Genomic DNA, 72,089 nt, shown 5'->3' with positions numbered 1-72,089 from the left:
TTACAACCTTGCCGAAAACTCCACACCAAACAAACATAAGACCTTTTCAAATAGAAGTTGTTATTTAAAAAAGTTATAACACAGAATGACATCTTTAACCTATAGAAACATTTGTACAAAGTTTTAGTCAATTGAAGAGAATGCATTTCAACATGAACAATTTTAAAATTTAAATTGTTCTATGTGTCTTAAAATTTTTCAGGTAGCGATATGGCAGTTTTTGGAATTGATGCCCCTGATGCTAACGACGAGGTAACGCGATATCAGTTAGGCCGTTACGTGAGTTGCAATGAGGCTATTTGGAGAATTTTTTCATTCCCGATTCACGAACGTCACCCGACAGTCGTCAATTTAGCAGTCCATCTAGAAAACGGACAACGTGTCTATTTTACGGAAGCAAATGCAGCCCAAAGAGCGGAACGAGCCCCTAACACGACACTGACAAGTTTTTTCAACATCTGCCAGAGTGATCAGTTTGCCAGAACTCTCCTATACTCTGAAGTTCCACAGTATTACACATGGAATATTGCGTCGAAAATGTTTCAGCGTAGGAAGCAAGGGCAAGCAGTTCCCGCATTTGTCAATGTTTTTTCCACCGACGCACTTGGACGAATCTATACTGTGCATCCGCTGGCAGAGCTGAATGCCACCACGGGTCGGTAATTGGCGATTACCGAAGGCCACGGAAGTGCTCACTGCTAGCAAGCAGTCCCGGACCATCAGCGGGAGCTAGCCTAGGTCGTGGCGAGATTCAGGCACTGGGCCGCTGAATTCTCGCAAAAGCCACACTGGCCGGAAGCAGCTCCGACGGAGCGAGTAGTGCCGCTCCCACCACCCAAATGCACTATACCGCCCATTGGGACTGATGCCAGTAATGTTCCCAATTACGGCAACTGGTCGCATCACTATAGGATAAGAGTCGGATCTCGTTTTCGTACCATGATTTTGGGCTGGCACCTGCGCCGAGCTCCCTTAGTAATGTCGTTTGATAACGGCTTGAAACGGCGAGATTACAACCGGTGCAGGGGTCTCCGTCCCGTAAAACCTGGCAGGCCTTCCAGTACGTTCCGAGTCCATTGCCGGGTGGGAACCCGGCAGGAGTAGGATCAGATGTCTTTTCCTGACTTGCGCCGGTCGGGGGTGTCATAGTTGCCCATAAGGCGCTATGGCAGCCGCCCCTAGCCATGGCCTCACTGCTCCGGCATAGACTACCTTGGGACCATTTAGGCGACTACTCCATTATGGATAAGGATAGCGGCTGGTAGGGGGACCCAATAAATAAAAATGTTGAACTCAAAAACAAAAGAGACGGGTGCGGAGGGGTTACCAAATCCCTTCGCACGAGGTGGCATCCAGCGGTCTCCGCAGAAGAAGGCGGAGACGGATGCGGCGAAGTCTGGAGGTGGAAAAACGGCGAATCCGTCGGTGTCCACACCAGACATCTCGGTAGACGGTCCCTTGCTAGTCAAGGCCGTCGAAAGGTGTATGGACACGCGGCCAAGAGTGGCGACGCTGTCTGAACAACTCGATGCCATAATCGAGTTCTTGGCGAACAGGCGAAACATCGCTGGCGACCTGAAGCAGAGCCTCCTCCTGCTTCGGAGCACCATTGATGAAGCCAGAAAGGAGCACGAAGAACTCGTAGCTCGGGTGAAGGCGGCCGAGAAAGCGGCCAGGACCGGGAGGGCGACTGCATCTAAAGAGGTGCAGACAGACGCCCCCTCGTTCACGTCGGTCTGCTCCACGGGGCAGGTCGCTAAGCGAACGAGGCAGTCCCCGGGGGAAACGGCCCCCGGGAACCAAGAAACGATTGGTCGTGCTACTCCCACGGGAACACACGAAAACCGGTTCAAGGTCCACCGCGGAAAAGGCACAGGTGGAGGCTACGGGCAACCCTTGGACTACCGTAGAGGGTAGGAAGCGTCGGGAAGGTGCGACGCGACATGATGGCGGAGCGGCCAGAGGACCAAAAAAGGTCAAAAAGGCGCGGAGTAGGGGTGATGCCCTCATGCTCAAGACGGATGGGTCGAAGTACTCAGAAGTCTTGAAGAAGATGAGGGGGGAAACCCAGCTCAAGGATCTGGGGGCGGATGTGCGGAGTATCCGCCGATCTCGCACTGGCGAGATGATACTTGAGCTCCGGAAGGACGCCAAGAACAAGGGGGCTACCTACAAAACGGTAGCTGAAAAGGTCCTAGGGAAGGAGGTGCAAGTACGGGCACTCACCTCAGAAGTGACTCTCCAGCTTAAAAACCTGGACGAAATCACTGAGGAGTGCGACATTGCACAAGCCTTAAAAGCGAAGTGCGGGGTGGAGGTGGCTAAGGAGTCAATCCGCCTCCGCAAAGGTCCGGCGGGGACCCAGATAGCTACCTTCCGACTACCGTCGGCGGACGCTAACCTGGCCCTGAAAGAGGGTAAGTTGAAGGTCGGCTGGTCTGTATGTCCTCTGGGCATACTACAGCAACCAGACATTTGCTTCCGGTGCTTTGAGGGCGGACATAAGTCCTGGACCTGCAAGGGGCCTGATAGGAGCCAGCTGTGCAGGCGATGTGGAGGTGCAGGCCATAAAGCAAAGGACTGTGTGGAGTCTCCCAAGTGCATGGTATGTTCCGGGAAACGGGACGCCAAACACTTTATGGGAGGCCCCAGGTGCCCAGCCGGTAAGCCGGCTGCGAAACCACGGGCGTAAGGGTGACGCAACTGAACCTGAACCATTGCTTCGCGGCTCAGCAGCTGCTACACCAAGCAGCCACTGAGTCGTTGTCGGACATCGCCGTCATATCGGATCCCTACCGCATCCCTCCCGGAAACGGTAACTGGGTTGCGGATAAGTCCAGTTTGGCGGCCATATGTACGACGAGCAAGTTCCCGGTTCAGGAGGTTGTCTCAACCTCAGAAGAAGGGTACGTAGTTGCTAAGGTAAACGGAGTGTTCTACTGCAGTTGCTATGCTCCGCCACGTTGGTCTACCGAAAGGTTCACCCAGATGGTCGACCTCCTATCCATGGAGCTAACGGGCCTAACGCCGTTGGTGGTGGCGGGCGACTTCAACGCTTGGGCTGTTGAGTGGGGAAGTCGCTTCACGAACCAGAGGGGCCAGATCCTGTTGGGGGCTTTTGCAAAGCTCAACCTAGATCTGGCCAACGTTGGGAACAAAAGTACATTTAGCAGAAATGGTGCGGAGTCGATCATCGACGTGACGTTCTCCAGCCCAGGACTGATCAAGAACTGGAGGGTAGACGATGCCTACACTAATAGCGACCACCAGGCGGTCTGTTATAGTGTAGACAACAACGAGAGGCGGCAAGCGACGGGTAGAGCCAACACTCCGACCGTTCGCGGGTGGAAGACATCGCACTTTGATGCCGAGGTATTCGAAGAGGCAATGAGAAGGGAGCGCGAGGGGGGCAGTTGGCTCCGCCCGACTGCTGACCAACTAGTTGCTATGCTATCGCGGGCGTGCGACGCCACCATGCCTAGGACTCGCCAACCTAGGAATGGAAAGCCACCGGTTTACTGGTGGACGGACGCGATAGCCGACCTTCGCAGTGCGTGCCTCCGTGCAAGACGGAGGATGCAGCGTGCGCGAAACGAAGAAGAGAGGACAGAGTGCCGCGCAGCATTCAGTTCGACAAGATCGATGCTAAAGAGTGCGATAAAGGCCAGCAAGAGGGCCTGCTTCGATAGGCTATGTGCGAGTGCCAATACAAATCCGTGGGGTGACGCCTACAGGATCGTAATGGCTAAGACTAAAGGCGCGCTGGCGCCTGCAGAGCGATCACCAGCGATGCTGGAGCGTATCATCGAGGGACTCTTTCAACGCCACGAGCCAAGTCCTTGGCCTCCGGCAGTCGAGTCTCACGTCCGACGTTCCAGTATCTCAGACATAGACCAGAGATGGTCGGCCAACCTGCCGAGCATCCAATCCGTGAGCGACGACAGCCGTGTCGAGGCAGGGGAGGAGGCAAGGGTTACGAATGAGGAACTCATCGTGATCGCCAAATCCCTAAAGGTGAGCAAGGCACCGGGACCGGATGGTATCCCTAACCTGGCGATCAGGCTAGCGATAAAAACGGCCCCCGGGCTGTTCAGGGCAGTCATGCAGAGGTGCCTGGATGACTGTCTCTTTCCGGACAGGTGGAAGCGGCAGAGACTGGTCTTATTGCCGAAGGCTGGGAAACCGCCAGAGGACCCTTCGGCATATAGGCCTATCTGCCTGCTGGACACCGCGGGCAAGGTGCTTGAGAGGATCATCCTCAACAGACTGGTGAGGTACACGGAGGGTGTACACGGTCTGGCAAGTAACCAGTTCGGCTTTCGGAAGGGCAAGTCCACGCTGGACGCAATCTCTTACGTCATCAAGACGGCGGAGGTAGCAATCCAGCGCAAGAGAAGGGGAATACGCTACTGCGCAATCGTCACGCTCGACGTGAAGAATGCGTTCAATAGTGCCAGTTGAGACTCCATAGCGCTCGCGCTCAGGAGCATCCATGTACCGGTGTCGCTGTACAAGATTCTGGAAAATTATTTCCAGAATCGAGTACTTGTTTACGACACGGAGGAGGGTCAGAAGTGCGTCCCAATTACCGCAGGAGTTCCGCAAGGTTCTATCCTGGGCCCGGTGTTGTGGAATGTCATGTATGACGGAGTGTTGAAACTCAAGTTCCCTGTAGGGGTTGTGATCGTCGGCTTTGCAGACGACATAACGCTGGAGGTTTACGGCGAGTCTATCGAGGAGGTCGAGTTGACGGCCGCGCACTGTATACACAAGGTCGAGGACTGGATGCGCTCCAGGAAACTGGAGCTCGCGCATCATAAGACGGAAGTCACGGTTGTGAACAACCGTAAATCGGAGCAACAGGCGGTGGTCAGAGTCGGAGACTGCACCATCACCTCGAAGCGATCCCTGAAGCTCTTGGGGGTTATGGTGGACGACAAGCTCACGTTCGGGAGTCACGTCGACTATGCCTGTAAGAGGGCCTCATCGGCTATTGCAGCACTATCTCGTATGATGTCCAATAGCTCAGCGGTTTATGGCAGCAAGCGAAGACTTCTTGCCAGCGTGGTTTCGTCCATACTTAGGTATGGTGGGCCAGTGTGGTCCAGAGCGCTAGGTACTAACAGTTACCGTGGTAAACTGGAAAGTACCTACAGGCTCATGTGCCTGAGAGTTGCGAGTGCGTATCGTACGGTGTCATACGATGCAATCTGTGTCTTGTCCGGCATGATGCCTATCAGCATCGCCATCAAGGAGGACAGAGAGTGTTTCGACCAACGTGACACAAGGGGCATACGAGGTACCAGAAGGTCATTCTCGATGCTCCGCTGGCAGCGGGAATGGTCCAACTCCACAAAGGGCAGATGGACGCACCGACTCATACCGGAGATATCCGGCTGGGTCGGGAGACGACATGGTGAAGTGAACTTCCACCTGACACAAATCCTGTCAGGCCATGGTTGTTTCAGGCAATATCTGCACAGGTTCGGACACGCGGTGTCCCCCATGTGTCCCGAGTGCGTGGAGGAGGAGGAGACTGCTGAGCATGTCTTCTTTGTATGCCCCCAGTTTCGCAAGAGCGAGGAGCAACATGATGGCTGTGAGCGGGCCTGGCACTACTCCGGACAATCTAGTCCGGAGGATGTGCGACGACCCGGACATCTGGAACGCGGTCTGTGCGGCCGCCTCTCAGATTGTTCTGGAGCTTCAACGTGTGTGGCGGGTCAACCACCAACACGCCAGTGGTAGCTAATTACCAGTCTCCAGGTAGTTAGCTAGGAGGTTATAAGAGTAAAGAGGGTGCATCACGCACAAAAGCCACTCCCCGACGTAATACTTAACCGTCGTTCCGGGAAGACCAGGGCTGGAGACTGGAGGGGTTTTAGTGGGTCGGGACAGGGATCAGTAGGTGTCTGGGCGAGTGTAACTACCCCAGCATCTCTCCCCTAGTCTCATCCCCACACCCTGAGTTCTCTTCTCAGGTGTCTGTTTGCAGATTTCCCCGCCACCTTAAAAAAAAAAAATACTGTGCATCTGAAAAATGATGAGTGCTTTTATCTTCGTCTGCTTTTGGTGAATGTTCGTGGACCAACTTCATTTGAATCACTTTGGACTGTAGATGGTGACTTATGTGTGACATACCGAGAAGCCTGTAGTCGCTTGAAATTAGTTGAAAACGACAGTCATTGGGATTCAACACTTGCTGATGCCATTGTTACAGCACCTGCGAATCAAATTCGCACACTATTCGCTATAATAATTTCGACACGTTTTTCTTCAAATCCAGTTGAATTGTGGAACAAGTACAAGGACTATATGGCTGACGACATATTGCATCGAGTTCGTACAACCACTTTAAATTACCAACTTGAAATGGACGATGGGATACACAACGAGGCGTTGCTTTTGATTGAAGACCTGTGTTTGCTCATGAGCGGCAGTTCGTTGGACAAACTAGGCATGGCAGCACCGAATCGTGCAATGCACGATGCATTGAACCGAGAGTTAGAACGTGAACGAGAATACGATATAGACGCATTGAACCAGGAAGTTAGAACTAAAATTCCGTTATTGACTAACCAGCAAAAGGACGTATACGACACATTGCTGAAAGCGGTTGACGAGGGAAACGAAGGCATTTACTTCATCGATGCGCCTGGCGGAACTGGCAAGACGTTCCTGATTTCATTGTTGTTGGATTCAGTAAGATCGAGATCGGAAGTTGCAGTGGCTGTTGCATCCTCAGGGATTGCAGCAACATTGTTAGGAGGTGGTCGTACAGCTCATTCCGCGTTTAAGCTGCCATTGAATCTCCAACTGACTGACGAACCGACATGCAATATTTCGAAAAATTCAGTCATGGCAAAAGTGTTGCAGAATTTTAAAATTATCATCTGGGACGAATGCACAATGGCAAACAAACGAGCATTGGAGGCACTCGATAGAACAATGAGAGATCTACGAAGTAACGCAAGACACTTTGGAGGGGCACTTATTGTGTTGGCAGGTGATTTTTCTTTTATTTCATCAATCAAGTAGGTATAGAACTAATATTCAGGAACATAACTTCTAGGCGATTTTCGACAAACGCTACCCGTTATTCCGCGATCAACGGCAGCAGATGCAATCAACGCTTGCCTTAAGCTTGCTCATTTGTGGCGTTTTGTGAAGAAGCTGAAATTGACAACCAACATGCGAGTACTGATGCAAAATGATTCGTCCGCAGATGTGTTCTCAAATCAATTGTTTTGCCATTGATAATGGGGAAATACCAATCGATGTTTGCAACGGATTGATTACACTGCCGCCGAATTTCTGCCATTACACAACGACGAAAGAGGAACTGATTACTAATGTATTCCCAAATATCGTACACAATTATACAAATTACGATTGGTTGAGTGCACGTGTTATTATGGCAGCAAAAAATAAAGATGTTGATGAGTTGAACTTCGCAATTTAAAATGCAATTTCTGGAGAATTGTGTTAATTTAAGTCAGTAGATTGTGTGACTAATCCTGAAGAAGTGACCAATTATCCAACGGAGTTCCTAAATTCATTGGATTTGCCAGGATTTCCACCGCACAATTTGCAACTAAAGATTGGATCAGTCATCATCATGCTCAGGAACCTCAACCAACCTAAGTTATGCAATGGGACAAGATTAGTAGTCAAGCAACTCAAAAACAATATAATTCAAGGAACAATACTCAAAGGGAAATTCCAGGGCGAAGAAGTGCTCATACCCAGAATTCCTTTAATTACTACCGATTTACCATTTGAGTTCAAACGCATTCAATTTCCCGTACGCCTTGCATTCACTATGACTATAAACAAATCTCAAGGTCAATCTTTGGAGGTAGCAATGGGCGATATTGTATCGGAATCGGAAATATCGATACTTTCGAGACGATATTTCGATTTCTTGGATCGATACACAGGCGTCCGATACTCAACCGTATCGATACTGAAAACCGCGATATTTGTATCGATATTGTTTTATGCCTACGGACCATACGAGCTGGAACCACTGAAAAGCTGCCACTGTCAGTATAAATATCGCACAAGTCTATTTGCACTAGCAAAACTTAGATGGAGAAATAGATAGAGAGAATGTTGTGAGCCAAACGAACTGTCAAAATCTAAGCCAAACGGAGCATAGGGCCAAATTCGAAATTTGTTTTACTTAAGCCACACATTTAAAGCCAAAAAGGAGTGCTCAATAATAACGTGTTCACAAATACTTTCAAAAATAGGCATAGCTCTACGTTGCCGTATTAAGCCACAAAACTTATATTGTTTCTCTGACAATTGATTAAAATATTGTTTGTTTACATTTATACTCAGCTTCATTTGTTTTTATTTGAATTAATTCTACTTTCTGCGTTAAAATGCATCCACAAACCCCTCAAACGAAATTCAACGTTATCAGAAATGATGTTTGGCTTCGATTTAGTTGGGCTAGCGGAAGGCCAACTAAACATAGCCCAACGAGCGAAATTTGACTGTATTTTAAAAACAAATATAAGTTTTCTGGTTACACTGTTCAGATCGAATATTGGCAAGCGGAAACTAACTCATGCTTTCCGTCGACACAAGTTAGAGTACAAGTGAAAAATAAAATTGCAATATTTATTAGTTAGAAAAATTCAGCGGTAGACTTCACTATCTTATTTTCGCTGACATATCTAACTTTTTTATGTCATCAACTTCCTTATCAATTAATATGGAAGTGTGTCAATAATTTATACAAATAAGACGGGTGCTTCACAGCCCATTGGGCCAGTGAATACGAATCTTGAAGATATAAGTTGTTTAATTCATTTGTTTGCCAAAGCTCAGAATTTCTGCATTACCTGTATGTATTTGTGAAGTCATTTGATTCATGCTGCTCTAGAGAATGCGGATAGATACCAGAAAAACAACAAAAAGTCGGCACATCAAATTTCCATTGCTGGAAACCACCAAAATTTTGCTGATTTTTGGTGTGCTGTGCTTCCAGCAATCTGTTCAGCAAAATGAAATTTGCTAATTATTCAGTAATGCTCAATTGCATAAAAGTGACAGGTCGTCTGCTGCATGTTCAGTAAAACGAAATACAACTTGCTGGTTGTCAGCTATGACAGTTTGCTGTTCATTCAACAAAGCATAAATCAATTTGCTGGTTAACCAGTTAGTTCAAGGGAACCATGTTTCCGTCAGGCACCAGATTCCATCCGCCCATCGGATCATAGGCAAATTACTGTTGAACTAGAGATGTATGATTATCATTTCAACTTTTAAGTTCATCTAGCCCAACAAGGACTTAGCTATGATCCCATATTCGCTACCAGGAGCTTAGCGATGATCCCGTACCAGCTGCACAGCGATTTGGCGCGTTTTACTAATGACAGCTTGACGTAAATTTTTTGACATATCAATTCTTTTGCTGGATTCCAGCAAACATTCATTTACTGTTTTCTGTTCAGCGAACAGTTTTGCTGTATTTTCGCGAATCACTGAATCGATTACTGGTTTTCAGTAAATGTATTATTGTTTCAGTTGAAAACCGAAATAATGACTCGCGTCTTTCGATTTTTTAACCTTATACACAATTGCGCATTGTGTATGTCGCATCTAGTGCGCTGTATAGCGCATCTGACGCGCAATACAGCGCACTAGATGCGACACTATGCGCATTGTGCATAAGGTAAAAAAATCGAAAGTCGCGAGTCGGTATTTCGATTTTCAACTGGAACAACAATATCAAAAATTCAAAAAATGATCTCAGCTATTGTATCGAAACTTCTGGTATCGATACTTTTTGACCGATATTTCGAGTATCTCGATACTTGTGGTTCTTCGGGTATCGATTCTGAAGTATCGATACCCTCCGTCGTATCGCCCAATGCTATTTGGAGGTATGCTGAGCGAATCTTGAGTTTCCATGCTTTTCACATGGTCAATTGTATGTGGCATGCTCGCGTGTTGGTAAGCCATCGTCTTTGTTTATTTATGTTTATTTTAAAATAGACGGAATAACTCATTTGAATGAGAACCATGTCCAAATTAGCGGTGTTTGAGTAGTTATAAATATTAACGATATGTTGAGGAAGGGGTATTTTTATTTTTGCTGTCCTGATTTTTGGTGTTTTAGAAATTAATAGTTTTCATGTAGATTAGATGTAAATAAGTTATTCAATAAGTCATTCAACATTCAGCAATTTGGCATGAAATCGCCACAAAATGTGAATCTATCTAATAAAGTATTCTGTCGTATGGAAGTGATAACACCGTTGATGAAATGTCCTTCAGCGAACCGATTTTTTACGAATGTTCAAATATAGGGGAATGGATTTCAACAATCGCGGAAACTGTGTCTGTAGTTGTGTTGGAAAATTGCGAATAAATTAACAATGCAACAGTAGAAACACAAACTGTGACTATTGGATTGCTTACCTATATTTAAAACTAAAACCACTTTTTGGCGAAATGGAATTTGCCGGGTCAGCAAGTAAATAATAGATTTGCTGTAGTAGGCCATTCGAAATAACAGACAGTAAATTAGCTTTTTGAAATCACAGAAAAAATTTGTTTCCCCTGAACTTTGAATTCACTGTTTTATAGTTAAGCTCATTAACGTAGATTCCGTTTAAAAACTTTTGTCAACATTGTTGCATTTTACCGAAAATAAAAAAAATCATGGCAGAATCACCAGACAACGATTGAATTATACATTATCCACATTTGCGGTCCAACCGATGTACGGAAACCGCAGCCTGACTATGCTCCAATCGGTGTGCGGAAACCGCAGTCTGGGTATGGTTTCAGTTCAAGCGTGAAACAAATCAGGTATTTCAACGGAGAAACATAGTTGTACTGTACACAGGGGCTTTAGATCAGTATTAGTGGACTTTGGCTCTTAATTCTGGATATTTTCTGCCATTTATTGCAAGAAGCATTACTCATAGCATAAAAACGCAAAGATGTTTAGAAAAAGAGTAAACGAAAATTTAAACAAGAGCCAGATTTATTATCTAAAATCTGACTGCAATATCTCATTTCTGCTGAGCTTACTCAAGTAAAACTTACCAGTAAACGTGGAACGCAGATTAACTCTGTTTAAAGTTTAAGCCAGTTAGTGCCATGTCAAGTTTTCCGTTGACTTAAAATGCATCACAGTTTCACAGTTTACACAGTTGTGATAGCATTGCTAATGGTCACCTTAGTCCACCAGTGGTGGACATTGCCGCATTTTAGCTACGGGCAGAGTTTCGGTGACGTGTGTCCTTGCTGTGCTCACTCAAAATAAAGGGCTGCAGGCTATGAAAACGGTGATAAGCCTCCCGTGTTGGGTGTTGTTATCTCATGGGTCAGATTGTCACCCATCATTTAACTGTCACAGCTTTAACAGGTGAGTCTGTTTGAATTTTTTGATTTATAAACAAATTGAAATACGGTTATATGATCTTCAAATAGTGTATTAATTTTAACGCAAAAGCGACGGCAAAATAATAATATCAGTTTTGTTCCCAATTTTTAGCTGAATTGAGCAATCAATCAACGCGATTGATTGCAATTATGCAATTAACTATTTACATCAAGCTCCACATGTGCAACCTCTTCTGTTTACCAAAGTTGAAAATCAACATCTTGTATGCAAAAATTGACATAATTTCACGGTAATTGCATGCGCTGCGGTTCCCTGATAAATTGGTGCAATACAGCTATTTATAAGTACGTGCCGCCAAAGAGAGCGGTTCAATGGCGCAGCCGAAACAATAATTTAGTATCGTTTTACCCTCGCAGTCAAAAGATAAAGAAACTGTGTCCAGTTTGAACAGCAACTCACCGGCTAGTTATCTACGATAAGTTTTTTTTTCAACCAAAAACGTTTACATGCTTCAACGATCGTGCGGTTCAGCGTTGCCTTTTGATCGAATGCAACATATTGACCCCTAGTGCCCAGTACTAGGGTTTGCCAATTTGACGTCACGCAACTGCCCAATATGTGTTATAGTTGCACAATTTGCGGACGACCTTGTATCGCCTTATTTTCGGTAGCAAAAAAAAAGCATTTGCTAAAAAACATGTTTTCTAGGTCTGGTGGCTAACCTTAAGAATAGTCTTTAGATATCGAACGATCGATTTCTGGTATCCAGCAACTTGTGTAGTGAGCTATCATACATATGCTGATCAGGAGTTTAATTATTATTGTTACGATTATTCGAAACTGGAGTTTCATTCATGCCGTAGTGTGTCACAGTATTGTACATATGGTGCAAGAAGCAACATGGTAAACGTACAGTAGGTATATGTTTTACAATCTACCGTGGTGAAAACATGAATATAATGAGTACAGTAATCTATGATAGTTACAATGCGCCAATTTGATTGCCGCTGATCGTGATTTCATTCAAAACGCGGTTCAATTCTTTCTGATGCATTCTCCCGAAGGTGATGACCTTGCTAGTGAGTGCCAATATTGGGCACGGTAGAAGAATTGTAAAGCGCTTTTAAAATCGCACGGTTGACGGTTCACTACGCGCCGAGGAGACACACCTTGTCCCTGAAGTAGATTGCTTTCCGTTCGATGGTTTGCGCAATCTGTTTGCAGTAATGACCCCCTCCCAGTTCAGGTGCCAGGGTGGAGGTGAAATTGGCCAGTTTCCTTATGCGAATGTGGTTCCAGTGTATGGAATTTCGTGCGGCCAGATTAAAGCCCCGACGCAATCTAAATGAATCGTGGAGGCGGTCAAGGTTATGTCCCCTGTAGTTGGTTATACTAAATGAAAATAAAAGGAACAATACCGTTGAAGGTTGAGGGGTAAAGCACTGTGGAACTGTTCGATATGTGGTTATTAATGAGATTTATTTTTCCACGGGCAGTTCTTTTAAATTGGACCTCTGCGTGACATGCGTGCTGTAATTAAATGATCATTTTATTTTCTGAATTAAACTGCATTATTATTGTTTGTAATTCTTCTTGTTTTCGTTTTGCTGCTCGTTGGGTGGAACCAAGTAAGTACTAACCAGCAGAACTTGAATCACGCCATCGGAAATTATGAGAGCTGCCGGATGCTGCTGAGCCTGTTGAGAAGTGTAACTCGGCGTATCTTTTTGTCATCCTTCGAGTGTCTCAGAGTAACTTCTTCAGAATGCTGGAATTAAAGTAAAATTCTCTATAAAACTTAGTGCCATGCTTCGGAACTAAACTCATTTTCTTTGTGAATTTAGTAGATATTTTGAAATATAATTTATAAATCTCTAACAAATAGTGCACATATCTGGGCCTGCTCCAATTGTGTAATTATGATACACAAACATTCAAGTAACGAGATTGAAAGTAACATGGTCATTCATTATTATCTATCTCAGAAATAAGTAAAAAAATTAATGAAATATGTCAAAGAGCATATCTTCCTCAAATAGTATTGCGGTTTTCCGTGACTATTTGCATTTCGAATGAAATTATGCTGACGGCGGTGCAGTTTTGAGGAAATCTATGCCAAATGATCTGAACAAACGCAAAAATTTATGATGACGAATCGTTCTAACTCAAAAGACAAATTGTTTAAAATGATTGATTTTTGGTTACATTGGTTTGACAGATGCTCTACGTCAAATTTTGTCTCATTAATAATTTTGGTTGATGCAGGTTTCGAAGTATGATCCTTTGGATAGTTAGTTACTTCCTCGTGATTATTATTCACTGCACAATTTGTTGATTTCAACGAATTACGTTCTGAGAGATAAAATTCATATTGTTGACATCGTCGTTCTTCGCCACCAGGATTGCTGGTGCACTCAATCAGGGTTCACATGATTATGAAAGATATTCGGAACACATTTGTAATAAATTTCTCTTTAGTCAATATTATGCGGCAGAAATTTTGAGGAAACGAAATCAATCAAACGAAAAGCTCAACTGGTACCTCTCCATTGCCAATCGCTAACAATTGTTTCAAGAAAATTTCTGTAGTCGGGTGCTGAAACAGCGGAATCAAATAGCTCAAATAATCACATATCCTTGACGATTAGTTTTCGATTCAAAGGGGAAATGCCACCGTCAAAGACTAAAGTTTAACGTTGAATTACATAAGGCTGTATGATACGTTTAACGCTTTGTTGCATTCGAGAGTGATCTCAAATCAATAGTTCGAAACTAGAGACAGTGGTAATTCGCGGCAAAAAAATTAAAAATTCGCGGGAGGCAAAATAGAAAATATTTAAAATTCGCGGTTATCTCGCGGCAACCTTCTTCTCAGGAAAACCCAGATTAAAGTAATTTTTCGGTAGAAACGAGGAACAACTGTTTTATTTAATTTAATATACGGTAATTTAACCGAACGATTCATGATTTCTTTGCATTACTAGCAAAAAGTACGAAGTGTGTCAAATTACGTTTAGTCATATTTTAGTGTCGGCAGGTCCGTAATAATTAAGTTTTACTGGCTTACGCTGCGTTCCGTACATACCGAGTTTCAGGGAATCGCTAAATATTTTTCTGCAAGCTGTTAAAGTACAACAATATGTCAGCGATTTGAATACCTACCAAATCATAATACCAATCTCACTGTCGAGTATTTAAAAAAAATGCTCGCTGGTTCAGCTGCACACTTTGAAATTGTATAATGCGGTGACCTGCAATCGCCAAAATTATTGCTCGAAGTGGATTTAGTAACTGTACCGTCCGAAGACAATTCAACCCAGGCTGACAAAAAGACAACGCGTTGCCATCGAGGTGCCCATTAATCTTTAGCTTTATCCGTGTTGCTGGTTTTCATGAATCTCGCTGGTTTCAAATCGAAATACGTCGTGATTGACATAGCATGCTGCTATTTTTCATAACTTTCGCGGCATTTCGCGGGTTTTTGTAAATTTCGCGGCCAATGCTGAATTTCGCGGGATTCGCGGCTTCGGCGAAATCGCGATTTACCACTGTCCCTAGTTCGAAACTAACATTTCGTTTTCAATATTTTTTTAAATTTTAGATCTTATGATAAAGATAGACTATTTTTCATTAATATGTTTATGTCAATAACTTTCAGCTGACACTAATAAAATAATTCTCTAAAAATAATATTTGGTTTCTATGCATCGTCCTAATTATGGAAATATCTATATTGAGTGTTATTCGGTCATTTTAGGCTGTTTTCCAGAAACTGGAAGTCGCCATCTTAGAATTTAAATTAGTGTCCGGAGTCTATTTTAGGCTTCTGTGCATCTGTGATTACGGAAATAGCCGTATTTGGTGTTATTCGGGCACTTTCCCTCGTCCAGACAGGACACGAACCCACAATCTCCGATGTCTCCGGCATGGTGTTTTGACCATTTAAACTACTGGGAGACGTAGTTTCCCCCGAGACTAATATCGATCACCCTTCACTATTGCGCCATATACACGCCTCGGTCAACCACACACACTGCCTTGTGGAAGTTATTTTTGTAACTTAGCGATTGCCGCTATCACACTTGTATAGCGACTTACTATATCTGATGGAGAAAGAAGACTAGGTGATTCAGTTGATTGAGGATTCTCCCGTCTGGACGAGAGAAATTTTTTTTATCTAAGTCACTAGACCTGTGCGCCGACCATACCATCGGCGGCGGTGGCGTAGCAAACTTTTTACCTCGGCGGCGATCAGCGCACCGGCGTGACGCCGTTGGTATTTATCGGCGGCGGCGGTATGTACCGGCCCGACACTGATTACCACTTCCAAAATAATGCGTGTAATGTGAACACTCTCATGTTCGATTTTTCAATTCGACATAAATAAATAAAGATATGTTCACCCGGGTTGACGGGATGTCAAAAAAAGAAATGAGAATGGTTAGGAATCAAGTAAATAAACAATTTAACAATCAGCAAAGAAATGACTATCGGCGCGATAAAAATTTCTTCGGCGGCGCGCCGACTCAAAATCATCGGCGGCGGCGGCGTGCGTAAAAGTGTCGGCGGCGGCGCGGCTTGGCGGCGCACAGGACTATAAATCACGCCCTCAGCCCGTGTTTATTTTTCGCATCCTCGAAAAAACCATATACATCACCTACTCTACAACTTTAATCCTTCCAATATGGGTATTAGTGATACCCAGACGCCAGAAAACGCCATTTTAATTCCCAAGATGGCGACTTTTGGTTCCCAAGAAACAGACAGAAATTGCCAAAAACCACCTAATATTAGTATTCCCGACACCAGAGGTAGGAAATCTTCTGATGTTGTTTCGAACTGCCAGGTAGCAAGCAACTTTCTAAAATGCATAGGATAATCGCTAAAAATTTCAACCACTTGATAAAATCGAAAAGCAAATAGATTTACTTTCAAAACTTATAGAAATTTGACGGTAAATTGAACAAATGAGAGAAATAAGATGAATATAGGTGCGCCCAGCTGTTGAGATGAATAATGGAGCGATTACCCTACTAGAATAAAAATTTACTTTGCGTTCAACAAATATGTCCACCCTTGGAAAACGCGCAGTTTACTACGTTACGTACGTGTGCAATGTATCACTCTAAACTGACATCGTTTATTGAAGGTACGATTTTCTTTATTTCTTTTCTATCAAAGAGGCATAGTTGTAAATAAAATTTCAACATTTTGTATTTGTATTTAAATGGAGGATTTTTCTTTTCAAAAACTATGAACTTATTATTTTCTAAATCCTATCAAATCGATGTCAAATAAGTCTCGTTCTGCCAAATTAGAATGATTTTTTAAAAACCCAGGAAAACTCTATGATCTTTGAAAGAATATGAAATTTTTTTGAATAATGAGGCATCGAAAAGGACGTTATCTGAGTACAATTATCTACTGAATTTGATCATAATACAGGTATTCCTTGTTATAACGTAACCTGCTTTACAACGTAACCTCTTTATAACGTAAATCGATATAACATAACTTTTTCCTCTATATAACGTGGTTTTTTATACTTTAAACTTGAATAAACATCCTGTGTTCTAAAAAGCATCTAGAAATGCTTTGATGACCAGAAAAACTGGTCAACCTTAATTTGCCGTATTATTTTTTTGTACCAAAAAAAAAAAAAACCCTGAACACACCTCATTTTGAAGATGTGTGTGTATAGTATCATGTCTTATGTCTGATGTTTACATTTTCTATTTAGTAGTGAAAATAGCGTCGAAGCAAGAAAAGCTACGCATCAAAATTTTGCTCACGAATCACGAAAATTCTAATTACGCGTACACCAAGTTGGCAAAATTGTTGAATGTGGTCAAATCAACCGTCACAAACGTAATAAAAGTGTTTGGAGAACGTTTGTCGATTGCCAGAAAGACAAGATCGAGGGGAAATCCAAATCACATTACAGCACAGCACGGCACAGCACATCACATCACATCACATCACATCACATCACATCACATCACATCACATCACATCACATCACATCACATCACATCACATCACATTACATTACATCACATCACATCACATCATATCGCATCACATCACATCACATCACATCACATCACATCACATCAAATCACATCACATCACATCACATCACATCATATCACATCAAATCACATTATATCACATCACATTATATCACATCAAATCACATCACATCACATCTCATCATATCGCATCACATCACATCACTCCACATCACATCACACCACATCACATCACACCACATCACATCACACCACATCACATCACACCACATCACATTACATCTCATCACATCACATCACATCACATTACATCACATCACATAACATCACATCACATAACATCACATCACATCACATCACATCACATCACATCACATCACATCACGTCACTTCACATCGTGTCATATCACATTAAATCACATCACATCACGTCACATCACATCATGTCATATCATGTCATATCATGTCATATCATATCATATCGTATTATATCATATCGTAACATATCATATCGTATCATACCATATCATATATAACTTCGTTATAGGATTCTGGTCTGAATGGTCAGCCTCTTTTCAAAATTCGTTTATATACGGTTATATTCGGTAATCAGTAAGAAATTTTGATAGGAGTTATGATATTTTAAATATTAACGAGACCAAGTTCAGAATACAAGTTGATACAAAAGTTCGTAACAAAATATCAGAATTAGTTATAATCCTGATATTTTTTATTGATCGGGTAAACCGATTTTCACAAAATTTATATTGTATGGAAGGTCTAATTGCGCCATAAGACCTTATGGATTTTTTTGTAATCGGACTGTAAATATGTCCGTTATGTATGAAAATGTGAAATCATGTTTTGAAAAGAATCCTATTCCAAAGACTGCTTGAATTCGCTCTTTTTTCTTAGAGATGGTTGGATCGATTTTCTCAAAATTAGTGTCAAATAAAAGTTCTTGCTACCCATAATACACATTTTAATTACACTGCAATCAGACTGTAACTTTGTCCGTTATGTATCAAAATGTGAAAATCATAAAACTTCATTACCACAAAACCTACACAACCGATCTGAACAAAGTTGGAATCAAATAATTGGACATATGGTTCAAAAGTTATGAAAAGTATTGTATTTCGAAGACTTTTTAAGCTCACTCATTTTCCACGTAGATCGATTTTGGCGTTCTTAAAGTCCTAAATTCTTCTACTTGAAATACAACATCGCTATTCTTGGAACGCAAAGAGTGGAAATACCTATACTGGTTCGTTTTTGGCAATGTATTTGATGTATTCCAAATGACGGAAACCGCAATTATGGATTTCAAATTGAAATCTGAAGTTGATTCCCAGTCCTACCCACCCACAATTTTGTAAATATAAAAAAATTTCGCCTAACCTGATCAAACGATTATAACAAACGGGTAGGACTAACGCCAGAATGACAAGATGTACAGAATTATAACAAATTCTGTTATCATACACTTGAATGTTCAAAAGTGTGGTTTTTTAAAGCATATTTATAACAGAATTTGTAATTCAATTGACAATATGTTGTACATTATAACTAATTATGATCTTTTTCTGACAAAAACCTTCCAAAACTTGCTATAATTTGTAATAATCAGAAAGTAATTTTGATAAGAATTTTGATATTTTAACTATTAATGAGACTAAGTTTAGAACATATGTTGATACAAAAAGTTCGTAACAAATATATAATATAATATATATTCGAAACATATTTCTTCAAATGTAATTTGTATGCGTGTGTATATCTGTACATGTTTGTATGTGTGGATGTATGTTCGTATGCGTGTAAGGAGTGCTAGCCGACCGACATCGCTAACTACAGAGCCACGGGGACAAATCCTCAACCTTATTTGCAAAATTGTATATTCTGCATACCTGTATAAAATGTGCACTATTAACCCTCTAGTGCCCAGTGCCGCCTTTAGACGGTCTTCAGTTGAACCTCTAAAAAGCTTCAATAAGAACTAAAAACATGTTTATAAAGTTTAATAGTAATTTTTTCGAAGTCCATTTAAAAACTAATTTGGGCACTAGAGGGTTAAACTTACTAAACTTGGTATATCAATTTCAAAGCAAGGTCATGGAATCGTTGATATCGACGTCTGCGTATATTTTCAATATCAATTGAAGATTTTTGTCAATTATCGAAGAAATGAATTTAACTTGAGCCTTTGGAACAGAATATTTTTAATTTTTAATGGCAGCACACTTCGTAGCTTCTTAAGCGTTGTGAATATTCGTCTTGTTTGGTAATTTCAACTCAACATTGATTTTTTTTCTCATTTTGAGTTCCATATCTTTACTGATCAGTCTCATAATAATCAAACGCATGGCTAATCAGGTTCGTTACTGCTTCATAAGATACTGAAATCAACGTAAATAAAACAGTGACCAGATTTAAAATCTGGTTAAGTGATAATTTGCTGCAACAACGACTATGATCCACTAAATTGAGTGTAGATTGATTTTTGGAAGGTAACTTGAAAAATTGAGTTTTACCCTGATAAACAATCGCTCAAAAGACCTAATTGGATTATACTGTTTATATCAGTGTTCAGCATTAAACTATTGATAGATGAATGAATTTATAAATTGTCTTCTAGAGAAAATCTGTTTGTTTTTTACGAAATGAATAAATTTGTAGCAAAAGTGAATAGACTACTCAATTTCGATAAACCCACATTTCACCAACTGTCAATCACTTCGGTACCAATCATATTTTACTATGTACTCTGGAAGCACACAATAATAACAATGGTTACACTGTATGGTTTCAAATCTTTCGAACAAACGTGTTTCGCCGATTGGATCAGATTACGTGGATGGATTTACCCTGACTCTTAAAGCCAATGTCAATGACAGGACGGCACAAAAGACACATCAGCGGCAACCCGTTCGCGGTCACTGATAGCCTGGGGGCGAAATAAAGATGCATCGAAGATAAACGGGCGGACCTGAAGATAGACTAACCGAATGTTTGAAACTTACGAAGCTTACAGATCGGATTCAATCTATTTGTGTAATTAAATTAATTCATCCCTAGGATCAAGTTATCTTTATAGTTTGAATTCAATGAAGATGGTTTATTTGAAAAAATAAAAAAATAGGCGGGAATAGTTTAGTTGAATATCAATCGTCAAATCTTCCATTTATAATGACAACTTTAGTATTTTACCTCTTGGTTGTCCCTAGCCGGTTCCATTCCATGTCTCATTATTATTATTATTTTCACATACATAGAATGGCCCACAAATGTGTTACTATTTTTTAATTTAAAATCGCCTTGCAGCCAAAATTAAGCTATTAAATGCGCTTGATAAAGTGCGGTGAAAACGACGACTGGAAACCAATCGCTAGCCGTTTCCACTATGAGACAGACAGACAAATTGTGTCAAAAGGCGAACCATTTCGATTGCTGCTTTTTACTGGAGTGGTGCGACCCTGACGGTGGGAAAAATTGCGACCGGGCGCATTTTTTATTTGGAATGAGCAATAAACTCAAGGAATAAAAACTGCCGCCGACATGCACGACAGTGTCCCCGAGGGCATTTCTGTTCAATTGATTTTGTCTGATTGGACTGCTGATGCTGGTGGCTTTCGGAACGTTTTAGATTCGGTTACTGGATCCTACTTAAGGCGGTAGTGAACAATTTTCTCAATGTCAACTCAAAACTGCGTTTCGATGTGTATGAGTGTTAAAAATGCATAAATATTATTCCTTATAGATAAATTGTATAGTTGTGACAATATTTTTACAAATTATTGCTTGAATTGAAGCAATAGAATTTAATTTACAAACATTTTTTACTAGCAAATAGGTGGGTACCGTAAACTGGGGTGACTTTGATCACCGGGGTGACTTTGATCACCGGGGTGACTTTGATCACTGTACCTCTTTTTTGAAAATGTGGTAAAAAAGCGCTCGTAGTGCTTGGGACTTGTCGTAATCTTCACTGAATGCATGGATATATGTTCGCATTGCTACTACTCATGCATTTCCTGCTATTTCAAGAGTGTTTTTCTTGCTAAAATATTAATTGAAAATAAAGTGTATTTTTGGCGATTTTTGTTGCATACAAACAATCGGTTCAAGCAGATTCAAAACAACAAGTTGCAATACGTAAAGTTTTTTTTATTTTGTTCCCAGATTAGTTCTTAAGATGAACAAATATTATAACAATACATTTTATTGTTATTTTTGCAAGTTTTTCCTCAAAGGCAATGTTGAGTCCCAATATTATCCACAGCGTATTACATATTTCTTCTTAACAAAAACCTAAGACGTGAATGTTACATGCAAATTTGGCCAATTTCATAAGTCATATTCCTCGTGGACTAGTTTTTATGATTTTAGACCACCTTCTCTCTCAGTGGATAACAATACATATATATTCTAAAAATTTTGTATGAATCTTTTACATTCGCCATCATAAACTGTTCACGTAGAATGTGAATGGCCCCCAAATTGCTTTCCATGTTTATAAACTCGTTTAAGCCGTTTAAGGCTGTTCAATTTAGTGAAAGTAGCAAAGTGTTACACCAAATTCATCAAAATAAAGAAGTGATCAAAGTCACCCCGGAATGATGATTGGTGTAAAATTTTTAGAACGTATTTAAAAACAGCAAAAATGTTGTTAAACTTTTGAAGTAGTGACTGAATCTTTTTCAATGTATGCCAGTACTTATTTTAAAAATATCGAATAATATTGTTTTCAGTATATTCTGTAAATATTTGAGATACAATCAAAAAAGTGATCAAAGTCACCCCAGTTTACGGTACTTATTTCAAACAAATATACTAAAAATTGCGTTTTCGTCGAATAAACATGTAAAAAAATTTTATAAAATTTGGCGATCTAGCAAACAAAAGAAACAAAAGATGTGTTACATACATGACTCATTTTTAAATTTGGGTTTGCTCAATGTGTTCAAAATCTTTGCAGTAACTTAGCAACCGTTCTCTGAAACAACGTTTTCTAAAAAAAAGCTTGAAATTGAGTCACCAAACTGAAAATGGTTCAGAGAAACAGAACCTACACTTTATCGATCCAATGTCGATAACTATAGTTCCAGAATTGTGAATAACTGAATAGAAGTGGTAAGTCTTACCTCGCTTGTTGTATCTGCATCATCTGGTAGGTTCACCGATGTTGGTCTATCATTCGAAAATTATTGCCACGGTGAGAAATCGTTGAAATTTCACATACTAACCTGCTCACTCCTTGGTCAAGAAAGTTTGATTTCAAATGTCGAATTTCCTGCTGCAATCGTTCGTTTTCAACTTCCAAATAATCGACCTGTGAAAAACACGAAATCGTTGTTAACGTCCATACTACTCCTAAAACTTTCGAGTACTACTGCTTATAATAATCATTTTTCAAAGATTTTGTTTTGCAAGACGATTCGTTCGAAAAATAAACTTACGCTTTCCAACTCAAACTCCAAATCGTCAATTACGGCATACGCCCCGGCTAGGTCTTGCTGAAGCCGGTCACACCTGCTTTGCAGGTCTTGGCATCGTTTTTCTAGTTCCTCATTTTTTCCAATATCGGAAAGTTTGCCTGCAACGATTTACAAGTTCCCGATAGATATAAATTAATCATAGTCAGTGCTAATTTAATTACAGAAACAGACAATGATCGTTAATTTGTGGCGCAGTGCCACAAAAAAACCGAAATGGCGCAAAGCACTATCGCCGTACGGGAGTGCGGGCGGGGCTCTTTAGTGGCGGTTTCAAAAGTTTTTTAATCCATCGGCTAGTTCGCGACACATGAAAACTGCCCCCTTCTCCCCTGAAAAGGTTGATGTCATGCTGGCCGGTGCGTTCTCTTTTGACCCTATTTCTGCGATTTGCTTTTATTTCGCGACCACTTAATCGCTGAAAGGTAATCAGTTTTTGAGTTGGTCGCTTTGGTTGTTTTTAAGTACGCTTGCGAAGGCGGAGGTGTTTTTTCCGAAAATAGGTAAACATTGTGACCTCTGGATTAGCCAGAGGTGAAATAATGAGTATCTTAGGAATTAATAAAAGCTGTCCTGTTAAAGATATTAGTCTTATTTACCGCGAGATCTAAAGAGGTTAGAATGAAGATTTGAGCAATTAGTAATATACAAACTGGAATGTTTCCATTATGAATCACTATTTTGTACATATTCTAAATTGCTCACCTATTATTTCAACCGGGACTCGAGAAACCCTTCTGGTGGTTTCTACGGATTTCAGACTATGTTGGAGTACTTTCACTTTCTCGTGCTGCTGACTGTATAGATCCAGCAGCTTCCTGTAACGTTCTTTGTGCTGCTGGTTAGCCGCATAGAGCTGTTCCCTCGTTGTGATCTGCTGCTCCAATTCAATTTTGTACTTCACGCAATACTCTGTCGCTTTGTTGTAGGACTTTTGCAAGGGACCAACTTCTTCTCTTAGAGTTCGATTTTCGCTTTGTAATTGTTGAAGACGAGTTTCCACTGTCCATGATATTTGATTTTGTAAAATATAAGACGTATACTCGCTTTAGAACTATACTTACATGCATCGTTTTCGCTGATCAGCTGCTTAATCTTGCGATTCAGTCTTAAGATGTCTTCTTCACGGGGGTCCATAGTTAGAAAAATAAATAAGTATTTTCAAAATTAAGAACAGGTTTTCTTAACCATATAAACTGTAGTCGATAAAATTGGCTTAAAAGAAAACCTAAATTCTGCTATCATTGCTATGCCTTCTGAAACTGATAAGATAAACCCTCAGTGACATCTCTGGTTGTAAAGCTGCAAGTGACTAGTGTGCAAGCTTGCACGCAACGTGCCTTGAAATGCCATTTGGGGCAAATGAAAACATATGTAACATAATTGTATCTTTACTGGAACGTCTACCTTGAAGTAAATAATTTTTTACCGTCATTTACCCGTAAACAGTCACTATCTTTATTGCATTAAAGTTTGATACCACTGGAAAATATTCAGCGTTGCTGAGAAGGCTAGGTGCATTCATAAAAACGTGGTTTTTTCACGATGTTTTAGGAATGCGGAGGTAAAAAGAAAATGAATAAAATCTTGTAACTTGCGTAATGATTTCGAGGTTACTGTGTAATTTCAATTGTAAATTTCTGTTGTGTAATATTCTATTTATTCACTAGAAATAGCAATAATCTCAAAACACTAATATAATTTAGTTGAGCGCCGTCGTTATAATTGAGTCCAGTTTAAAATAATTTATAATACACGATCATATAACTTCAATCATAAAATCCGATGCAGAATGTACAGGATGTATTAGAAAATCAAAATTGGTTCTCGAAATCCTCACCAATAGAAAATTTAATTATCGTATACTTCGATACAAAATAATTTGAGAAGTGTTGTTGTTTTACACGTAAAATGGTTTCCATCCATTAGATAGTTATTAACGTCGATTCTGATAGGTTGCAGTGGACCAACTCCTCAAGCAGAAAATTTTACTGTGAACTGTTGATGTTGTATGAAAAACAAATATATCCTTTTTTTAGTTTGAGGTAAACTTCAAGAGGCTAATTATAATATAAATGTTGGGGCCTATATTTCGGAACTACCCAATAGAATAAATAGTATCCGCAGATGATATAAAACAGATAGCAAAAAGAAATCACACTGAAACTATTTCACGAGGTACAATGCTGGCTTATAGACCGTTCCGATGATTATAAATACACTTACGATCAACCGTCATTTCAAATAACGTGCAGTATTCAACCAAACGTTGGCTGCGTCATGTTGTTTACATCTAAAAGAAACAGATGCTGTCATTTTTTCTAACATTCAGTGCGAAATTTCGAAAATGTGTGGCCTTTCTCCCGAGCAAAGAAAGCAAATTGTGCACAAATGGGGCACCGTGAGTGGTTTTTCTATAAGAAAATTAGCCAGAGAAGAAGGTATAAGTGTCGGAGCAGTTCAAACCGCATTGCGGAAGTATTGTGATGCCCCAAGACGTGGTAGAAAACCCGGGCCTGTTGATCCCACAATGGACAAAAAGGTTAAGGAACACTACAAGCGGCATCCTTCAGTATCAGTACGAGATGTGGCGAGAAAGCTTGGAACCTCGGCGAGAAACGTTATGCGTGCCAAGGGAAGAATGAATCTGCAGACCCGTCGGAAGCAGAAGCAGCCAAAACAAAATCCAAAACAAGCTGAATCTGTGAAACCGAGAGCTCGGAAGCTTTATGACAAACTTCTGACCAAAAAAATGGGGTGTGTTATCATGGATGACGAAACCTACATAAAACTGGACTATAAGACTCTGCCAGGACCGCAATTTTATACATCACTGAAGGGAAAGGATGTCCCTGGACCAGTGAAAGCCATTTACACCGAAAAATTCGGCAAGAAGGTAATGGTTTGGCAGGTCATTTGTGAATGTGGGAAAATATCTCGTCCATTCATTACGAAAGACACAATGAATGGTAAAATTTACGTGAAAGAGTGTTTGCAGAAAAGGTTGTTACCCATGGTTAAGCAGCATAACAATCCTCCAATCTTTTGGCCCGATCTTGCTTCCTGCCATTACTCTAAGGATGCACTAGGGTGGTATAAAACAAATAATGTCGCATGTGTCCCAAAGGAGATGAATCCTCCAAACTGCCCTGAAATTCGCCCTATTGAAGCTTTTTGGGCTTTGACCAAGGCAAAGCTGAGGAAATATGTCAAACCAGCGGACAATGTTGAAAAATTTAAAAAAGATTGGTTTAAAGTGGTAAAAATGGTCGGAGAACACACTGTGCAAAAACTTATGAGTAGTGTTAAGAGAAAAGTTAGAGAACTCGCGTATCCTACGAAAAATGATCCCAACTTGAATTGAAACTGGAAAGAAAACACTTATTATCTATATTTCAGAATAAAATGAACCGAAAAATCCTGTATTTTTTGTTTTATTCAAGAAAGAATATGTATTTATAATTTTCGGAACAGTCTATAACAAGCCAGTCGACGTATGTTAGAATCCCGGTTCGAGAGAGACTGTTAGTGTCAGTAGGATCGTAGCGCTAGCTCCGCAATTGTCTTGTACACTTTACAGTTGGCTGCGAAGCCTGCGTATAATAAACAGAAGGTCTAGTTCCGGATCGGAATGTAGCACAAAGACTTTGGTTTGCTTTGCTTTTCATTGAATCTCAATACAATTCTAGTCTTTCACTAAGCAAAATTGGGCAATAGAATTAATAGCAACTACGAAACTTTTCTGATTTCTAATAGTTAGCAAAATATTATTAGTATTTTGTTTTGTTTAAAAATCCAATTTAACAAAATGCTTTCATACACTTTCACAAAAATGTGTTTAGATTATGGCATTGAAAATAAGTGGAGATTACGGCATTCTGAAGCATCATATCCCCACTTCATGCTACATGACGAGCATTAGACGTTTCTCGTTTCTGATCTTGAAAATGAGCTTTTTAAATTGGTTTATAATGAAGAGTAGGGGATAAAATTCCGGAAAGCTGTTGACCGATGCGCCGTCCTGTTGAAAGACGTAATTATCCGTCCCCTAGAGGACCCGAATTGCCGAGGCCACAACCTTCTCCAAAACCGTTTTTCTTGATTAACACCAGTGGGAGCTTCCCACACCTAGATAAGGCCTCCCAAACTTTCACTGACGCAACGCCCTGGAATCGCGGGAGTGGGACAGGGACTGGCTAACGTCGACGCCTACAGCAGATCATTTTGGGAATTGTGGGGCTGTTGCAAGATGAAAAATTTCTCATCAGAAAACACGAACTTCTGACCATCGCGCCGCGAAAGTATCACTTGGGCTCTATCAAGCCTCTTCTTCGTAGTAGCCTCCGTTACCCTGTGAACTTTGCGTTTTTGTACGGCTTTTTTCCTAGATCCTTCGTAATGATGGTGTGGGCAAACCGGATTGACATATCCAAGTCAGCAGCCGTCTTCCCAATCAAGCGACCTTACAAACTCTTTCAATTCGTAATCTCCAGGACAGTTGATGTGAAAGCCAAACTAGTGAAGATGGGTCGTACTCGCAGGGTCGCACTAAAGATACCTTCTGATACCTTTTAGTTATAACAATACTCTTTACAAAAAACGCTATGTTTTCCCTTGGTTCAAATTGACAGTCAATGACAGCTCATTCTGGTTTATTTTGACACTCCCACAGCCTCGTATCCGTAAACTGTCTGAGAATGAGTTGTAGGGAATTGAAAATGCACCATAAAAAAATATACACTGTACAAAAAAAAAATTTTTTTGACCAAAATAAATTAAAAATAAACATTAAATTTCAATTTAAAAAAAAAGAGTTGAATTTTTTTTTATTTTTTTTTAAAGAAGCTTGACGTTAATACGCAACTTTAAAAAAAAGTCCAGGATGGAGAAATGAAAAATATTTTTTTTATGGTAGATTAATTTTTTTATGAAAATTCTAATTTAAACATTTTTCAAAATATTTGTATTCTGATGATTTTAAAAGATGCAGAGAGTCATTTTAAATCAAAAAGCTCTTGGTAGTAAACATTCTAAAGGCATCGGTTTTCGAGTTATTTTTAATTTAAGCTCAAAAAATTATTATTATTTCGGAAAATACCCGTTTTTCTTAATTTGTCCATGGTTCTCCAGCAAAAACCATACGTTCATTGGAATGCTTGATCGAAAATATACAATTCATTCTCCGAGAACAAAACGATTGGATAAATAACTCAAGCGCTAAACCTTAGCCTACCTACACGTTTCCCCTTGCCGAATGTTTAATAAAAAAATATGTTTGTCGTGCAACACTACCTACTTGTTTACTAATAATAACTGTTTGTAAAGTACGCAACCAATAACTACTGGGTTACTTATAATATCTGTTTTCGTTTATAAATACGATTGCACTACTCCAGATGTGTTAGTAACAGTTTGCATTTTGTGAAGACGAATAAAGTGAAAATGGAATACACCAAGCCCAAATGCTGTAAACCCTTTCCTGATCATCGGTGCTCATCAAGCTTACGCAAATTAAACGAAAACGTTATCGCAAAATTAAAAATATTGTACAGTCAAGCTCATTTTAATACGTCCTTATCAATTTGTGATTCGTGTAGTTATTGGAATGATAGTCAAGCCACCATTCATCCCTTCGTTGTTTACTATTCAGAATCTGGAACACTCACTGAATCAGAATCTCATGATTCTGTTGCGGTTCAGGTATTCATCGCCAAATTAATGAGTTTTTTGAAAACAACAATAGAGTTGAAAAAAGTGATATTAATGTCTGATGGAGCTGCCTCACAATATAAAAATAGAAAAAACTTTGCAACAAAATAAAACGTCGATGCGGAGTGGCATTTTTTTGCGACTTCTCATGGTAAAGGCCCATGCGATGCAATTGGTGGCATATTAAAACGAATGGCAGGAAATGCAAGTTTAGCTAAAGAACCTGAACATCCCATTACAAGCGCAAAAGAATTGTATGATTGGTCTAATCAGAAAAGTAATAAAAATTCATCAAAAATGTCATTTAGTTGGGTATCATATGAAGAATATGAACAAGGAGTAACAGAATGGAGCAATATTTTCAAAAAATCTATAATAATAGCTGCCACACAAAAGTATTACTCTTTTGTTCCGATTTCAGAAAATAAGATACAAACGAAGATGTTTCCAAAAGATGACCAATCATTTACTTATGATGTATATTAAATATAAAGTGAAACTAGTTCTGTAAAGTATCTATGACATGAAAAATATGTTCTCAAGATAATAAAACTCGAAAATAAATATTTGATTCTTATATATATTTATATCACTTAGAACATTTAACTCTTTTCTTGAGAACCGTTCGCCAAATCGTTTTGTTGTCAAAGAATGAACTGTATATTTTTGCTCAAGCATTCCAATGAACGTATGGTTTTTGCTGGAGAACCATGGACAAATTAGAGAAAAGCGTGTATTTTCCTAAATAATTATAAATTTTCGAGCTTAAATTAAAAATAACTCGAAAACCAATGCCTTTAGAATGTTTACTACCAAGAGCTTTTTAATTTAAAATGACTCTCTGCATCTTTGAAAATCATCAAAATACAAATATTTTGAAAAATGTTTGAATTAGAATTTTCATAAAAAAATTAATCTACCATAAAAAAATAGTTTTCATTTTTCCATCCTGGACTTTTTTTAAAAGTTGCGTATTAACGTCAAACTTCTTTAAAAAAAAAAATTAACTCTTTTTTTTTTGGCCAAAAAAATTTTTTTTTGTACAGTGTATATTTTTTTATGGTGCATTTTTAATTCCCTACAACTCATTCTCAGACAGTTTTTCTATACAACCAACGGTTTCTGGGCTACAATGCTTCGAATAAAACCTCTGCCAAAAGGCATACGCCCTTTTAGAATGTAACTGATGGGTGTAAAAAATCTCTCCATCTTTGAAAAATGCTCAGTTTGCTAAGCCAAATTCGTGTGCAAAGTTTCATTCAAATCAAAAATGGTCGATTAAATTTTCGCGTATTTCCAGGCGATTTGAAATGATTCTGCTCTGTTAAAAATCATCAAATAATCAATAAATGCAAGGTTGTTTCAGATAAATTCCATACAAAAGTTAATTTCACGTAGACAATGAAACTGCAACTTTTTCTGAACGTTCGTTACCGAAAGGTTATTGGTTTCGTCATTCAGAGGGATAATAGCATTGAGTAAAGTTGCTTTCTGTGAGGGGTTAAGTTCCTGTGGGCAAGCACTTGTTTCGATGATCTGCTCACTTCAAATGATCCTTCAAGTTGAAATCGTCAGAGCTCAAAAGAAATCGTTTTTAGTTGCTTAGTTAAAACCTAAATTAATCCACCTAGTGGTGCAGAAACCTTTGTTATACTAACTATTACTTTATACATATTTGGCCAGTCACTTACAAATCGTATACCATCGTAAGTCCAATTTCAATTTTGAATGAAATGAATTCAAAAGATAGTTTTCAGAGAGTTAACCAAAGACGATCATTGAATTAAAGCTTGACGTGGTTTTCGCAAATGTTATCACTGGAGTACATGAGTCTTATTTTTTCGATCACAAACCAATTTTTAAATGCTGGCTAGAAGTAATTGAATTTTTTTTTAGATAATCGAACGTGGGGAAACAGTAATAGATAACAATGATGCTGATTTCATACTAGAACAGCAAACATGAATGTTAGTTTAATACGGTTCTACTCATTCGCTTTATTTTCAGAAATCGCAGGACCTAGATTTATGAATCAGCATCAAGTTTTTTACAAATTGAAACTTTCACAAACCTGCTCTCGAAATATAGTTTAGAATTATACAGGAAAAAAATATAGCAAAAAGTTGTCAAGTGAATCCTATCTCAAATGCATTATCTGAAAATAAAGGTTCTCCACGATCTTTGAGAATTTTGGATTTTCAGAGTGTAGGCGAGAGCATTATTGTTTTCGAAGGCCTAGGCTGTATGAAAAAATCCGAAATAAAGCCTTTTTTAAATCTTGCTGCGATGACGAGAAGTGGAATAACATGGATACTCTGTTTGCACTTAGTCTTAAATTAGAAAGCAATATTTATATCATACATGAGCATATTGTATCATTCATAGAGATTAGTGACTTTTCACCTGCGCACATTAGTAAACGTGTATAGCCATGTAGAGTTGCTTCAACACTTTTTCCTAATTTTTCCGATTACGTTCACCAACTACTTTAGATTCCTGGTCACAAATTTCAAATATAAAACAAGTATTCAACTGAAAAATTTTCCAGCTGTTCAAAACGTAGCATTGCAAGCGAAACAGCGATCCATTTGTGTTTTTCTCAACGGGGGCACTAACACATTCGTACGTTAATAGGTCTATACATCTTTGGTAAAGCTTTTCAAAATGTTACATGTGCACACTGTGGGATCAGATTTCGCTACAATGCTTGGCTCCCGAAAGCTGTAAATGTTTCTTACTCTTCGCAAATCTTGGTTCAACGTACAATTTAGTATATATTTCATAAGAAGTAAGGACGGGAGCTTCGGAAGAAAAGGAGCTAAGGAAGCATTGTAGTTTCTTCTAAAATCTGGTTTGAATTTTCAAGAAAAAGCTTAAGGGTAATTTATTTACACCAGTTAAGACGCACTACAAAGAGTGTAAAGATTATGAAAAGTTGTCCATGATTGTTGATTTCTTTTGAGAAATAAATAGCGATACGAAAAAAAGAGGGATAGAGAAGAGCAAAGAGCAGTGAGAGAGCAAAATTATCCAGAAAGTAAAATATCCCCTCTAAAATATACTGTGGTCAAAACTCTACAGTTCAAGCAACCAATAAAAGATCGCACTCAGTATAATTTTAAAAGAGCTCTTGGGCTTTCATTTGAGCATGTGAACATCAAAATCGGAATAAGCGTTCTGTAAAAAGAGTGTTTTTTTGTTATTTTTCTTTTTTGAGTCGATTTTGATATACTACACATATAAACAACATATTAACACATACATACGTACAGGCACACATACACAAACATACAAAAATTGTTCAATTCGTCGATCTGAGTAAATTGGTATACAACACATGGCTCTCCGTGCCATTCATTTTGCCTTAAAAGTTAAATTTAGCTTTCATTTGCGTATAAGATCATTAAAATCGGATATTGCGTTCTGTACGAAAGGTGCGTTAGTATTTTGCAGCACATACATACAGACAACATACATACATACACACACACACACACATACACACGAACAGACATTGCTCAGTTCGTCGAGCTGAGTCGAATGGTATATACGATTCGGCCCTCGGGATCATGGATCTATTTTGCGTTTTTCGACCGATTTTATAACCTTTGTTTAGTATAACAAAGGTAAAACAGCTTGTGCCTCCTTCCATAGCCGTCGTATTCCGTCAAAAAACTATTGTAATGAAATTGGAAACTTCCCTTTCTTAATAACACTTTTCCAATATACTAAATGCACGGGCTAATGCGGAATAATTTTATCCAGCACGTATTGCGAAACACTGATAACGTAAGAAAGGAAATTATTCAGTAGCATATCCAAGACTTCAACCTTATATTTTGCTTTTTCAACAACGACCTTAAAGTCGTGGTAAGTAATGGGTGGACGTCTCCGCCATTCGTCATGCAGAATATTTAGAAGCTGTCTGCGGCCATAAACGTCTGCCCATATTCAAAATACTTGAGAAAAATATGACTACTTCTACACCGAGCAATAAATAGAGAGACTGGTTTGCGATTATTTTGCTACTTGATGGCCCGAATAATCGCATATCTCTTCCTTATTTTTCATTGATATTTTCACGAAAAAGGCAATTTTTTAATGGTGGAGTTATGGTTGAGGTCTAATGCATTACATTATGACGAACAAATAAGAATAACCCACCCCCAACAGGTGAAATACCCAAAACAAGAAAAATATCTTCAAGCGCGGTTTATTCAACTCGATGATTTTCTAGATGGGACTGATATGCGATTATTGGCAGTATAAAGCTGCTCAATTTTTTAGTTTGTGATCTTTGAATAAATCTGTGCTTATCAGAGTATTTCAAGTATCACTCAGAACATACTTAGAACAAATGGAAGCAAGAAAGTATGAAAGGACAAAGTTTATTTCGACATATTTAAAAAAAGCGTCAATCTAGAATAGAATCAAAGAGAGAATTCCATTCAACTCTCCTATAGCATTTAAAATTTTTGAAACAATTTTCTCGCAGATACGAGTTTTTCGTTTTACTTGTTGTTTTCTGCAGTCCACGTATACATAATAGGGATTTTATAATTTTCATATTTAGAAATGCATCAAAATAAATTGGCAAAAGCGTATTTAAATTTGAAAATCCTAAATTAATCCACCTAGTGGCGCAGAAACCTTTGTTATACTAACTATAATTGTATACTTATTAGGCCAGTAAATCACAAATCGTATAGCAACGTAAATCCAATTTCAATTATGAATAAAATGAATTCAAAAAATAATTTTCAGAAGGTGAACCAAAAACGATCTTAGAACTATAGCTTGACATGGTTTTCGAAAATATTATGGATGTTATCACTGGAGTATATGAGTCTTATTTTTTCAATCGGGAACCCATTTTTGAATGCTGGATTGAAGCAACAGATTTTTTTTATTAAATTAACAGAAACAGTAAACAGTAAATAGTAATAGATAACAAAGATGCTGATTTCATACTAGAACAGCGAATATGTATGTTAGTTCGAGGCTGTTCTAATTTTTCTAATTCCCCATAATCTAGGTTTGAATACCACATTCGCATTATTTTTAGAAATCGCAGGACCTAGAATTATGAATCAGCATAAAGTCTTTTTTACGAATTGAAGCAAACTTCTACTTACCTCAGATCACCATTTCAAAGGAAAAAGATAAAACTATTGACGAAAGTTGTCAATTCAATTCTATCTCAAATGCATAATCTGAATATGAAGGTTTTCGCGACATTCGAGAGATTTGGATTTTCGGAGTGTAGACGAGAACATTATTCTTTTCGAAGGCCTAGGCTGTAGGATAAAATCTGAAATAAAGACTTTATGAAACTTCCTGCGATAACGAGAAATTGAATAACATGTTTGCACTTTGTCTTAAATTAGAAACCAATATTTATATCTTATATGAGCGTAGTGTATTATATCATAGGAATAAGTGACTTTCCCCCTGCGCACACTAGTAAACGTGTATAGCCATGTAAAGTTGCTTTAGTTTCATCCAAACTGCAAATGATCGCATCTCGATGTTCACAATTTTTTAAATTCTTGGTCATAAGTTAAACGTATATTTAGAACCTAATATTAAACATCAAATGAAAGTTCAACAGAAACATTTTCCAGCTGTTCAAAACGTAGCATTGCAAACAAAACAGCGATTTTTTTTTTATGTTTTCTGCATCTGCAATATATGCATCGCTAATTGTGTTACATTTGCACATTGTGGGATCAGATTTTGTTTCAATGCTCCCCGAAGGCTGTAAAAGCTTCTTATTCTTCGCAAATCTGAGTTCAACGTACAATTTAATATATATTTTAAAGAAATTGTGGTCGGAAGCTTCACAAGCAAGAAAAGAAGCTGAAAAAGCATTGCAATTTTCTCTAAAATTAATTTATTTACACCAGTTAAGACGCACTACGAAAAGTGTAAAAATTATGCAAAGTTGTCGATGATTGTTGATTTCTTCTGAGAAATAAATAGCGATACGAAAAAAGAGGGATACCTAGAGGAGAAGAAAAAGCATGGAGAGAGATAAATTATCCAGAAAGTAAAATATCCCATGTCTAAAAAATACTTTGGTCAGAACTCTACAGTTCAAGAAACCAATAAAAAAACGCACTCAGTATGATTTTCAAAAAGCTCTGGGGCTTTCATTTGAGCATGCGAACATCAAAATCGGAATAGGCGGTCTGTAAAAAGGGTGTTTTTTTCTGTTATTTTTTTTTGTTGATTTTGATATACTACACATATAAACAACATATTTACACATACATACATTCAGGCGCACATTCACATACATACAGAAATTGTTCAGTTCGTCGATCTGAGTCGATTGGTAATTGATTGGCTCTCCGTGCCATTCATTTTGCGTTTAAAGTGATATGTTTCATATAAAAAATACTCTTTGATCAATAATTCAAAATCTAAGCCACTAATCGAAAATCCACTCGGTAGCATTCTGGGGGAGAACAGTAGCTTTCATTTGCGTATAAGATCATCAAAATCGGATATTGCGTTCTGTAAGAAAGGTGCGTTAGTTTTTTGCGGCACATACATACAGACAACATACATACACACACACTTACACACACATACACACGGACAGACATTGCTCAGTTCGTCGAGCTGAGTCGAATGGTATATACGATTCGGCCCTCTGGATCTTGGATCTATTTTGCGTTTTTCGACCGATTTTATAACCTTTGTTTTGTATAACAAAGGTAAAACATTATTACAAGAACATTATGAACCTTACAAATAAGTATAAATGACAAATAAATCAAACACTTGCATTAGAAATTGGAACATGAAACCAAACTACATAGTGACCAAAAATAACCCAATTGACTCAATTCCAGACAGGCCGGAATCAAATCGTACCCGCACGGATAGTAGCTTTCGGTCTCAATCTTAACATCCGTTAATGTCAAAATCATTTGACGTTGAACCCGGACTTGCGCAGCTACCATACTTTCAGCTCCATTCAGAACTCGGCCAGAAACATTGAGAGCCACATGTAGGTACGTATAGCGAGCCGGCTTGATTCGCATGGAAGAAATATAAACATTCCTTCGAACCGTTGTCATCGCAGGGAGTGCAGAAAGCTGCTCCGAAAATACCAAAACACTGCCCCTCTCAGGGGGTGGCAGGGGTTGCGAGCCCGCTTGCTTGCTAACCGTTCGGAGGAGTTTGCGCCGTACGACGTAAACATTTGCTTTCCATCCCACTCTCGTTACTGGCGCTTATTCGGAAATATCCTTTTTCATCGGTTTTTGCGAAAAAAAAGGAAATGTTATCGATGCCTTGCTACAAAGAAAGTTTACCGAGTTATATCACACATTTCGTGCGGGATAGTCACGTCAAAACATTGTTCTTCTTTTCATAAATATGGCCGTCCGCACCGTTAGAGCACAATATTTCACGGGTGAAAAGTGTTTATCGGGATGAAATTGTGAACTTGTTAACTAAAGAGTATTCGTATGTTAAATTACTTTGTTGTGTCAAGTGGAATTGTGATTGCGAAAAAAGTTACGATCGGTACCGCTTTCGTGGAGTTTTCCTACGCCCATTTTCACTAAATGTAAGTTTGCAGATTTCCCCGAGGAAATCGTTAAATTAAGGTGAATAATTAAGCTGCCTGTGTTTGATTCTTGGTAAAGATTAGTGTGTTGCTAATAATCGATATTTATTGTGGCTTCGAACACAAGGATATTTCCGGAAGTGTGCTGCGAAAGTTATTTTTGTTTCAGTAACATTTATTCCATTTGATTAAGTATTCATTTCTTTTTGTTCTGATTTCAAGGTCTGATAAATGGAAATCTAGATCATCAATAACTTGAGAAGCCAGTATTGTAGTGAACGTCGTGGAACACAAAAATAGGCGATTATGTAAACTAGTAGCAGTTTGGTTGTTAGCCAGTATCCGCCTTCCGGCAATAGTCAGCTTTTATCATTGTCAGCGCATCTTTAGTTCTCTTGCTCTGATGTCGATATGACACAGTTGGAACCCAAAAATACACTAGTTTTTGCGCGCCTACGACGAGGATAGGTGGGATGAAACCATGACCTATATTTTTCATATACAGAAATCCTCTGCGGTGAGGTAGTTCGGTCCACATTAAATGTGGACGCCATCTGGAAAAATTTCTAACACGATCTGCTTCGGTGTTTTTTGTCACGCCTCTGAAAATGTTTTTTTTTTTTGATTCTCTTGAAGCACTTATGTCACCTGTCAATTTTGTTGAAAGTATGATTGCTTGCTGTACCCTCCGGAGTACGTACATAACATATATACACAATGATTGCACAGGCAGGATTACTCTTTGCTGTGTTGCCATACTTCTGTAGCATAGTGCAAGAAATTATTTCGTAATCAAATGATGCAACGGGTGAGTTATTCCATGAATATTTTGTTCTCATTTTCTTTTTCCTAGCTGTGTTTGTGTTCCGAGTTCATATCTGTAACTCATTAGGATTCGCCTGCCTTTCAACTGAAGATAGCAGAAGTTCAGATTTGAGCTATTTACACTAAAAATGATTCTGCCTTTGAAAAGTTCTCCCCGATGATACGGAAGGCCTCTTGTTTATGTTACATATTTCTAAAATCCGAATAAAAGATTCAAAGGAAATCATAATTGGATATCAAAAATATGCTCTATATTTATATCCTACAATTTCATCAATCAACCATACACAAACAATTTTTCAAGTTTACGAAAGCTCATCAAAAACAACTGAGAAGTCCTTTTTGCTCGCATTACATTTTTACCAGGCGGTAAGAAATTCTACACGGAGTTGCAACTCGCCAACTGTACAGATTTACCTACGTACCTAGAAACCTAAAGATTTTCTCGTTTTTTTTTCGATACAGATTTTTCGCTGTACAGATTACAGATTTTTGTGAAAAAGTGAGATAGGTACTGATTTTTTGAATTGATAGAAAAAAGATAAAACTTGGTGACAGTTACAATAGAATTAACGCGATCCAAGAGTTTTATTGACAAGCGAGTTAGCAGTTCAAACTAATATCAACAGAGTCAATGCAGTCACAGTTTTTTCAAAACAATGAACAAGTGTCGTGAAAGTTGTTTTTTTTCAGATTTGGTACAGATTTTTGTCGAAAATTCTTGCTCCTGGAACTCTGTATTCAAAGTCGTATTACTTATCAAATACTATTGATAAATGTTTACAATGTAGAAATAATAGTTCTGAGTACTTGATGGACCGAAACAAAAAAAAAAGATAGTTTTATTTATGTCTATCAGTCTACGCACTGTGCGCTTTACTGGGAAAGTTAGTCTTGAGGAAAATAATCATGTTTAATAGACCGTGCAATTGTGTGGTAGTCAACATATCAAAAAAGTTTTAGATTTTCAGATCAGAGACTAACTCGCTCAAGTAATTTGCTAATTCGCGTGGATATTGAACAGATCGGTTTTTGCGGCTACTCTCCGATACAGTGTGTGTTTTGTAGGTCTGCAAAAAATGGTTTGAAAATTGTATAGATTATTTTTGAGATTTTTCAATAATTTACTTCGATTTTCTCTATCTATTTTAGTTTCTGGATTCGCCGGTACGTTCCGTTACCTAAACAATTCATTACGAATTGCGGACCCATGTTTTATGTTATCGAAACCTTAGCATTTTTCCCTAAAAAATATGTATGAGACAATTTCGTACACAAATTGTTGATTTGATTCACTGGTCATTTAGTTTCAAGTAGTAATATCCCAATCAGCCAAAAACATTAGGATTATGACAAATTTTGATATTTTGTTACGAACTTTTTGTATCAAATTGTGTTCTAAAACTAAAACTTGGTCTTGTTAATAGTTAATATCATAATTTCTATCAAAATAACTTACTAATTATTACAAATTAAAGCAAGTTTTGTTGGGTTTTTGGCAGGAAAAGATCAGAATTAGTTAGAATGTACAATATTTTGTTAATTGAATATCAAATTTTGTTATAAATATGCTTTTGAAAAACACTCTTCAACATTCAAGTGTATGATAACAAATTTTGATATAATTCTGTACTTTCTATCATTCTGGTATATCAAGAATATTACAGGCTTTGTTATGTCTATCAAGTTCAGATATATTTGTGATAGCCGTTTGTTTTAATCGTTTGATCGAGATACCTTCTCTATTTTTTCTGATACTATAGTTTTTCAAATCAAAAGCATTTGTTTATAATAAATAAGGGGCCATCCACATACCACGTGGACAGATTTTTAACGATTTTGACCCCCCCCTCCGTGGACAACTGTCCATATAAATTCTAAAAAAATTGTATGGACCTTGGACATTAGCCAACCCCCCCCCCCCCCCAAAGATGCCCACGTTGTATGTGGATGGCCCCTAATCAATATGGCTGTTCCGAATTTGTTAACAGCGAGCAGAAACCTGTCGACGAAAACCATTACTGAAGACGTTCGATACCCTATTTTGGTTTTTTTTTCTACATAGAAGAACTTTATATCGAAAACTCAATTAGTTGAGCGCTAAAAATGGTATAATTTTTTTCGCGAAATAAAGATTTATGACACAATCTGACCAGCGGAAGTTGGCACAAACTTTGTTCTAATATAAAATTTTCTATTTCGCGTTTTTGCTATTGTGACCGTGCTAAGCATTAAAGAAATAAAATGCAGGTTCATTATCAAATTTGATAAGTGTAAACCGAGTAACTCTTTATTTCAACCTCTTCGGGGTATCAAGGGGATACGATCGGGGCTAAGCCCCGGAGGAAATCTTAGTAGTATGTTAACTGAGAAGAGTTACCGTAATCGTCTGTTTACCCATATTGGTCGGCATATAACTGCGTCTGATTTGGAGCTGAAAACTAAGCTAAGGAATGCGTTGTCTCGAAAGTTATATCCAATACGCGAGACTAAGAATCGTAGCCATAGTGAGGCGGTATGCCGAAAGTACCCTACTATTAACCATTCACAAGTAAACACGAATCGACTCAGGCGATCGAAGAGGATATATGATTGGAAACTTGCTACTAGGAACATCAGAAACACAGACAAACAGACGTGCCTCTTCGAAGAAAAATCCTGAAAAATCTTCGTCTTTATTCGAAACGTTACACTCATGCGCCACCATGTGAGCTTATTGCCTACTAACCTATTTTCGTAAAACAGTTTTTGTCTTTGCTAATGAGTGTGAGTGCTTGCTTAAATCAATACCAGCAGCATTACTGACGGTTTTTGTCTTTGATAATAAATGTGCACGCTTGCTTATACTAAGCAAAATTTCAAAATAATCGTTATTTTTCTGGTCGATGAAATCGTCATTGAGTGGCACCTGTTTGTCTGTGTCAGAACTATACTAGAGCCAGCATGCGCGGGCAACTTAGCCAAAGAGTTGTGAAATGGCAAGGTAGTAGTCGCATTGCAGCCATTTAGGATATGCGGTCACTGAAGACGCGTAAACGTGAGTTCGGAACTAGATATCCTATCGCGGGAACGACTTGTAAATATCTTATCTATTACAGTGGTGACAACAGAGGTGAACGAAGTGTCAGTTTCGTCATATAAGAGAAACAGAACATTCGTGTCCACTCCTAAGTGGAGCTCCGCAAGCGACCTCGTGGTGGATACGGCTGGACGTTCAGCGGTTATCAGCTGACAAAGTTACTATTGAGTACACTCCGAAGGTTAGGCGTCGACACAAATTACTTAATGCATGAAGGGGGGGGGGGGTGGTTTGAATCAGCGTTACTTATTGTTACGTAGGAGGGAGGGGGGGGGGTATTAGAGACGGTTACGTAGCTGTGATCTTTACTCGAAATTGAAAATTTTGGAGGGGGGTCAGGCTGATCAGTGTTACGTTATTTTAGGGGAGGGAGTCATGTCGAACGTTACTTATCGTTACATAGGGGGGAGGGGGTCTGAAATCTAGAGTTTTAGCGTTACGTAATTTGTTTACGACGCCTAAATGAACGGATTGGTGAACCGGTTGGAGACTTGTTCGAACAGTGCAATGTCAGGGGGTGACGTAGGAGCAATATCAGGTGGCTGCAAATTGTGTGATACGCCAGATGAGAGGGATGTTGAGAGGCTTGCGCAGCCGAAAAGAGATTTTACCAGCGCAAAAAACTGCGAACTATTCCTCTGGAAAAGATGAGATAGTCTTTTCTAAAAACGACACCAAAAAGGTTTAACAAAGTGGTCAACGGAATCAGGAACAGGACCTACCAATTCCTGCCATGTGCAACGACCAGGGTTGATATTCGTTGACACTCTTCTTCTTCACTTGTAGGAGCTTATGACCACTGCTACCATTAGTTTGATATATTGTGGTATACTCCGCGTTAATATATATTAGGGTGGGGAAAAATGATCGATTTTCCAGAACCAAGCTTTTTTGGTTCCTTTTGGGGCCCCAAACAACCCTTAACTTACCGGAAGTCGATTGGTTTTGTCTCCATACAAATCCCCATATAAATTTAAAATGCAATGCGCCAAGCGGTGACAAAACCAATCGACTTCCGATAAATTTAGGATTGTTAGGGGCCCAAAAAAGAACAAAAAAACTTGATTCTGGCCTTCTGCTATCAAGTTTCGTTTTTTCCATATAACGATTCCCCACCCCAATATATATGCACTGTCTGTTCGTTCCATCACTATGGGTATCAGTGACGGTCGCCCTAGGACTTTGCATCTCCCCCCAAGAAGGAATGCCCTCTTTGATAAAGTTCATTACCTTTGTTAGTTCAGCATTCTATACCTCGTTAGGCGTAAGGACACCTTTTCCAAAAATACGCTGTCTTTGCTGAAATAATGCGTCGCATTGGCACAGTAGATGTTCCGAAGTTTCAACTTCAAGATTACAGAAGCGACATATGTCTTCTGTCAGATTACCTATTTTTTTAAGGTGATACCTACTCGGACAGTGTCCAGTCAGTAGGCCAGTCAACGTACTCAGATCAGCTTTATTTGTACTGAGGAGGTTGCGGGTGATTCTATTACAAGGTGTAATGAATAGTTTAGATTGTATTGCATTGGAAGTATCCCTCCAGTTGGCACCAATCATCATTGCTTCCCAGCCTCTGAGCTCTGATTTCAGGCAGGATGTAGAAACCCCACAGAATGGCTCCGGTCCGAAGAATGCAGTTGAAGAACCAATTCTTGCTAAGAGATCGGCTTTTTCATTTCCTTCTATACCACAGTGACCAGGCACCCGTGGGGATAAAATACAATCCCAAACTAACTTCGACTGGCATGTATAGGCTTTAAGTGCATTAAGAGCTGCTTGACTATCAGAGAAAATACAGATATTGGCATATCTATATTTTCTAGCTAAACAAATATTTGTGCATGTTAGGATAGCATTTATTTCAGTTTGGAAGACTGTGGGCCACTGTCCCATTGGAATTGATATATTAATTCCTGGTCCAGTAACCCCAGCACCAGTAGATTCACCCATTTTAGAGCCATCTGTGAAAAACAAGGGTGATCCTGGGCGAGTTTTAGGACCTCCTTCTTCCCATTCGCTGCGAGAGAATTCAATCACTTTGAAGGGAATATTGAAGTTAGTCTTGGATTCCATCCAGTCTTCATGCATTGTTACTAAGTTGTTCAGTTGAAAATCTTTGAGGATTCGTAAGTGTCCTTCTAGATCCCCTTCCTGAAGAATTTTAACGCGTTTGAGCCTGAGAGCCGCTTTTTCCGCTTCAAGTTGCACATATTGATGCAAAGGTAGAAGATACAAACGAACTTCTAAGGCTTTGGATGGTGCGCTTGCTAATGCTCCAGTTATTGATAGGCATGCCAGACGTTGTAGCTTATCCAGCTTTTTCTGAGCTGATGTTTGTGTAGTTTTAGGCCACCACACTAATGAGGCATAAGTTATTCTGGGTCTCACTATAGCCAAGTAAATCCAATGAATCATCTTTGGTTTGAATCCCCACTTCTTACCAAATGTATTGCTGCAAGCCCAAAGAGCATTGTTGGCTTTTGAGATTGCGTACTCCAGATGGTCGTTCCAGTTAAGCTTATGGTCAAGCATGACACCTAGGTACTTGGTTTGCTTGGATAGCTCCAACTGTGTTTCTCCCAACTTTAGAGTTGCAATATTATACTTTCTTTTTCTTGTGAATGGGATAATGAATGTTTTAGAAGGATTAACATTCAGTCCTTCCTGCTTACACCATTTGAGTGTGTAGTTTAGGGCAGTTTGCATTCTATTAGTAATAGTAGGCCCACATTTGCCCCTAACTAAGATGGTAATATCATCAGCAAATCCAATGACTTCATAACCTAGGTTTGTTAAGTTGTTTAGAAGATCATCGACTACCAAAGACCACAATAAAGGAGATAAAACCCCTCCTTGAGGGCAGCCTCTTGTTGGTTTTTTCGTTAAAGTTGATCTTCCTAAATTGGCTGTGATTAACCGATTGTCTAACATAGCAAGTATCCAGTTCGAGATGCATATGTCAAAACCCCGATTTATCATAGCTTTCTTTATAGATTCGTGAGAGGCGTTGTCAAATGCTCCCTCAATATCAAGAAAAGCTGCCAGTGAGCTTTCCTTGGCATCAAAAGACTTTTCTAGTTTTGAAACCAACGTGTGAAGTGCTGTTTCAGTTGATTTACCAGCTTGGTAGGCAAACTGGAATTTGTTCAATGGTCTACTGTTCAAATATGATAATTTGATATGTAGATTGATGATTTTTTCCATCATTTTTCAAATGACAGACGCTAGACTGATTGGTCTGTATGCTTTGGGACTCGTCCTGTCACGTTTTCCAGCCTTAAAAATAAATATGACGCGGACTTCTCGCCATTTACTAAGAATGTAGCTTAGTATCATGCTAGCCCTAAACATCTCTACCAGAAGGGGGACTGTAATATTCTTACTCTTTTGTAAGAGCACTGGATAAATCCCATCCGGTCCAGGCGATTTAAAGGGCTTGAAAGAATCCACTGCCCACTCAACTCTTGACCTCGTGAAAATAACACTGGCTATTTCTTGAACTCTAGTCTTGTCATGAATTGAGCTAGACTGAACTATATAGAAGTCCTGTGCGTTATCAGAAGTCGAATGAGTCGAGCCAGGGAAGTGTGTATCCATCATGACACTAAGTGTTTCTCGAGAATCTGTTGTGAATTGACCATTTTTATTTTTCAAACTGCCTAGTCCATTGGTGTGATCTTTAGAGAGGGCCTTGTGAAGTCTGGCTACAGCAGGCAAGCTTTCAACTTGCTCACATGTAAGCTTCCAGTCCCTTCTCTTCGATTTACGAATCTCTCGATTGTATTCGGTTAGACACCTTTTATACTCTGTCCAATTACCGGTAGTTTTAGCTTTGACACTCTTTAGTGAAAGTGAAAAAAAGCATCCATAAACGTTATTTTTTTACAATCCTTTCAGAGTTCTCCCTTCCCGCTTTTTGCATGGAAGTGAACTGTCAAAACACCTTATTATATTTCATGGGATGGAAGCAAGACAATAAAATCAGTTTATTAGTTAACGAAGATTGTCAAGGCATCGGTCAGTGTTAGTGAAAAAGTGTTTCGGTGAGGTTCATTTTGGTTGAGTGGACTGTTTGTTTTTCTTTTTCGCTTTGAAGTGAAGATCATTTGGTTGGATTTGTCGTCAAATTTTATTCCGTAACCGTGAACGATGCGCGCGATCTATTTCATCTGAGTATAACAGCACGTTACTAGGACGAAAATCTAGTGTATCTGAAAGAGTGCTGCAATCATTGGAAGTGAAATATGAAAATGATTGGCTGTAATTTTCTAAGAATTTTGCTGGGGAAAATGACTTTTATCAGCACTGGCAACGACACGTTAGGGAACCTAATAATCAATGAAACATTGTTGGCAATGCTTTGAAAACAACATTTTAAGGCTCGGCAGCGAAGAGGAAAAAGCTATCGACAGAAACAGGGGAGAAATAGAGGTGGATGAACAACTTTGAACGAGGACAGGACTGGTTGTTAACAGTTAAAACCAAAAACAACTGGGAAGGACGGTCAGCTGTTGGGTTGCCGCGCATAAAACCTTTTACATAAATCTCTGTCATCCATTCAAATATGCAAATGCTACGTTAAATATTTTGATTTAAAAAAAAGTGTTCCACAGATGTAGAAAGCTGACAGAAAAAAAATCTGGTTTTCCAGCTGGCCTTATTTATCTCACAACCGGTCTTACCGGATTTGTAAAGTGTTAACTTCGTGCGTCGTCGTACTCGATTCAATTTAAGCGTCTTCCGTAGTGAAAATTAGCACGAGTTCCAGCCTGGATGCATTTTTGCTGGTGTTATTGTCGGCGGTCACCAGTGACCCCAAATACTAGGCAGTTTATCCGGAAATCCGTTGTCGTGCATAATCTACCATAGCTGTGAAATCAATGAAGATATGAAGTGTGGGCATGTTGTATTCGCGACAATTATGTAAGATTTGTCGGATTGAAAAGATCTGGGCCGTGGTGGCCGGGCACCCTTGAAACTTGCTTGGTACTGGCCCACAAACCTCGTGGTTAAACAGGATAGCCGATGGAACAGGATCTTCGCGAATATTTGTAGGCGGCATTGATAAGTGACATTTTATGATAATTGCGGCACTCCAGTTTGTCCCCTTTTTGTACACGCTACAGACGACTCCATCCATTCCCTCGTCTGGCTGCCATCTTGGAAATTACCCAGTGAAGCGCGCTGGCCAGCGCCTCTCTACCATGCTTAAGTAGCTCGTTCGGCAGTCCATCTTTGTTTAATTTTTCGGTATGCTGCCATATACCACAAATGATCAAACAATAGTCACAGTGGTCCGAATTTTACAAAAAAAGTAGGAGGGTGGTATCCAAGACACGGCTGCATGACGTTGGACTACAGTATTTTCATATTCCAATAAAACAAATAGTAGACGGAATTGTAACTCTAGTATTTTCAGCAATTTCATCTAACAGTGCGTTTCTAAATGCTTAGTCGTTAAAGCGTTTCAAATAATAATATATACTAAAGAATAGATCTTTTATATTATCGCTGTTACATCAGAAAAATCTTAGCTCCAGCCCAGCATATAACTTCATTATTTTAAGAAATTACGTTTATTTTAATAACTTAAAAATGCAAGAACACAATTACACGCCTTTTGCGTAGTTGTTATCAAGGTTTTGGCGAACGACAGGAAAATATATTACTTCTTTAATTATGATTTAGAGCATTTCTAATTGTTTTGTTATATTTCACGTTAGTGACAAGTTTGTTTTTTTTTCTCTGTGTGCGAGAAACAGAAAAAAATCACGCACCGAGAAACAAAAACGAAAATTAAATGTATGGTCATTGAGAAAACATTACCGTTAATTTATGGTACTCCTTTTACCGATAATTTATGGTACTTAAAACAACCTGTTTTGATTTAAATGAACTTTCTAACAAATAAGTGTTGATCATTCATCGGCAGTAAATTTTCCTCGATGAATAAAGACTTGCAAGAAGAAGTTAAAATCACTGCTGTTAAGCCGAATTTACAATTTTGAACACCCGTAATTGCTAGCCTCACACCTGCCATGGCAATCCATACATATGAACGAATGAGAAATTTAATTTGATGGCGTGCGCTTTTATAAGCGACTAATATTTGCCACCACCCGCTTTCTGCTGCTCCAGAAAGAATCGTCCGCTTTGCCGGTCAACGCACGAATGAGAAATTGAATTCGATGGCGTGCGTATGATATCGGCAGAGTTATGGAATGCAAATGATGGGATGAAATGTTCAAATGGTACCCAATATATCAAGGTTTCATCAGCTATTTGGAAAGAGGCAGGAGTTTAGAAGAGTTAATGTCGGCTGTGCTTGGGAAGAGAGTTGGTTGCTCGGTATGATTTAGGCAATCGATGTTATTTACCAATTTTTCAATATTTTATCTCAAACAATATGTTTTTTGTTACATAAATTTAACCGTGAAAGAATTTCTGATCGGTTGATGCCAAAACCTTAATATTCTGAAAAGAAATGACCAATATATAAGCGCTGAAAAGCTGACCACTTTTTCCTGGTTTTCCCTGGTTGAATTACTGGATTTTTAAATTCACGTGCCTAACTTCGATATAGACGTAAGTCCAACGTCTAAATTGCTATCCTACCAGGGCCAGCCGATCACAGAAGTGAACACAAAATATGTCATTTGATCTGATTTACATAGCTTTGGACTTTATAGCCTATTTGAAACCTACAGAAACTTGGAAATAAGAGAGCGTGTGCACAAGTATGATTGACTGCCTGTAGTTGTTACTTTGTTTTTTTTTTGCTACTAATTTAGTGGTTACGACAGAAATCAAAGCAATGGGAAAATTTCATAACAAGTTACAAACTTATTGCTCTGCTAATTCAATAATAAAGTATTGGTTTACTTTATTTCATTGTGTTCGTACTTTTACCCACGATGCACCACGCTTAGCAAGTCCAAATGAATCAGTTACGCCGGGAAATATCTAAAAAAAAATTGTAAAATCGTGCTAAATAATCGAAAATTTAAGGAGAGCGATCTCGTTAGGATCCAAGACATCTTAAAGGTCATATATTCATTCATGAATGTCCACCAAACATGAAGAAGCTGTGTGCGCGATGGATGCCGCGTTACTTAATAATATATCAAAACGACCAACGTGTCAAAATTTCGATGGGGAATCTGACAAAGATTACGCACAAGAGGAAGGATTTTTTGCGTTGTCACAATGGATGTAACATGGATTAACTACCTAATTTTAAGGTCCAAAATGCAACAATAAAGTGCAGTAAAGTGCAGGCCATTATTTTTTGAGATATGTAAGGCAATAATAAAAATATAAAAAAAGGTTCAAGTATATTTTGGATCGACTTGGATCTTAAAATGAAACGGTTGCATATGTCGAAGAAAAAATTACTCTGTCCGCAAGACAACGTTCCCGTTCTTCTCGCTACAACCGATAAAATGAAGAAATTTCGGTTTGAACTGATTTCCAACCCTCTGTATTCGCCAGATTTAGCCACGACTGGCTTTTTCCTGTTTCCCCGGTTGAAAATGTGGCTCTCTAGAGCGCGATTCCATTCAAAAAAAGAGGTAGAGTAGGAAAACATAACTATTTTGAAGATTTCACACGCAGCACTACAAAACTATTAAGTACAATACTTCGGCTGCAGACTATGTCGGACGATGAAATCTTAATTTCGTTCTGACGTAAAATTACGTCTTACGGTAACATATACACATATATGGTAACATATACGCCAACCTGAGTGTCTGTTAACCAAGATGGTGCGGCTCAAAACAGCGTCTGATCTCCATGTTAGGAGCGGCTGATCAACGTCCTGGTGGCAGCGTGGGACTCTAAACAGAGCTGACACGATGGTTCCCCGGCGAGACAGGGGGTTGGGGAAGGCCCTACGAGCCGCCCCGGAAAACAACATGTTACAAACAACGTAAGAGATAATACGGATCGGAACAATCGGCATGGACCTAGGCAACGAAATAAAAACTACGATTGGAAACTTGGGACATGGAACTGCAAATCGCTTCGCTTTCCAGGATGCGACAGGATAATATATGACGAGCTACATCCACGCAACTTCGAAGTCGTAGCGCTGCAGGAACTTTGTTGGACAGAACAGAAGGTATGGAAAAGCGGGCACCAGGTGGCTACTTTCTATCAGAGTTGTGGTACCACCAGCGAGCTAAGAACCGGCTTCATGGTACTGGGTAAGATGCGCCAACGCGTGATAGGGTGGCAGCCGATCAACGCAAGGATGTGCAAGTTGAGGATAAAGGGCCAGTTCTTCAACTACAGCATCATCAACGTGCACTGCCCACATGGAAGACCCGACGACGGGAAGGAAGCGTTCTACGCGCAGCTGGAGCAGGTCTACGATAGCTGCCCGCGACGGGACGTGGAGATCGTTATTGGGGACTTGAATGCTAAGGTAGGACGAGAGGCAATGTACAGACCGGTAATCGGACCAGATAGCCTGCATGCCGTGTCTAATGATAACGGCCATCGGTGCGTAAACTTTGCGGCCTCCCGTGGTATGGTAGTCCGAAGTACCTTCTTCCCTTGCAAAGGTATCCACAAATCCACCTGGAGATCACCCGACCAACAGACAGAGAACCAAATCGACCACGTTTTAATCGACGGCAGGTTTTTCTCTGACATCATCAACGTTCGCACCTACCGCAGTGCGAATATAGATTCGGACCACTACTTAGTAGCTGTGTGCATGCGCTCAAAACTATCGACGGTGTATAACACCCGCCAAAGTCGAACGCCACGACCAAATATTGAGCAACTGTGGGACGCCGAGGCTGCACAGGAATACACGCAGCAGCTGGAGGCAGGGCTACCTACGGAAGAGCAGCTTGGCGCAGCTACCCATGAAAAAGGCTGAAGAAGCATCCGATCCGCCATAGGTAATACTGCAGTAGCGCCACTAGGTACAAGGGCCCCGATTCATAGGAATGACTAGTTTGACGGCGAATGCAAACGGTTAGTCGAGGAGAAAAATGCAGCACGGGCGAGAATGCTGCAACACCGTACGAGAGCGAACGTGGAACGATACAGGCACGGAACAGCCAAAACTCAGTCCTCAGAAGGAAGAAGCGCCAGCAAGAGGACCGAGATCACGTTGCGATGGAAGAGCTGTACCAAGCTAACGACACTCGGAAATTCTACGAAAAGCTGAACAGCTCCCGCAAAGGCTTTGTGCCGCAAGCCGATATGTGCTGGAGCTTGGACGGCAACCTCCTTACAGACCAGTGTGAGGTGATCGAAAGGTGGAGGCAGCACTTCGACGAGCATCTAAACGGTGATGCAGTAGAGCGCGAGGACGGTATGGCAACTGATCTTGGTGCACGAGCAGAAGACATCAGAATTCCAGCTCCCGATCTTCTGGAGGTGGAGGAGGAGATTGGTCGGCTGAAAAACAATAAAGCTGCTGGAATGGACCAACTTCCCAGCGAGCTATTGAAATACGGTGGAGAAACTCTGGCTAGAGCCGTGCACTGTGTCATTGTCAAGGTTTGGGAGGAAGAACGAGTACCGGAGGAGTGCATGGAGGGTATTGTGTGTCCCATCTACAAAAAGGGCGACAAACTGGAGTGCTGCAATTACCGGGCAATTACTCTGTTGAACGCCGCCTACAAGGTACTTTCCCAAATACTTTGCCGTCGACTATCACTATTTGCGAAGCAGTTCGTGGGGCACTACCAGGCGGGATTTATGGGTGCCCGCGCCACCACGGATCGGATATTCGCGGTTCGGCAGGTTACGCAGAAATGCCGTGAATATAACGTGCCCACACATCATCTGTTCATCGATTTTAAATCGGCGTACGACACAATCGATCGGGACAAGCTATGGCAAATTATGCACGAATTATGCACGATTTCCGGACAAACTGACGCGGTTGGTCAAAGCAACAATGGATCGAGTGATGTGTGTAGTTCGAGTTTCGGGGGCACTCTCGAGCCCCTTCGAAACACGAAGAAGTCTAAGGCAAGGTGATGGTCTCTCGTGCCTACTGTTTAACATTGCCCTGGAAGGTGTCATTAGAAGAGCGGGGATTAAAACGAGTGGCACGATATTCCAAAAGTCGGTTCAAATGTTTAGTTTCGCCGACGACATCGGCATTGTGGCTCGGACCTTTGTGAATATGGCGGATACGTACATCGGACTAAAGGCTGAAGCCAAACGGATTGGACTGGTCATCAATGCATCGAAGACGAAGTACATGAAAGGAAGGGGTCCACGAGAGGACAGTGCTAGCCTCCCACCTCGAGTTCAAATTGGTGGTGATGAAATCGAGGTGGTTGATGAGTTCGTGTATCTGGGCTCACTGGTAACTGCCGACAACGATACCAGCAGAGAAATTCAACGGCGCATAATGGTAGGAAATGGTGCATACTTTGGTGTCCGGAGGACGCTCCGATCGAGTAGTATTCGTCGCCGCACCAAGTTAACCATCTACAAGACGCTGATCAGACCGCTAGTCCTCTACGGGCATGTGAAATGGACTATGCTTGTGGAGGACCAACGCGCCCTTGCGGTCTTCGAGCGGAAGGTGTTGCGTACCATCTTCGGTGGACTGCAGATGGAAAACGGAGTGTGGAGAAGGCGAATGAACCACGAACTGCAGGAGCTGCTTGGGGAGCCATCTGTCGTCCACACCGCTAAGATAGGCAGGTTGCGGTGGGCTGGGCATGTTGTAAGGATGTCAGACGACAGCCCGGTAAATATGGTTCTTGAAACCAATTCATCAGGGACGAGACGGAGAGGTGCACAGTGGGCAAGGTGGATCGATCAGGTGGAAGAAGACCTGCGGACCCTACGCAGACTGCAGAGCTGGCGAGCTGCAGCCATGGACCGAGTGGAATGGAGACGACTCTTACGTACAGCAAAGGCCACACCACGGCTAGGGACTGTTTAGTAAGGTAAGGTAACATATATAGGGGTACAAATTGACAAATCGAAAACATCGAGAGCGTCACGAAAATTGTCCACTTTCATATGTACTATTGTAGGTATTATTGAAAATTATCAAGCTTTGTTGAAATGTCGATTTCGACTTTTGATTGGTCGTTTAATACTTGCTTTGTTAGGAAACATGGTCGACAGAATAGTTAACCGAGAATGCGTTATTTGAACAATATAAGAGCCTGCTTCTGCTAAAACTAATTAGTTAACTAGTGAATGGCCACCAGCACGGTCCTAACCAAGTAGCAATAATAGCAGCAGCGGATAACAGCAGTAGTAGCGACAGAGGCAGTGGAACCGGGGGTACCAGCAGCAGTGGCTGCAGCGGGGGTATCAGCAGTGGGTAGCAGCAGCGGTAGTGGTAACAGCGTCAGCGGCAGTCCAGCGGCACTATGTTCTCTTGTAAAAGGTTACCTTTGTGCGGTAAAGGCAGCATCAGCGGTGGCCACATTAGCCGGCACATCCTCCAGCGAAAAGCTGCCGTATTTTGGCAGCACACAAACGGGGATGTTGGCAATCAAAATCTGTCGGCCGTCAAGTTTTCAGTTATGTTATCAGAAGAGCCCACTGTCGGGTATAGCACATAGATGTGATTAGCATCGCATTCGATATTATATTAAACAACAAATTGTGCTTTTGAGAACAAATTAAATACTTGGAGAGTCAATATTTTCTCGTGCATTACACTTCAATCAAAATGTTGGAACGCATTGACAAAGACGGTTGTAAATTCAACTTCATCTTAATGTCTCAGCCCGAACTGATTATTTTTCCTTTTGCAATATGCAACACCCAACAGCAGTGTTATACAATGTGGCGTAACTGAGTGCGGAATTTTCTGTTATCTACCTTCATGTGACACTAAAACACATAATCTACTTACTTTACTTTGTTGGCTAACGGACCGTTCACCGGTCTAGGGCCGAACGAAATAGAGATGTCCAGCTTCCTCTGTCTTAGGCAGCCGTTCTCCAGTCTCCTCATACACCAGCAGATCGTGCAGCTTCTTCCACCGCGCACATCCACCGCGTGCGAGGCCTACCACGGAGTCGACGGCCACTTCCTGGTTCTCTACTGAAGATGGTGGGTCATGCGTCTGCGCCACACTCCATTTCTAGTTTACCGCCAAGTATCGATCGCAGAACTTTACGCTCAAAAACTCCGAGCACTCGTCGATCAGCTTTCTTCAGCGTCCATGCTTCATGTCCGTAAAGGGCCACCGGAAGTATCAGCGTCCTATACAGTGCTAGTTTTGTGCGAGTTTGCAATCTACGGGACCTTAGCTGATTACATAGTCCGTATAAGGCCCTGTTTGCAACTCCAACTCTTCGTTTTACTTCACGGCTGATATCGTTGTCACATGTCACAAGAGTACCAAGGTAAACGAATTCGTCAACCACTTCAAATCGTTCCCCATCTATCTCCACCTCAGCACCAACACCACGGGGACTTCCACGCTCTCTGCCAGCTACCATGTACTTCGTTTTGGCAGAATTAATGACAAGTCCCAATCTCACTGCTTCTCTCTTAAAAGGTACGAAGGCCTCCTCCACGGCTTCACGGTTGATACCGATGATATCGATGTCGTCCGCAAAGCCAAGAAGCATGTGAGATTTCGTGATAATCGTATCGTTTCTTTCCACGTGTACTCTTTGTACTGCGATGTTCAAGAACGATGTTGAACAATAATTTAGAGAGCGCATCCCTCTGTTTCAGTCCATCCAACGTTACGAACGCGGCTGATGATTCGCCAGCTATCCGCACGCACGATTTCGATCCCTCCAGCGTCATACGACTCAGCTTTATTAGTTTCGCAGAAAACACATAATCCAGCCTTGTAAATACTAGCCTAAATTATACTAACACTGTACTACTCAAAATGGTCAAGCTTTGTTGAAACGCAAATTTCTATTGATCTGATTGGTCGTTTAATGCTCGTATTCCCTAGCACGGTCGATAAAATGTTATACCTAGTTGACCGGGAATGCACCCGGTTTTTTTGGACTATTTAAGAGCCTGCTTCTGTTCAAACAAATCAGTTTACTACTGGACGGCCAATAGGACGGTCCTAACTAAGTAGCAGCGGGTAGCAGCAGTAGTGACAGAGGCAGCGGATAGCAGCAGTGGAATATTCAATAACTATTGCAACAGATTGATCTACTGCGAACTGAATCGACCAGCAGCAAGCAGAACTGCAGCAGGCGACGATCGCTGCCTTCCATAGCGGACGGACCAACAGAGTAAACAGCACCTTCCACAGCGCTAGATGTTGGATCTGCCTTCTATGTACAAAGCATCGTCGACATACAGGAGTGTTTCCAGTTTTGTGAAACTAAAACGAACCATCGCATCGTTTTAAGAACGACCGCATATTTTTAATTGAAGTAGTAAAATGAGTTTTCCACATCTGAATACTACAGTAATCGTGAGTTTGGAAAATCTTAAACTTCCTAATCTCATTGAACCTATTAAGGTCTGTTAATATTAGGACTTAAGACACGTAACTGGTAAACCATGAATCATGCAATTAGAAAATTGATTTTTGGAACCGAATGAATAAAATTATTTCATAGATTGAGTAGGCTTAGTAGAGTAGTTTTTAAAATTATATGTATATCATTACTTGTATGAAATCGGAGGTAGCAAATTTGAAAAGGTTTAGATCTTACGCTACTGGACAAGAAACAAACAAACAAATCAAATATCAACACATGCGAAGAAATTATATCTGTTTGTAGCACTTGTGGATAAAATTAAGTTTTTCATAGAAAAAACTTAATTTTATCCACAAGTATAAGATAAAAAAACCTACCTACTGCAAGCGCAAACGAATAGCGCTAAGAAAGTAATTTCTTTTTATTGCAGATTGTCATTTATATGACTTGTGGAATGACTCTCGTTCTGTTGTTACTGCGGTAGCTTTCTTTAAAATTATTTGCTGCTGAGTTATCTATCACAGGATTTACATACATTAACATAATTATATTATTATTAGCTTTAATAGTTCGACTTTTATTCTGAAATGTTTGAAGTTTGATACTGTTCGAAGTTTGAATTAAAACGCACCTTGTGCGAACTTCTGCCGAAGTTTGAGTATTTTTACTGTAAATTAAAATTTCCATATTGCAAACAAAATTTGAAAAACTCTGGCAATATGAAGATTGCGAGAAAGACAAAAGATCGATCTAAACATATGCTATGCCCTAGTCCTAAGCCAATCCATCTACTCTAACCAACAGACCGTCGCATGAGAGCTATCGAAAATGTCTTGCCCCTGAATAACTAGTAACTGTTAGACCGAATGTGGTTGAAGTTTATAGAATGACCTATATCAGACCATGTCGTTAATGGTTGTCTCATACACGGCAACCAAAAAGGTAATTCAAATTTGTCCCTTGATAATAAACATTTCATTTCAACCTAATATGCTCTGATTGATATTCCACTAAAGGCCATTATATCATTTAATTTCAGATACAAAGCACAAACATTCAGTGAATCGAAATGTTACCACATATGCTGCCATTATTTACGGAATGGTTACGAAGCATCATTAACAGCGAGCTTCTTCATCGTTGAGGAACACCGTAGGAATAAACCAAAGCAACATTAACCCCACTAGGGCACTTTCCCCATCCACCCAGGAGAACAACTATCACGCCATTCTTTTGGATTATCTAACAAAGCTCACCATCCTGTAAGAAGTTTGCGCTTCCTTCGCTCTGCCTTGTCAGAAGCGGACGGGCGTCAATTTATATCTTAGACGGCAAACACACACACACCGCCCTTCTAATACATACCGTCACAATCAATAGAGCACCAGGCGGTGCCGGCAGCGGTCAAACGTACATCCTGTGCTCGATAGTGTAAGGATAGGATGTACGGCAGCGGGAGCCCCCCATCTAAACTAACGGGGGGCTCCATGTCGTCACGGTCGAAGCGTTCGAAGAAGTCTGCCTGGGGTGCCCGGGAGCGAGCCGGCATGAGCTTCCTGATCGTCATAGCGTTTTTCGCCATCTTTGGACTAATTATCCTAACAGAGGTAAGTGCTCGGTGGTGCCTGCTGTTACGGGTGGGTAATGACGCAATTGTGACAATGGGTGGGCAGAGGTGTTAGCACCGTACGATACGCGAAGCAGTTCACCGTTTTGTTGGCACTTGAAAGTGCGGCAGATATGTGCATACATTGGGAGCACACACAGCGACAGCGCCGTTAATTTGAGTGCACGCGTACGTTTCGGCTGGAGCTGCTTTAATTGCAAAATAGGTTCTGTAGAAAATATGCTGCACATAAACGAATTGTCAGCAAAGATGAGCTTAAATATTTGTTATGGGATATGTGCACAATTTCAAGACGTTTCAATGACCAAAAATCGTTTCAAATTATATTCAAACCCATACCCATTTCTTACTATATAAAATATAACGGTAATACCGCGGAACGTGACGAACCGTGCTGCTCTAATGCTAACTTTAAAGACCATGGCATCAATCCGCAAAAAAAAACGGAGAGGTACAAATATTAATTATGGAGCTCCTCCGGTGCTGTGACAAAATTGGGTGTTGACAAATTTCATCTCGCATCATAGCGCGTGTTATTCGACTCGACTGAGCGACAGACGGACTCGGTCCATGCTGATGCTACGCTTCGTCGCAACCATTTCGTGAAATGCTATCCATTGTACTCAAGCTAGTTGTTTTCTTCTCTTGCTCAGGTGCTTATGATTGATGATCGAGGTCGAGGTGGGGGAGTCATTGTGCGACATGGAAGCAGCGGTGGTCGCTTCGGGGAATCCGTGCCCGACTATGACGACGTGAAGGTAAGTTCAAATATAATGCCATTGGAAATTTTAAATATTACTGTCTAATTCACTAATGGATTAATGTACGGAATAAATTATTTCAAGATTCAACCTTTTGCTGTTTGTTGTAGAACTTCCAAGAGTGGCCACAAAGGAAACGTTAAAGTTTCAGCAAATAATGCTATCAGCTACTATAAGCTAGTGTTATTAACCTTTTTAAATTATATTTGCGGCACTTGAAGGGAGCTAAAAAAATGAAATAATGAGATTTATTTGTCTCTACTTTTGTGGAAACCGATGTAACAATTTTATGAAAAGTAAGCGAGACTGATGACCGTAACTTACACAGATACCGGAAATATTCAGTTTGAAGAACTGAGTCAAGTGGCAAAATAAACATTTTTATGTCTCCTTATGACACACATTCTGATGAAAACTAATTAAAACTCAACGGATTTTGATTGAAAAATCATATCTCGGTACCGAATATCGGTCCTATACGCAAGTACAAATGTTGAATAGTTTCCAAAGGTAAAGTTCCGCTTAATACTTTTGTATTTTCCTGGATTTTCGAATAAGATTTGAGTGCGTTGTGAGGAGCGTAACGAAATTGTGCCCTCTTAAAATGCATATAACCTTACTAACACTGAAAGGATTTAGCACACCAATGCCTTGATCGAAAGTTAATGTGTTTTCCAAATCCGAACAAAAGTTGAGTGGTGCTAAACCACATAAACATTGTGTGAAATTAGTACAAGTGGTGATTAAAATTGAAAAAAAAAAAAACCATTTTGCATTTAACGATGACTCTTGTTTTATTCATATGCACTCGGTTCCACATTACTGACACCAGCGTCGGTAAATCCTGTTGCAATTGGCGCTGTTTTGTTTGCTGACGGTGGTTAGGGATGCACAAGCCCTCGGAAACATGACGATTTTTATGTGTATTTTGAGTTTGATCTCTGTCGAAGTATTCATTGTAACAACGGTTGCGTTATGTATTTGACACATTTTTTGTGCGATGTCAGAGCAATTATTGTGCGGTTTGAGAGGGCACCTTGTTGAACTAAAGCTTGAACTTTTGCGTGTATATGTTCAACATATTATTTTTCAACAGTAAAACACCGAAAGGTTGTGGTCCAAAACTAGTTGCCCAGCAACTTTTATCCCTACCTCCACCTGGTGCCGACTGACCAACCAACCAAGGAAAGATCAGTGAACCGGTGAGAACTTGGTCGTATACTAACAGGGACGAGCAAGTATTGCTCTTTGGAGGGCAGCTTGTCCGGTCATCTGTTCTGTGTTGAACGGTGGAATAGCATTTGTAAACAAATAAAATCCAACATGAACTTAATTTCTCGGAAGATTTTGAAGTTATCGTTGAAAAGCAGCTTACCAGAGGAAATTCGTTTGCACAAGTCCTTGACGGAAAGGACGAAAATAAGCGGTCCCTATACGCTTCCTTGTAGAACTCTAGAAGGGATGTCAAATTTTTTGTAGCGTACAGAGTTCACTTCATCCATGCGCTTCTCCCGGTCAAGTACAACATTAACTAATCGGATATCAAATTAGGGAAGCCGTAAGCCGTATAGCCGTTGCGAAACGGTATCGAATGCTTTTGAGAAGTCTATATCCACTTGATTTCGACATTCAATTTTCCGAAATAGTATGCTGGTATAGCATAGCAAGTTAGTTGTTGTAGAGCGATGCGGGACAAATCCGTATTCAACATACTTGCCTTCAAGGGAGATACAGCAATTATAGCGATGTTGCAACTTTTCGATACCATTTTTATAGTACTCTTTCGCATTTTCCTCAAAATAAGCCTCAGTTTCGGTAATTATCATCAGCATTATCTCCAGGTCTTCGAACAGAAAAAAGTCGCTGGGGCCCAGACCTGGAGAATACGATGGATGCGGAGGCAATTCTTGGGTCTCGAATTCATGCAATTTTACCATCATCTACACGTTGTTGTTCATGATCGATTGTGAGTTCGCGCGGCACACACTTTGCACACAGGTTTCGTATGCCAAAATATTTATACACAAAATATCCAACACGCTCTTTCGATATCTTCAGAGTCTTAGCTATATCGCTCAACTTCACTTTACGGCCATTTAAAATAATTTTGTGGACTTTTTTATGTTTTCTGGAGTAACAGTCTCTTCTAGACGTCCACTGCGCTCAGCATCAACTGTGCTCACAGAACCAGTCTGAAATTGACGAAACCAATATTCCACAGTTGCAATAGCAAAGTGCGGATAACGTTTGTGAAGCCATGTTTTGGTTTGCACTGGACTTTTTTTTTCATCGAAAAGCAATACTTTATCAAAACACGAAATTCGGATTTTTCCATTTTTTTCTCACAATAACAAGAGATATACTCTCAATGCTGTAACTCACAAACTAATCGACCGATTGCTGTCAAATTTCGACACATATCCAATGAAAGATGGTGCTTTGTGATAGTCAAACAGATTTTTGCAAGAGGCGCCATCTAGACGTCAACCTTATAAACTTTTCAGTCGAACTGTTAGCATGACCTCATGTACCAGAAATTTCAGAAGGCTTTCTAGACAGCAGAGAATTGATATTTCGCCGTCGTTTTCCACCTTCTGTGTACGTTTCAGAACAGCTTCGTGTTTCTGGTTAATAAATATGCAATAAATAGTTACGCCAGAATTTTCCCAAAATAGCAGGACCGATTTGAGTTAGACCTCTCAGATAATATGAAAAAAAAAATAAAAATTCAAGTAGCATATTTTTTCTTAAATTTCGGGATTGCTGGTCTTTCTTCAAATATACTGACTTACGACAATTTACCAGAACTTTAGTCATGGCTGATGAAAAGATAGATGCTGCATGTTTTTCGGTTGGTTCACTGCCTTAACAAACAAATGTTCCGGTTTAACCATAAAATTATCCATATTGACTCGATATTGATTCGAAGGGTTGGCAATACAACACCTATCGTCAGCCGATCAATCAAAAATGTCCCTTTTGGCCACGTATTTCTTACAGTTTGTTTCTCCAACCTTCTAGGGTGGAACTGGCAATACGAACAAAGTATCGAGCGTAGTTGCCTGACTGTTTTAGTCATAGTGACTGTAAATCAACTGATAACGCAATCAATGTTTTTCTTTACACGACAGGGATGCTAGGGTTGGTGATACATAGATGGAGTCACCGTCTGGGTAACTGAGAAAGTTCGACTTGAATTTATGTAACTAGGGAAGGTGTACCTACCAATCATGGTAATACCTAAAATTATATTAGACATGGCATGAACCAGTTTAACATGGCTTTATAATTTAAATGAAGTAGTGCCATGACTGGTAGCATAACCCTTATGCGATAGCCATAGGCTTAACCAGAGCTGGTGCTCTTGCCATGATGGGCTCACCTGTTTATTTTTTTTTTCGATCAGAAAATTTAAATCATGGGTGAATCGGAGTGAAATCATGAGCAGAACAAAAAATGTACCTACATACTATGAGCTGATTTACTCACTTATCGTGCTTCCCAACTAATAATCATTTCGCAGAACAAATAACTCGTATTTCTATCAAATTAAATATGTATTCTTTTAAAGTCGTATGATATGTGTGAAATATGACTATTTCATGAAAAATGAGCTGATAAGTATTTCAGTATTTACAATGTTGAAGAGGCTTTGTATGAGACACATCCGCAAGGTTAGCGCTAAATTGCGACAGCCCGCTTATGACAATATATTGTTGCAATAGGTTAGGGATTACACGCGATTGTGGTTAATCAATGGTCTGAAGCGGTAAGTTTCAATAATAATTCTCTTCTAGCTCTCTCCTGTCTATATGATTGGTAACCCTGCAGAGGAACGCTGTTTAATAAGCTTGAAGTCATTCGAAAGAGATGTTAAAGGTTGTTGAAACACAGCTATCGGTAGAACACCCTTTCACCGTCCAGAAAATGATAATGGTTCCACCTCTTACCTTTACAAAGGTTTGATATAGACGATTTAACTATAAGATATTGATTCAGTATTCGAAAAAAGTTTATCCACGACCAATGAAAAATTACATTTCTTCCAAAAAAAACCACTTAAAAATAAGTCGATGCCACTTAGCGGGGGCCTAGTGTGGTTGGTAACGTCTCCGCCAACCACGCTCGACGCCTGGGTTCAAATCCCACCGCCGACATAGGTGTCGATGGTTGTGAGGTGGCGTGATCCACTCACAACCAACCCAACTGGTCTAGATTCAATCCTAGCCGACACCGGGAGATTTTCTGAGACGAAAAATCTCTGGGATCACGCCTTCCATCGCATGTAGAAAGCCTATAGAAAAGAGAGACGCCATGACACTCACTTCCATTAAGCTCACACCAAAACGGCTGGAAGGCCTTTAAAGTTTCGAAAGTTTTGACGCAAAGTATTGCAATCAAGTTACGATGAAAAAAGGGACTTGCTAGTTTACGGAACAACTCGTATGCAAGTACAATTTAAAAAAAGAATTGTTAATGTTTTTCGAATCCCAGCTCTCGAGGTACGATGCTGGCCTAACAAGTCAGTCATCGTAGGTTCGAGTCTTGACTCGGGAGAGACTGTTAGTGTTAGTAAGATCGTAGCGCTAGCCCCGCAATTGTCCTGTACACTTAACGGTTGGCTGCGAAGTCTGTGTATAGTAAACAGAAGGTCAAGTTCCGAATCGGAATGTGACTCTAACACATATCAAATTTAAACATGTTTGATATACGCTTTACTGTCATACGGTTTCATTCCTGTTACGTGAGATGTGTTTGGGTCCCTAAACATATAATATTGAAAAAGTCACGCAAAATAACATCGCGAATCTTATTTTGGCGGGGTAACCCGCCGTTTTGGTGTGACAGTTACCATAACGGTGAGTTCTACGTCTCCTCTCTATCTAGCGAACCTATACATTAGAGAAATGACAAGACACTCACTGTTAAGGCAACTGTCAACATCAAAACGGATAACGGCAATGCAAAATGATACAACTCGCCCGTTTTGATGTTGACAGTTGCCTTAACGGTGAGTGTCTTGTCATTTCTCTAATGTATAGGTTCGCTATCTCTATCCTATAGGCTGACTAATCGCATGAGGAAGTAAAGCCGTTGGCGCCGGTCCGTTAATAAACGGGTCGTGAGTTAGGGTCCTGGCCCAAGTAACACACGTTGGTATAGAATAGTTGACGTTACCTATTTCATGACATCAATATCACCAGAAAAGCGCAAAACATGAAGGCTAGTAGAACAAGTACCGATGACTGCATGAAAGCAAGCCAACTTGATATAATTGAGTGGCAAAATACATCCCGAGTACTAATACGGCAATGCGCAAATCTGTTGCTATAACAACTGTTAACCTGCGCATGCGCAAATGTGTTGTGTCTGCGCAGTGCAACAAGATCGGCAATTTCTTTATCAGTGGCAGTTTTAATTGATTATAAAATGATGACAAAAAAAAATTCAACCTTTCAAAAAGAGTTATTTCTTTCGCTTGAATATTGAAATTATTTTCGCATAGTTTCAACGTTATCTGGATATAAAATCTAACAACACTAGAACACGTTGTTAGATATACAATAACGAAAATCTGAAGTGATATTGGTTACACTGCAAGCGTTTTGTTATCTTTTGATGGCGCGTTTTGACCCGCTTCGAATGAATATAGAAATCGTTCGTATAGTTTAAATAATAATTTGATCAAATAATTTTAAGTTGGGTATTGAATGCTACGACTATTGTACTAAGGAAAAGCATTTTACAGGTACGTAGTGTTGTTATTAGATGGTGTAATGTCTTACGAAAAGACCAAGTGATAGTGATTGTCATTCTTGAACTCATGTTATTAAGAACATCTCCAAAACCAGAAAAAACGAGCTTGTTTTAGAAATGCGGTTGTATTACTGATGAAAAACAACTTCAAACACAATATAATAACACTAGTTTTCAATTGCGCTTGTAGTACACTTATATGACTACTTTCGTTGTTACTTATTTTCTAACATGTTTTGTGTGTTACTCGGGGGGTGTGGAGTCGCCTCCCTGGGCGTCGGTGGTTGGCCACAACAGTGGCGGAACTAGACCGACGGAAAATAAGCGAGAATAAAAAAAAAGTCGATGCCACATAGTGTTAGTACTTCTTGTGACCATCTTTAGCGTTGGTAACTGCTCGGCATCGTGGCATCGACTCAACAAGCTTGGCAGTTGTTTCCGGGGTGATTTTGTTCCATTCAAACGAAATACAAATTCCCTCGAATCTCGAGAACTAACCAAGGAAATAGAACCAAATTTGGTAGGTGGTTGTTTTTAGGGGTAACAAATATATCCATAATGGTTTGACACCCCTCCCTCTTCTACAAGGGAGGGGTCCCATACAAATGAAACACGAATTTCGCACAGCTCGAGAACCAATCAACCAAACACAGCCAAATTTGGTATGTGAATGTTTTTAGAGGTCACAAATATGTCCATAATGGTTTGACTCCCCTCCCTCTTCTGTGAGGGAGGGGTTCCATACAAAAGAAACACAAATTTCTTCTTATCTCGCGAACTAACCAACTAAGTGGAACCAAATTTGGCAGGTGAATGTTTTTAGGGTTAACAAATATATCCATAATGGTTTGCTTTCATCATGTAATCTATACCTATAAAAATGCAGTCCGGTCTGTCTGTCTGTCTAATACATATAGGCTCGGAAACTACCGAACCGATCGACGTGAAAATTTGTATGTAGGGGTGTTAGGGGCCGAGAAAGGTCCCTATGATAGTTTAAGACCCCTCCCACTTCTTTAAGGGAGGGAAGATAGAAGGAGATTGAATGATTCAAACACGATAATATTTATTGCATCTAAGTTCACTTGCATTCAACGGTATCCCAATTATCTCTGAGACATTATCGCCAGTGATACAAAATCATGAACCCAAATGAACGTTAGATTGCGTTCAACTGTTTGCTTACCGGAGCAAGTAGGTGTCAACAATGCTTATGGAAATTGCAGCATGGTACATTAGCATGTGATATTTGAAAACACCAAGAATCATCGTGGTATATCACAGTGAAAGCACGACATAGAGTAGCCGAATTCCGCCTACAAGCAACCAACATTTGGAAGAATCGTTGCGATCGTTCGAGGGCAATCGTTTACGATTCTTTCGTGAAACACTCGCTATATGTTGCTCGCTCCGCCTACAGCAGGCGATAGTGAAACAAAACCATCAAAGAAAGCTACCATATATTTCTTTGCTCTAAGTTGTCTCTTGCATGCGTGAGAATGTGTAATTTTTAATAGCGATGGTTTGCTGGGATTGAAAGCTTATAAACAGCACGCTCAGAAATGATACCCGAATGATTGTTATGTGATACGATTTTTTCCATCCTTGGTTAGGACCTTTCTTATGAAGGCGATTTTGTACGGATTGTGATGTCAGTAGGATGAACAACTCGCTTACAATCTGTTCCGCAATTTTCGGAGCTGATACTTCCCGGTCCAGCCTTCTTCACGATACTTCCGTTAATTCGGCCAGTTGTCTTTGAAATACGCCCCAATCGCTTACCTGGCAAGAGAGCGCCACACTTCTTGTACATCTCACAATCCTAGCGATCGTCTTTTTTTCTTAATTACTTTTTTTCTTAATATAAGACATAATTTGATTATTTCTTTGAGCTATTAGCGCATTACCATAATTGCTCTACATACTCGATATTATTTTGGTTTGTGAAATATACTAAAACCATGCCAAAACCGTTTTCGTATAATCACCGTTTTGAGCTCAGTTTTTGTCCGATTTAAGATCTGATTTTTGAAGATGGGTAAAACGATGTTAATATATGGACTAACTCTTTGAATTTTGATATTCAGCTTCAAAACAAAATGGTGTCGAAAAAACATCGAAAATTCCCGATTTCTTAAAAATTCAAAATGGCACCCTTGTTGCCCCTCAAAGTGGAATGGGTCCAAACTCGGAGAACTTTATTTTTGCATCGAACTGCATAAAAAATATACATAGAAGCCAAGGCAAAAAAAAAAATTGCACTGTGCTATGATTTAAGACAGGTTTTCGTATTTCGTCAATTATTATCAAAGCAAATGTTTTGTTCAAAACATTTTCACTAGAAGTTCAAATATTGTAAATGTTTTGAGCAGTAAAAAGATAGAATAATAATTTGAAAACATTATCGTTTTATTTTTCCAGGATGATTATCTGGACGATACAGGAATTTTTGTACGGGAAACGAAATTTGGAAGTGCGGCCATCAAAAATATTTTGAAAAATCAAAAAGGTAAGATTAATGCACCCTAAGCATGGATTTATTTAATAGATGACCGCCTATCACTTAGCATCTCTTTGGATGTTATATTTTTGACCATTCTGGCATTAGTAAACTCTACAATACTATTTAGAATTAGTTTCATCCTGCGTAGAATCAGTAGCTAGAGATCCTAACTAGAACTTTCCCCCCAAATGCACCTGTTCTATGGTTATGGTACGAGCAGACACTAAACTGTCCATTGGCATGACCGTGCCACTAGATCCGGCCGAACAGCAGCGCAATCCACCAATCATCCCCTGGGGTCAGATGTTACCCTCGAAGACGGAGCAAACTTTGCCCCGGTATCCGGCCGAAATGCGCGCAACCGACGGATCGTGGGAAATAGTCAACGGCACGCGGTACAAGTTCTACGTTTTCTCTGCCTTCTACGATCGGCGCGATGGAAAGCTGGTGCGAGTAATCGGTGCCACGAAAACCCGTGGTCCGGAGAGGGTGTGGTGCCGATTTTGGTACCCGACAGGCCAAAACAGTACCAAGTATCGATCCGCCTCGGTGATGGCCAGGGTGAAGGTTGTATTGTGAAAAGTTTCCGTTAAGTAGCTTGAATCTAAGCCCTTTTTCTCTTACTTGTAGATTATACGAGAAAATTGGAACTTGAAGTATAGCGCTTGCTTCATTTTGTGCCCAATCCGGGGCCCTTTTCCAGATATTCCCTATGCGGTCAGTGTAGTTAGCAAAATTAGGGCACCACCCGGTAATGTCTTGTTGCTTAGAAATACTGATAATGTAAGTTTGGTATCCTCAAGCTTTGGTTTTATTTTCCGAAGAGCATATCATTTCTTAAACTATTCTTTCAGGACCCAGATTTTAACAATCGAACATTTAGCAACATTCCGAGCAGTATCGGAGTGTGTGTCAAACCACTACATTTCAATTACGATCAGGTGAGTCAACTACTTTCGATTTCATACCATATCATTTCAACTAATACAGTTATTCTACTCGTTACAGGCACTGTATCTGCTCGAGTTCCTGGAGCTAAACAATCTACTTGGAGTATCCCACTTTACATTTTATAACCATACGATTGGGCCGAAGGCCAGCTGTATTTTGCGGCACTACATCAGTGGGGATCTTCCACCCCTAATCACATCCTACGGTTCTGTACGGGCGCAAACGCGCAGCACTGAGGCTGCAGAAGTTAATGACGTACATAGCGCTGCGGTCCCTAGCAGCAAACTGCATGACGGGACATCCTATCAAAAGCCAAAGATTACTGTAAATATTTTGCCGTGGAATTTGCGGATGCGGTCTCAGAAAGAAATCCGTACGGAAGGGTTATTCGCATCGTTAAACGATTGCCTTTACAGAAGCATGTACAGGTATTTGGGATTTTGAAAAAAAAAAAAATAGATCGAGTTTACTAACTACGTATTCTATTTGCAGATACTCGCATGTTGCACTAATTGATTTAGATGAATTTATTATACCACACAACAACGACACATTAATCGATTTAATCAAGTACGCTCGGACTCTCTCTTATGTTTACTTCACAGTGATTCAATTTCCTTTCCTTATTATCCAATTTACAGTTGGCTTTCAAAACGAATCAACAACAGAAACACAGGAGCTTACTCATTCCAGAATGCTTTTTTCTACCTTCAATTTGCTGACGACAGTCTGATGTACGATGACGGCACATCACGAATTGACTTACGAGCGGCTCTTACGACGCAACGCAAGACGAGACGCCGTTCAAAGCTGCATCCTCAAAAGCAACGCTCAAAGTATATCTGCCGACCGGAAGCAGTCATCGAAGCGGGCAACCACTTTGTATGGGAATTTTGCCCAGGACGAGGTTCGCTCAATGTTCCGACCGATGCTGCGATACTTCACCATTATAGGGTAAGTAAATAGAAAAATAGTTATAAGATTTGGTATGTTACTAGTTATATCACTTCAGGTTTGCGAATTTGGAGGCGATGACTGCATCAAATCCCCCTCGGTGGTGGATCGAACGGCACATCGATACTCCAAACGACTGGTGGACCGAGTTGGAACAGTTTATAACTATCTTAAGGATACTTGCGATCTTCCAGAAATACCCCGAGCTCCCACGAAGCCACCACCGACGCGTAAAAAACTGCTCAAAGTACGAATTCCGATTAGGCCGGAATCACTGGCAGCACCACACGCTAAAAACACCGTAGATAGCATCAAAAATAATGCAAGTAATAACAGCAACAGTAGTAGCAGGAGCACCTACGCGCCGTCACTGATTCAAGTGATGTCGAACCATCGGGCGTAATTTAAACTCCCACGAGCAATGAAGACGATTTTATTCAACTATTTACTTTTATAAAAGCATACAGCTCAGCCTGTGCCGGAGTTTTATCAGTAGTTTATAGTTTGAGTAAATTATTGAAAACAATACGAACAACCTGTCATTTGTTAACGAAGCAGTCACGAAACAATATATTAATAACGATATTATCAGCTTTTAGTCTAACAAAGAAAAACAAATAGTTGGAATCTGTCATCGCGGGCAAACTGTTACAGCCCGCGGCATTGATGCTCACTAGTAGTATTTACATGGGCGGCTGTACTTTAAAATGGCCTACTATTCCGCTTCTTAGTTCACTTGTTAAAGGACTCGACGCAAAGCGACGTAATCTAAATTTCACGTGGTACTGAAAGTAGTCACGAAGTATGGCTGCTTTCGAATTAAATTCTTCGGCCGATAGAATTTAAACCGAAATCACTCACGCTACAATTAGTCACAGAAGCTTACCGATTTATACCTAATTGAACAATAATCAAAATACACAAATAAAAAGAAGTGAAGTAGAACACCGCATATCAGTATTTAGATCTTAGGTTCACACTTCAGTTTATTTTAGTAAATATAATCGACTTGAAAACTGCAAGATGTTAGCGGACAGAACTGCAAACTGGCGGTTTGGCAGTTTGTCAATGTCTTATCGAACCTAAAAAAAACAAGGAATAATAAAATACACACAATATAGCTCAAATCTGATATTCTAACACTGATGTAATGTTTCGCGGGCAGGTAAAAATCGAAACACCGAACGTTTTTTTTTGTAATAACACACTTAACTGCATAACATGCATGAATCGATGCAATAAATAATGGACAAATCTCCAGTTGGATGGTGGAATAAAAGAAGAAATAAAGATTACTTTTTGAAACGGAAGGGCACCTCATGTCTGTTGTGATGTATCATTGCATTATAACGAGCTAAAAAAGTAGGGGCTCCTGGGGTAAAACGCACTAGCTAACGAAAGCAGAGTTTATTCTTGTTAAGGGGGGACCCTACTCTAGAAAGTCGAAGAAATCAAAAAAATTTTTTTTTGCTTTTTTGGAATGCTTACACATTTAGAAATGTTGTGCCAAAAGAATTTTTTTGATATCTGATCGCGTTCAAAAGTTACAGCTAAAAGTATGGGGTCAACTAGAGAGAATTAGCGGAGACGTTTTATGTTGCTCTGTTCGAACAATGCACGCGCATTTTCTGACCAAATATATACAATAAGTAACGTTTAGTCGGACCTAAACTCACAAATATATTTACACCGACATATTAGAACTCACACATACATACATGTACACACACACACACACACACACACACACACACACACACACACATACATACACATAAAGTGCGTAATTGTACGAATTTTCTTGTAGTCTGTTGATTGGTCACACACACACACACACACACACACACACACACATAAAGTGTGATAAATCGAAGAGAATTAATCAGTAGTTTTATCGAATGGTGAAAGACAGCAACCCATTGTTCCTCCTGTGCATAGGGGGAATAGGGGCATAATGAGCACCCCACCTTGGTTGCTGATTTAAGCATGGAAAACGACAAAATTTTTAAAATGTCTACAGTGCAAAACTTGCATTAACTATTTTTAATTAAAGGTACACTATTCACAAATTGAAAAGATTATCGTATAATGGTGAAAAACACAAATTAGATTCACGCATCAAAAACAAGCAATCAGTCGATGTGTGGGGCACAATGAGCACCCCACTGGGGCATAATGAGCACCCACGGGGTATAATGAGCTGAGCACTCTTGTAGAACATATCTTGAAACTGTGTAGAAGTACAACTAATGGGCCACCGTTTGTCGCGGGATGCCGTGATATTTGGCGGCTTGTTTCGTGAATGTCCCGTCTCGCCTTATGGCGCCAAATTCTGCCTGCAGTCCCTTTTTCTGACCGATTCGGTCTCAAAGATTTTCTAATATATGTTCGCACCATCACTGTAAACAAACACTGACTATGGAAACAGACAAACTCACAAGTCTACTGAGATGAATTTCAGGTAAGTTTATGTGACAAGGTGTGCTCGTTTCTTCCCACCTAGAGGTGACCATTTCACCCCTATCGAATTAGTTAACGTTAACATAAGATTTTTATACTAAATATAGCTTATAATCAAAACTTCAATGATGGTTCAATGGTGCTGCAGATAACTCCCTGGAAGCTGAAGGAGAAGTGTATGGAGCAGGAATAGCTGACTAAAAAATTTGATACAAATACATTATTTTTTTACACAAATACCTTTTTGCCTTTCTCCTAGAAAGGTATAGCAATCACTTGCAAAACCGAAAGTATAAAAGTGCTCCAAAGGGCCGAATGGCATATATCACTCGACTCAGCTCGACGAGCTGAACATTTTCTGTATGTATGTATGTGTGTGTGTGTGTGTGTGTGTGTGTGTGTGTGTGTGTGTGTGTGTATGTGTGTGTGTATGTGCAGATTTTTATTCTCACTCATTTTTCTCAGAGATGGCTAGACCGATTCTCATGAAATTAATTGCAAATGAAAGGTCTTGTTGTCCCATAAGACCCTATTAAATTTTATTGTAATCGGACTTTTAGTTTGGAGGTTATGTATCAAAATGTAAAAATCATGAAACATCATTATCTCGCAAACTGCACAACCGATTTGAACAAAATTGGTTTAAAATGAACGGGCTATCTAGAAAACCCTTAACTTTTGAATTTTATGAAGATTGAACTTGTGGTTCAAAAGTTATGAAATAAAACGTGTTCTGAAGACTGTTTAATCTCACTCATGTTTCTCAGAGATGGCTGGACCGATTTTCATAAAATCAGTGTCAAATGGAAGGCCTAGTTGCCCGATAAAACCCTATTGATTTGTTTTGCAATCGGATTATTACTTTGCCTGTTATGTTTAAAAATGTGAAATCCATCTATGAAAAGGAACATATTCCGAAGACTACTTGGACTCACTCACTTTTCTCAGAGATGGCTGACCCGATTTCCACAAAATTAGTATCAAATGAAAGGTCTAGGTGCCTCATAACACTCTAGTTAATTTTACTGTAATCGAACTGTAACTTCGTCTGTAATATACCGAAATGTGAAAATCACGAAACTTCATTATCTCAGTAACTACACAACCGATTTGATCAATATTATTATCAGATGAGCGGGCTAGTTAAGGGTAAACCGATGAATTATGATTGAACACGTGGTTTCAAAGTTTGGCTGCCTTATACGTTCTCATTTCATTTCATTATAATCGAACTTAAGCAACCGTTATGTATTAAATTGTTAATAAAACAACGAAAGTCTACTATCTCAAAGATTACAAGACTTATTTGAACATAACTAGTGTCATACGAACGAGTCATCTCTCGAACTTACAAATAACAATCTTCATAACAATTTGATATGTGGCTAAAAAGGAAAAAACAGAAATTCAAAGACTAGTTACAACTATACCTGCTTTTGTCGATATATGTGGCCTCAACATAAATTAAATGTGGTATCGTACGATTTGAACGTTCCAAATTCATTGATTTCTTGCGATGTGTTTGAAGTCTGAAAATGCACGACGAATCGGCTATAGAGTATGATCAAAGTCAAATAACAAATCGTTTGAAATGATTGGTTTTATCGAAATGACAACATCCTCGACTTTTGGCTTCTGTACATCACCTTAATTCTGAATATATTCATATTGTGTGGTATTCGGTCATTTTCAGCAAATTTTCTGGCATCAATTTGACACCGGAAATACTCATTTTGGGAGGTATTTAGTTATTTTGGTTGTTTTCCAGAAACTAAAAGTGGTCGTCTTTAAATTCAAAATGGTGTCAAGGGTCAATGTTTGGTTCTATGCATCCTCTCGATTACGGAAATATCCATATTGAGTATTATTCAATCATTTTCGACTGTTGCCATTTAGCGATTCAAAATGGTGTCTGAGGTCAATTGTTAGCTCATTGCATTATTCTGGTTCCAGAGATACTAATATTGGATGGTATTTGGTTAGTTTAGGCTGTTTTTCACAAACCGGAAGTCGCCATCTTGGATTTCAAAATGGTATTTAGGATAATTTCTGACCTCTGAGCGTCATTCTGGTTGAAGAAACACCCATATTGGGTGTAATTCGATCATTTTCGGCTGTTTCCCAGTAACCGGAAGTCGCCAACCTGAGGTCCAAAATGAAACCTGTGATCGATTCCAGCTGCTGTGTATCATTCTAGATCCGGAGATACTCATGTTAGACGGAAATCGGCCATTTTTGGCTGTTTCCAGAAACCACAAGTTTGCATCCTACAATTCACAATGGTGCCTGTAGTCGATTTGTGGCTCCAGTGCATCAATAAGATTCCGGAAATACCCATATTGGGTGATATTTGGTCGTTTGCCGCTGTTTTTTCGAAACCGGAATTTGCCATCTTAGAATTCAAAATGGTATCTGTGGTCGATTTAAGCTCCTCCGCCTCATTCTTTATCCGGATATTATTGTATTGGGTGGAAATTGGCCATTCTTGGCTGTTTTCCAGAAACCGGAAGTTGCCATCTTACAATGCAAAATGTTGCCTAAGGACATATTTGTTACCACTAAAAACATTCACCTGCCAAATATGGTTCCATTTAGTTGATTAGTTCCCGAGATGTGCAAAAATTTGTGCAGAAACATGTGCTTCTGGAAGAGGGAGGGGCGTCGAACCATTATGGACATTTTTGTTACCCTTTAAAACATCCACATGCCAAATTCGGTTTCATTTGCTTGGTTTGTTCTTGAGTTGTGCAGAAATGTATGTTTCATTTGTATTGGACCCCTCCCTTCCAGAAAAGGGAGGGGTCTCAAACTATCATAGGAACCTTTATCGGGACCAAAAACTCATTCATACAAATTTTCACGTCGATCGGTTCGGTAGTTTTCGAACCTATATGGATTAAACAGACAGAAAGACCGGACTACATTTTTATATGTATAGATTACAACATCAATATTTTAGAACCTAAAGAGTGAATATACATTTACTGGATTGAAGCGTTCACGTAAATCTATTTTCACAAATAAAAGTTTGAATGAGAAAGGCTGGGTCTGACCGCTAGGTGGATTAATTTAGGTTTTTAAATTTTTGTTTCACCATATTGCATCCGCCATTTTGTTTTTGCCTTTCTCCTAGAAAGGTATAGCAATCACTTGCAAAACCGAAAGTATAAAAGTGCTCCGAAGGGCCAAATGGCATATATCACTCGACTCAGCTCGACGAGCTGAGCATTTACTGTATGTACGTGTGTGTGTATGTGTGTGTGTTTGTGTGTGTGTATGTGTGTGTGTGTGTATGTGTGTGTATGTGTGTGTATGTGCAGATTTTTATTCTCACTCACTTTTCTCAGAGATGGCTGGACTGATTTTCATGAAATTAATTGCAAATGAAAGGTCTTGTTGTCCCATATGACCCCATTAAATTTTATTGTAATCGGATTGTTAGTTCAGAGGTTTTGTATCAAAATGTAAAAATCATGAAACATCACAATCTCAAAAACTACTCAACCGATTTGAACAAAATTAGTTACAAATGAACGGGCTACCTGAAATACCCTAAACTTATGAGTTTTAT

General features: G+C 39.8%; 3 protein-coding genes across 5 annotated transcripts in view; 2 read left to right on the top strand and 1 right to left on the bottom strand.

The window, feature by feature from the left end:
• LOC129728491 (uncharacterized) overlaps positions 1-7,257 on the top strand; it is an 8,315-nt gene extending 1,058 nt beyond the window's left edge. The window contains exons 2-4 of the mRNA XM_055686936.1: positions 203-655; positions 6,287-7,006; positions 7,073-7,257. Coding sequence (XP_055542911.1) covers positions 203-655; positions 6,287-7,006; positions 7,073-7,257 — 1,358 coding nt within the window. The remainder of the gene's footprint in view (positions 1-202; positions 656-6,286; positions 7,007-7,072) is intronic.
• Positions 7,258-12,907: 5,650 nt separating this feature from the next.
• LOC129733033 (rho-associated protein kinase 1) lies at positions 12,908-24,172 on the bottom strand. Its single transcript, XM_055694578.1, has 6 exons — positions 23,963-24,172; positions 23,604-23,900; positions 22,863-22,999; positions 22,650-22,735; positions 22,548-22,593; positions 12,908-13,139 (listed from the first exon to the last, which is right to left on the bottom strand). The coding sequence occupies exons 1-6, from the start codon at positions 24,033-24,035 to the stop codon at positions 13,041-13,043; spliced, it is 738 nt and encodes a 245-aa protein (XP_055550553.1). The 5' UTR covers positions 24,036-24,172; the 3' UTR covers positions 12,908-13,040.
• An 11,664-nt stretch (positions 24,173-35,836) lies between these two features.
• On the top strand, positions 35,837-67,363 carry LOC129730620 (uncharacterized). Of its 3 annotated transcripts, none has more exons than XM_055690092.1 (11): positions 35,837-36,189; positions 54,545-55,112; positions 55,786-55,890; positions 64,072-64,159; positions 64,374-64,720; positions 64,784-64,936; positions 65,008-65,094; positions 65,162-65,532; positions 65,597-65,674; positions 65,746-66,058; positions 66,117-67,363. In XM_055690092.1, exons 2-11 carry the CDS (start codon positions 54,948-54,950, stop codon positions 66,459-66,461), a joined length of 2,052 nt encoding a protein of 683 aa, XP_055546067.1. In that variant the 5' UTR covers positions 35,837-36,189; positions 54,545-54,947; the 3' UTR covers positions 66,462-67,363. The 3 variants fall into 3 exon arrangements, with proteins under 3 accessions (XP_055546067.1, XP_055546068.1, XP_055546069.1); XM_055690093.1 differs by having other exon boundaries at positions 35,837-36,229; XM_055690094.1 differs by having other exon boundaries at positions 35,839-36,189; positions 64,410-64,720.
• The last annotated feature ends 4,726 nt before the right edge of the window (positions 67,364-72,089 follow it).

This window comes from Wyeomyia smithii, chromosome 3 (assembly GCF_029784165.1).
Source record: "Wyeomyia smithii strain HCP4-BCI-WySm-NY-G18 chromosome 3, ASM2978416v1, whole genome shotgun sequence".
NCBI classification, from domain to species: Eukaryota; Metazoa; Arthropoda; class Insecta; order Diptera; family Culicidae; genus Wyeomyia; species Wyeomyia smithii.
The sequence above is the reverse complement of the archived record's forward strand: the minus strand, read 5'-3'. Positions and strand labels throughout refer to the sequence as shown.

What these genes read in the sequence shown, in the direction of transcription:
- LOC129733033 (XM_055694578.1), bottom strand. Translation starts at nt 24,035, where the DNA reads ATGGACCCCCGTGAAGAAGACATCTTAAGACTGAATCGCAAGATTAAG. An exon ending in GATCAGCGAAAACGATGCAT is followed by an intron (nt 23,901 to 23,962) that starts GTAAGTATAGTT and finishes TATCATGGACAG; the next exon opens with TGGAAACTCGTCTTCAACAA. An exon ending in TGGAGTTTGAGTTGGAAAGC is followed by an intron (nt 22,736 to 22,862) that starts GTAAGTTTATTT and finishes TGTTTTTCACAG; the next exon opens with GTCGATTATTTGGAAGTTGA.
- LOC129730620 (XM_055690092.1), top strand. Translation starts at nt 54,948, where the DNA reads ATGTACGGCAGCGGGAGCCCCCCATCTAAACTAACGGGGGGCTCCATG. An exon ending in TGCTTAGAAATACTGATAAT is followed by an intron (nt 64,937 to 65,007) that starts GTAAGTTTGGTA and finishes CTATTCTTTCAG; the next exon opens with GACCCAGATTTTAACAATCG. An exon ending in CTTTACAGAAGCATGTACAG is followed by an intron (nt 65,533 to 65,596) that starts GTATTTGGGATT and finishes TTCTATTTGCAG; the next exon opens with ATACTCGCATGTTGCACTAA.